The sequence below is a fragment of the Gossypium arboreum genome, chromosome 12 (assembly GCF_025698485.1).
Source record: "Gossypium arboreum isolate Shixiya-1 chromosome 12, ASM2569848v2, whole genome shotgun sequence".
Lineage (NCBI taxonomy): Eukaryota > Viridiplantae > Streptophyta > Magnoliopsida > Malvales > Malvaceae > Gossypium > Gossypium arboreum.
The window spans coordinates 6,270,458-6,342,546 of NC_069081.1; the positions used below are offsets into that span (position 1 = coordinate 6,270,458).

The 72,089-nt window shown below is 33.6% G+C and overlaps 4 protein-coding genes and 1 pseudogene across 5 annotated transcripts in view; 1 reads left to right on the forward strand and 4 right to left on the reverse strand.

The window, feature by feature from the left end:
* Positions 1-14,143: 14,143 nt before the first annotated feature.
* LOC108478609 (uncharacterized) lies at positions 14,144-20,912 on the forward strand. Its single transcript, XM_017781075.2, has 14 exons — positions 14,144-14,573; positions 18,217-18,328; positions 18,473-18,585; positions 18,766-18,888; positions 18,997-19,202; positions 19,271-19,346; positions 19,458-19,544; positions 19,613-19,693; positions 19,944-19,976; positions 20,081-20,134; positions 20,228-20,269; positions 20,349-20,427; positions 20,502-20,572; positions 20,686-20,912. Exons 1-14 carry the CDS (start codon positions 14,406-14,408, stop codon positions 20,770-20,772), a joined length of 1,332 nt encoding a protein of 443 aa, XP_017636564.1. The 5' UTR covers positions 14,144-14,405; the 3' UTR covers positions 20,773-20,912.
* A 4,038-nt stretch (positions 20,913-24,950) lies between these two features.
* LOC108480014 (uncharacterized) lies at positions 24,951-29,570 on the reverse strand. Of its 2 annotated transcripts, XM_053023136.1 has the most exons (6): positions 29,185-29,570; positions 28,381-28,632; positions 27,559-27,699; positions 26,136-26,885; positions 25,674-25,722; positions 25,272-25,516 (listed from the first exon to the last, which is right to left on the reverse strand). In XM_053023136.1, the coding sequence occupies exons 1-6, from the start codon at positions 29,299-29,301 to the stop codon at positions 25,476-25,478; spliced, it is 1,350 nt and encodes a 449-aa protein (XP_052879096.1). In that variant the 5' UTR covers positions 29,302-29,570; the 3' UTR covers positions 25,272-25,475. The 2 variants fall into 2 exon arrangements, with proteins under 2 accessions (XP_017638398.1, XP_052879096.1); XM_017782909.2 differs by lacking the exon at positions 25,674-25,722 and having other exon boundaries at positions 24,951-25,516; positions 29,185-29,558.
* Positions 29,571-33,328: 3,758 nt separating this feature from the next.
* LOC108477963 (pentatricopeptide repeat-containing protein At1g62260, mitochondrial-like) lies at positions 33,329-45,010 on the reverse strand (annotated as a pseudogene).
* A 7,203-nt stretch (positions 45,011-52,213) lies between these two features.
* On the reverse strand, positions 52,214-54,541 carry LOC108478162 (pentatricopeptide repeat-containing protein At1g62260, mitochondrial). Its single transcript, XM_017780584.2, has one exon. The coding sequence runs from the start codon at positions 54,360-54,362 to the stop codon at positions 52,428-52,430; it is 1,935 nt and encodes a 644-aa protein (XP_017636073.1). The 5' UTR covers positions 54,363-54,541; the 3' UTR covers positions 52,214-52,427.
* A 13,515-nt stretch (positions 54,542-68,056) lies between these two features.
* Positions 68,057-72,089, reverse strand: part of LOC108479698 (serine/threonine-protein kinase ATR) — a 12,767-nt gene continuing 8,734 nt past the window's right edge. Inside the window, exons 11-15 of the mRNA XM_017782435.2 lie at positions 70,668-72,089; positions 69,986-70,555; positions 68,935-69,558; positions 68,510-68,704; positions 68,057-68,382 (exon numbers count right to left, since the gene is read on the reverse strand). The exon at positions 70,668-72,089 is cut by the window's right edge and continues 1,972 nt beyond it. Of these exons, the coding sequence (XP_017637924.1) occupies positions 68,215-68,382; positions 68,510-68,704; positions 68,935-69,558; positions 69,986-70,555; positions 70,668-72,089 (2,979 nt within the window). The 3' untranslated portion in view covers positions 68,057-68,214. The remainder of the gene's footprint in view (positions 68,383-68,509; positions 68,705-68,934; positions 69,559-69,985; positions 70,556-70,667) is intronic.

The window sequence follows — 72,089 nt, forward strand, 5'->3', positions numbered from 1 at the left end:
ATAAAATTAGATATTACCAATGTGTTAGGTGGTATCCTCTATATAAAAAAATAACATTTTAATGTACAAAAGTGTGAAGTTAAAGCGTTAGGGCACCTTTTTCCCTCCTCATTTTTAGGTTTTTTTATATAAATTTGGGGTGGTTGTGGTATAATTTTAAATTTTATATATTTATTTTATGAAAATTATAAGTTAGTCATTTTATTATCATTTATCATAATTTGATCTTTGTATGTTTTCAAATTTAAAAGTTATTTAAATTATTTAATAAAAAATGAGAAGTTAATCCATTTACTTTAATTTGTTAAAATTTAATCCTCGTATGTTATTAAAACTAATCCAATTGTTGATAAAAGCATATAAACTTGAACCATTGATTCTTTTCTAATTTGCCACATATAAATTGTTGCATTGATGATTTTATTAATTATAATAATAAAAGGATTAATGATTGTGCCCCGACGTGCGTGCATTGGGGCTAAGAATCAACACAAAAACAATCAATTATCTAATGGTGTAGTACAAGTGTGACAAGTCGAGTTGTAATATTTTTAGTGTTACAATGGAACACTCAAATATTCCAAGGATCGAACCCAAAAGAGTTCGGGAACTGAGTGATTCCTAATTAACAAGTATGCAACAAATAAGTCTAGCTAAATACTCGTTAAGTTATATATTACGCTAACTCAGGTTAATTAAGCTAAGTAATTACCTATCACTAATAAAGACCAAATTGTAAAACTGTAAAACTATGAAATTAACAATCCAATAAACAACAGTGGTTGGTTGACTTCTATGTTGTCAAGTAGTCTTTGGATTATGGACCTAAAAATCCTAAACTTCTAATTAGCTCAATTTTACCTTTCAATCATCATTTTACCAAATTAGATGATTTAGTCTGGTTTATCTCTTGACCTCATCAAACTAACTGGGAATAAACAAATTGATGCTCAATAGGATTCCCTCACATTCTCACATATCTATATTGTAACACCCCTAACCCTTATCCGTCGTCGGAATAGGGTTACAGAGTATTACCGGGATTTACAGATTAAATACAGACAATTTCATATCATTACACATTCATATCATAAACCAATAATAATCAATTATATCGTCCCTTATGTGAGCCTTCGAGGCCCAAAATATGCATTTGAAACAAGCCGGGACTAAACCAGGTACTCAGAGAATTTTTCGTAAAATATCAAAATTTTTCCAATGTGTAGGGGAAACACGCCCGTGTGGACGAAATAGGCCATTTTCAAGCTTTATTTCTCACCCAAGTTGTCTTCCACCTACATTTACACTTTAAACACATTCACAAACCAATACAATACATTCAAATCAAGTCAATACCAAGTGTCATGCATGACATATCAATACCTATGACCAAGTCTTCATTTTTATCAAATTAACCTAATACATATAAAAACGTCTTTGTACTAAATATGCCATTTCAACAATTCATCAATATCTATATGATTTCCATCACTCATTCATTTCAAACACACATCAACCATATATAAACTCTTATATACTCACCAAAACATATCTATCACAAGCCATTCCAATGGCTAATTACAACCAAAATACATACATGCCATCAATGGCCCAATTCAACCTATACATGCCATTATAACCAAAATTTAGTTCGTTACATATACCGAAATGAGCCGAAGGATAGTGTGAGATAGCTTTGCCAAGCTTCCAACCCAACGAGCTTCCGAATTACTATAAAACAGAGGAAATAAAACAGAGTAAGCTTTTAAGCTTAGTAAGTTCATATAACAGGAAATTAACTTACCGTTCATTTACATTTAAGGTAAGCACACAAAACATGCTCAAATTAATTTGGCCAAATGTCTAAACACATATCCTCATCAAGCATGTTAGTCATGAATTTCATGTAATAACTCATATTCACCAATATAAATAGTCATCAAGCAAGTTTCATACACATGTATCTTTCATTCCATTTTTGAACATGTCTTCTTGTATTTCAGGCTTATATAGGAAAATAATTCATTTCATACTCATATTTTTTCATATTAGAATTTTACCCGTTGAATCATTTAAAATATCGATGGATACACGGATAGTACAAACTAAGTATACAAATCTGTAATCTGTCAATTCATATTCGGGAATGCTTATGTGAGCATATAAATAGGAAGCTCATGTGAGCCATGTAACGGGAAGATCCAGAGAGCCATTAACGGGAAGCTCATACGAGCCAATATCAGGAAGGTTCAAGCGAGCTAATATCAGAAAGCTCTGGAGAGCCATTAATCAGGAAGCTCAAAAGAGTCATATATCGGGACGCTTATAAAAGCTGTGGTGTGTCCACAACATATGCAGGATCACAACCAATTAGGATGCTCTGAAGAGCTATTAATGGGAAGCTTGAAAGAGCCATATAACGGGAAACTCATGAGAGCTAATAACGGGATACTCTTTCGAGCTGTGGTGTGTCCGCAACACATGTAGGGTCACAACCAATTCGGGAACTTGTATCCATTGAATTTCATTTCTAAACAGGGCTTAATACTTGTCAAACATTATAGGATATGTGATTAATTTTCATACATGTCAATTACACAATTCAATTCACATACACAACATTCAATTTAAAAAATATAATATAGAATTTAGTTACACAAACTTACCTCGACAAGTGTTCGTATACGCAAAATCTACTAATCCAATTCTTTTTCTTTTCCTCGATCTAACTTCGTATTTGGTCTATTCGGATCTATATGAATGAATTTAATATCAATTTAATACAATTCATCTCAATTCAATCCAATACACATCTTTGGGAAAATTACCATTTTGCCCCTATACTTTTAATTAATTATGATTTCGTCCCTAGGCTCGGAAAATGAAATTCATGTAATTTAATCCTTATTCCAAACCTAGAAAATTTTCATATATATCAATAGCAGCCCATGAATTCCATAAAATTTAGAATTTTCCATGAATTCAACATCTTTTCAATTTAATCCCTAAATCATGATTTCATCAAAAATTCTTTAACAAAATACTTTTAAATACCCATCAACATATCAAATTCATCATCTAATAACTAAAATCATATAAAATCATCAATGAAAACTTCCAAAATTTTCAATAAAATAAAAAACTAAAGTAAAGGTTAATTGGACCTAATTGTAACAATCTCAAAAACATAAAAATTTCAAGAAACGGGTAAAGATTTGACTCACATGAAGAAAAAATTGAAGAACCAGCTTAAACCCTCTTCAATGTCTATTTTTAGAACTGAAAATGATAATAAAATTGTCTAGAAACCTTTAATTTCCATTTGTTTCATTTTAATTTGGCAAAATTGTAAGTTTTTATTTTATTAATTTCTCAGGTTATACCGCCTCATCCACTTAATTTAGGCATATTTATACCTTAAGTCCTCCCCTATTTATTAGTTAAGCTATTTAATCACTTAACTATCACAATTAGCAAGTTTTGCACATTTTTCAATTTAGTCCTTTTTAACAAATTAGACACGTAATTGGTAAAATTTCTTAACAAAATTTTCACATGATATTCCTATCCTACCATAGGCTATAAAATAATAATAAAATAAATTTTCTTCTGGATTCGAATTTGTGGTCCCAAAACTACTGTTTCGATTTTACTAAAAATGGGTTGTTATATATATGTTCCCTAAGATATGTCAATTCTAAGTTTCAAAGTTTATTCAATTTCATTTAATTTTTACAATTTAGTCCCTGTACCAAAAACTAACCAATATAACTTACATAATACATAAATATATATTATATCTTACATAATTTACATAAGATAAACAACTTACATAATTTACATAACTTACATAATACATAAATATATATCATATCTTTACTTACATAACTTAATTATACTTATAAATAAAAAATTACTCGTGTAATTTATTGTAAACTTTAGATTTCAAGAACTACGAAATTGATAGGAGTTGGATGAAATTGTCAAGGGTAAGCAACACCTATCGAAATGGAGTACAAACTTTTCTAAATTTTGCATTTCAAAATGCAAGCCAAGAGAATATGATTCTTTGCCCGTGTAAGAAGTGTGGCAACATCAATTGGCATTATCGTGAAATTGTCTACGAACATCTAATTGTTGATGGCTTTATTCGGGGGTATAAAAAATGGATTTTCCATGGAGAGTGTACATCTAGTGGAACTTCTTCAACGATTAATCCGACTTATCCTGATACTACTTACCATGATTATGTTAGACAAGATGACATGGAAGGTATGTTGCGGGATGCATTTAATATGCACAATCATGGTGAGCAACCTGCGGATTCTTTAGCTTGGAAATCATTTGACAGTAAATTTCCAAGCTTTGCAAGCGATCTTGGGAATGTGATGCTTGGGCTAGCAGCTGACAACTTTAATCCATTTAAAATCATGAGTACTTCGTACAGTACTTGGCCTGTAGTGCTTGTTCTTTACAATTTGCCTCCATGGATTTGTATGAAGCAATCTTCATTTATTTTATCAATGATTATCCCTGGAGAGAATGGTCCCGAAAATGATATTGACATCTATTTGCAGCCACTTATTGAAAAGTTAAAACAATTATGGTCGGGTGTTGAGACATATGATGTATTGAGAAAGGAGACCTTTAATTTACGTGCAGCTTTGTTGTGGACAATTAATGATTTCTCGGCTTATGCTAATTTATCAGGTTGGAGTACTAAAGGACGTTATGCTTGTCCTTGTTGTGCTGCACAAACTTGTTCAAAGTGGTTGTACAATGGGAAGAAGTTCTCTTACATGGGCCATCGTCGGTGGTTAGATGGAAATCATAAATTTAGATTTCAGAGGACTCTATTTGACGGTACTGAAGAGTACAGAGGAGCTCCTGAGCAAACCATTGGATCTGAAATCTTGTTTATGTTAAAAGATATCAATTTTAGTTATGGGAAGATGAATCAACCACCTAACACGTAAACAAAAAGAAGATCAGAGGATGAATCTGATGATGAATCCGATCGAGAGGATGATCCTAATGAGGCGGACTTGTGGAAAAAAAAGGATTATTTTTTTTAGTTGCCTTATTGGGAGCACAACATTTTACGCCACAATCTTGATGTCATGCATATTGAGAAGAATGTCTGCGAAAACATAATTGGGACAATTTTGAATGTCGATGGAAAATCAAAAGAAAATCTTCAAAGCCGACTTGATTTAGTTGACATGAGAATCCGGCGTGATCTTCATCCTCAAGTACTTCTGAATGGGAAATATCGGTTGCCGCCTTCTATTTTTTCAATGTCAAAGGAAGAGAAAGAAGTGTTCTGCATGGTGTTGAAGGATATAAAAGTCTCAGATGCGTATGCGTCAAATATATTTCGATGTGTGAGTCTCAAATATCGAAGATTATATTCATTAAAATCACATGATCACCACATCTTGATGCAAGATTTACTCTCAGTTTCTTTACGGTGCTGTATGTCAAAAAATGTAACGTCCTGTATAATTGAACTATCCAATATAATGAAAGCTATTTGTGGCAAAGTTTTGGATGTTGAAGAACTTGAGAAAGTACAGGATAGAGCGTCTTTGACTTTATGCAATTTGGAGAAGATCTTTTGTAACACCCCCTTTACCTGAGACCGTCGCCGGAGTCGAGCACGAGGCATTACTAAACTTATTTGAGCACTTAAACAAATTCAAACAATTTATATCACACTTTCCAGACAAGCTGTCCAACTGTGTCATAGTTGCTAAATAATTCATATCTCGAGTTATAAAACTCGAAATCCAAATCCGTAAATTTTCTCTGAATTTATACTCATATATCTACTTACCAATTTTTTTCTAGAATTTTTGGTCAAGCCAATTAGTACAGTTTATTATTTAAAATCTCCCCTGTTTCAGGGTTTGACTACTCTGACCTTTGTGTATTACTAATCAGATATCTCTCTGTACAGAGCTTCAATGACTATGCCGTTTGTCTCTAATAAAACTAGACTCAATAAGGAATCTGTACATATAAAGTATGACTTCTAATTATCTTTGTAAAATTTATGGTGAATTTTCAAAGTCAGAACAGGGGATCCAGAAATTGCTCTGGCCCTGTTTCACAAAAATTTAAACATCTCATAAAATATAGCTCATATACCTGTTTTGCTTCTTCCATATGAAAATAGACTCATCGAGATTCGATTCCATAATTTATTCATTATTTAATTCCATTTCTACTATTTTTAGTGATTTTTCAAAGTCAAACTACTGCTACTTACCGAAAACTATTTTAGTACAAATATTGTTAACTAGTTTATAACATCTTTACTTCAATTCATTCAAACTCTATACATGCCATATAAATCTTCAAACATAAAACAAAAGCTACCGAATTGATCTGGATAGTGTGCTTTGTTGTGTTGATCCGATCTACCCACTTCACTTCAAGTCAATCTACATAAAATATTAAACACACACAAGTAAGCTTATTGAAGCTTAGTAAGTTCATAGGTTAAAAGTAATGCTTACCAAACATAATATTTCCAAACAATACCAAAACACTTACTAAAGTTTCCTGCGATTCACAACCATTGTTATAATAATTCACATAGTTGAGCTCAACAAGAACAACTACTCAATCTCTTCCATTTGGATCACTTCTCTTTTATTTCTTATAATCAAATTAGGAAACGGCTTACGAAATTGAGTACGTCGTTGCTCAATGCCACGATTCACAACTCAGTATGGTTTTCCTCATTGAAATACCATACCTACATTTTTCAACTCGGTATGGGAAATGCCATACCTACATTTCTTAACTCAAGATGGATTTGATAATACCATACCTACATTTCACACTCAAGATGGATAATACCGTACCTACATTTCACAACTCAGTATGGATGATACCATACCTACATTTCACACTTTGCCATGGAACAACCATGGTCTTATCCAATCAATTCATCACACGTCACGATACGAGCGTACTCAATCCTGCGTTTTCCTAATTTGCATTTCCACATTTATTCTTTCATTAACAAAATCTACACAATCCCACAACAAATTAGTATATAATAACACATTATAAACTTCAATCATTCACAAATAAACATCTAAATTCAACCATATGAACTTACCCGCTAATTTGTAGAAGATATTGAAATTTAGGGACTATTCGCAACTTTTTCTTTTCCTCGTTCTTCTTTGGATTCTTGATCTATAATATAAAATATTTCTACTCATTAGCATTTATTTGATTTCTATTTCACTTCACAATTTATGCTGTTCAAATTTCAAAATTGCACTTTTACCCCAAAATTTACAGATTTTCACAATTTAGTCCCTACTCAATTCACCCATCAATTGAACTAATTTTTCTCAATTAACACTTTATTTTATCATTATAAACTATTTCAAAACCTTTTATATTCTGAATTTCAACAGCAACCTTCAATTCACAACTTTTCACAATTAAGTCCTAAATATCATTTCCTATCAAAATCACTTAATAAAACCACCTTAATATGAAATTAGAACTTAAATTTCATAATAATTCATCATAAAATTCCTTATCCATCCAGGGTAACTTCCAATTTCACCCATAAAATCAAAAACTAATGAATTCTACAAGTGGACCTAATTGTAAAAGTCATAAAAACATAAAAATTATCAAGAAAAAGCAAGAATTAGACTCACATGATGTAAAAATATGAAAACCAGCTTTCTCCAGACCTTCTATGGCGTTTTGGCTGAGAAAATATGAAGAAATGTCTAGATTTTTCAATTACATCATTATTTAACTATTAACTTTTATCTATTTCCAATTTTGCCCTTGTTCACATTGTTTTCTTGCTTATTTCATACCCAAACCGTCCAGCCATTAACCTTTGGGTCTAATTGCTCTTTAAATCCATCTTTTAAATACTTAAGCTATTTACTCACAATTTAACAAATTTTGTGCTATTTTCAATTTAATCCTTTTAATTAATTAGCCATCCAAACGTTAAAATTTTCTAACTGAAACTTTAATACTAACTCAATGACACTCCATAAATATTTATAAAAATATTTATAGCTTGATTTTCAACTTTGAGGTCTCGATACCTCATTTTTGACCCGCTTGACCTAATAAATTCTTTTAATTCACTAATTTCACCATTTCACAAATTCTTCTAAATTCTTACTTGACTCATAAATATTAAATTACTATCTTGTTCAATCTTATTTGTCGAATTTAGTGATCTCAAATCACCATTTCCGACACCACTGAAAATTAGGCCGTTACATCTTTCCACCTTCCTTCTTCACTATTATGGTGCACTTGGTAATCCATCTCCCTCACGAAGCAATACTTGGTGGACCAAGTTTTTATCGATGGATGTATCCTATAGAAAGGTGCTAATTTATTTCTCAAGTATTCATTCATTCACCTCTATACATTTAGTTACAACTTTTGATAAATATTGTATATCGTGTTTAGGTTCCTAAGCAAATTGAAGTCATATTGTCGCAATAAGCGTTATCCAGAAGGTTCAATTGCTGAAGGCTACTTGGCAGAGGAGTGCATGACCTTCTGTTCTAGATATTTAGAAGATGCTGAAACACGATTGAATAGACCAAGTAGAAATGCTAGGTTCAATGATCATAACTTGGCCGAAACTTATTTATTCCAAAGTTATGGAGAACCAATCGGCAAAGTTGAAATTGCAGAATTAGATGATATATCGTGGATACAAGCACATCGATATGTACTTTTTCACCATGATTCAATTGAACCATTACGTAAGTAAGTTATAAAATTTCCTTACATATTCGTTATTTTGATTTGTTTATCTTCTAATCAATTAAACTTGTTTTTAACATAGTGAGTACAAACAAATTTTGAGATCTCGTGTACGCTCTTGAAGATTAAAACATCGAGATATTAATAAGTTATTCACAGAATCTTTTCATGAATGGTTAAGCCAAACGGTATGTAACTAAAGTTAATAAGTTACATATAATCGCGAAATTTAGTTAATCAAATAAGAATGTTTTTACATAATACATTTATAATTATTCAATTTACTTTCGATTCAATAGGTTTGGAGTGGGAAGGACGTCAATGACGAAGTTAAATGGCTTTCCTAAGGTCCGAACAGAGTAATAAAAAGATATAGTGCCTTCCTCATCAATGGATACAGATTTCATACAAAGTATCGCGAGAGAATGAGAAGAACTCAAAATTGTGGAGTTGTTGTTAATTCTTCAATTGCAAGTTATGCTAGTACTAAGGACAGTAATCCGATTGAGGGTAATGTGGAGTATTACGGACTTCGTACCGACATTGTTGAGTTGGATTACTATGGCAGATGGAAAGTTATCTTATTTCGTGTGATTGGGCTGATGTTAATCTTGCCGAGGAATTAAAAAGATCAATTTGGTTTTACAATGGTGAATTTCTCTCGCTTGATTCACATGGACAACAATTGATGGACGAGCCATATGTATTTTCCTCTCAAGTGAAACAAGTTTTTATTTGAAAGATCCAACGATGAGGTTGGTATGTTGTACTCCAGAACACCCTTAGAGACTTGTTTGATATGGGTAATAGAAGTAGAGATGACATCGTCGAAAGATCAGAAACATTACCTTTTCCAGAACAAAACTTAGATGAAAATATCCCTAGTACTAGTACAAAACATCAATGGGTTCGACATGATGTGGATGGAGATATTTACGAATAATGATGTAGTAAGATTTTACGATTTTTTAATTATATGTAATATTATAATTTTAATCTTGGTCATGTTATATAATTTTAACTATTTTATATGTACTATTATTGTTGTAATTTGTTACTGAAACTTTAACTATTTTATGTGTATTGCAGGAAAAATGCGTAGAAGAAGATTATGAGATTTAAGTATTGTCCAGAATACTCCAAATTCGGAAGAAGCAAATAATGAACAGCAGACAGTTGTTGGATCTTCGAATGTGCCGGAGACACTTGACGAGCCTGAAGAATTTCAAAGTAATGTTAAGTTCATTTTACATGTGTTGACTTTTGTTATTGATTTATTTGTCAATTTTATTATAATAATAGTATATCATTTTTCAGCTGAAAGTGGTGGGACGCGCAGAGTTCGAGGACATATGCTGCTTAGAGATTTATACGATTTAGTTCCTGTGGAGCGTGTCAAAGTAAGTAGAAAGTCAGCCTGTTAGATCTGAAGCTCGACTTTTAGCAAGCTATTTGGGCATTTTAGCACGAAATGCCAATATGTTGCCCATCAACTACGAATCATGGCATTACATGCTTGATAGCAACAAAAATCAGGCTCTCGCTAATATTAAGGTAACAAAATGTGAATGTAATTTATAATACTTTGGTTTAAGTTTCATTTATATTTACATTCTAAACTTGTGTTTTTTAGGAGAGATTTGCTTTAGAGGTCTCCGATGATTATATCAAGAAGGCATTGGGTAAAAAATGGCGAGACAATAAAAGCACTTTAAAAAAATAATATTTTAAGAAAGACATAAGCCTCGAGGAAAAATTGAGAAATGTCCCGCTGGGAATGCTGAGGTACCAATGGGAAGATGCGATTAGATTCTGGAATTCAAAGAAAGGAGAGGTATTACGTATTTCCAAACTCTTATATATAGTGTTTACTATATACGTAATAATAATTTCATTATGTAGGACCGTGAGCGAGTTGGAACAAGCGTGAGTAAAATAAAAATTCACGCATTACACCGGGTCAAGAAGTTTTGCTTCAGAATCGAGGCCGAGGTATTATGAATTTATTAATTCTTTCAAATATTAATAACTTTCTACTATTAAATAATATTTTTACTATATATTGTAGGAAGTAAAATCGGACAAAAGTTGGACGCCTTCAGCTTTTTGAGATTACGCATAGGAAGAAAGATGGATCGGATCTCCTATGACATCCGAAGCTGGAGAAATTATGGTATATTTACTTAATAATATTTAATTTATTCTAAATATTTATAATGTTTAATTATAATTGTTTAATTCAATTCATCATTAGTAGTTTTAAATAATGTTAAGTTATGTTGCATTCTTTTTTATTATATATTTCGTTTCTAACTCTTTAATTGATTTTTTAGGAGAAAGTAAGGAGAAGAAGGCAAAATATGAAGCGATTGCTTCGACTGATAGTTCTATTAATCTTGAGAACATTGATAACAGAATTATCACTGAAGTTTTGGGTCTTAAAAGGTACGGTCGGGTTCGATTTCAAGGATCTGGTGTTACCCCAACCCAATATTTTGGATCCGGCTCCCAGCAGTACATGCCTTCCGGAAGTCAAGCTCAAGCTGAAGTTCAGAGGTTAAGAGTCTAGATAGCTCAGGTGCAAGTGAACACGGTTGAGCAAATTGTCGAGGTTCAATGAAAATATAAAGAACTCTAGCAACAACTTAGAGCAGAGGCAGCAGAGAGGGAGGCAGCTGCAGCAACGAGAAAGGCAGAGGCAGCAGCAATGGCAGCAGAGTAGAGCAAAAAGTACGATGACCTCCAGCTATAGCTTCAGCGGATGATGCAGATGTTTCAGCAGTCGCAAAAGCCGCCATCTTAGACATTAGTTTTCTCGTTGTAAGAATGTTTTTAACTTTGTCACGTTTAACATTATTGTAAGAATATTTTAAATTATACTTTATTTATTAATTACATCATATATCTTTCGTTAAATTTAAAGTATCATTTAGAATTAATGTTTTTGGTTGTATTTTTAATGCTAAATTTGCTGTTTTTGGCTGCATTTTATGCTATATTTGTTGTATTTGGTTGGATTTAATGCATGAAGGGCTGGATATTGGTGAAAAAAATGCATTGCAAATCTGCCAAAATTAGTGACGTTTGTGGGAAAAATGCCGCTAAAAGTCATGGCTTTTAGCGGCTTTTTTGCAAACATCGCTAAAAGCCATGACTTTTAGCGGCGCTTTCTCAGCAAATGCCACTAAAAGCCATGACTTTTAGCCACGCTTTTTTACAAACTCCGCTAAAAGTCATGGCTTTTAGCGACGTTTTTTTAAATAAACGCCACTAATTTTTGCGGCGTTACCTATAGCAGCGTTTTTTGCGACATTTTCAAAAGCGTCGCTAAAGGCTAAAAAAGCGCTGCTAAAAGTCTATTTTCTTGTAGTGTGACTTCCATGGCCTTAGTGTTGCAATGCTCACTCTACAATTTCTTTCAGTTTGGGCTATTATCGACTTCCTACTCCACCTCAATCACGTCGTTAGGTTTCCCATGATACCATTTGGCCAATTTTGGTCTCAAAATGACATAAAACTAATAAAAAACTATTTATTAATAACATAAGCTAAAAATCGACAAAAGTAAAGAAAAGACACCGAAATTGCTTGAAATTAAGTTCCTCTACTGTAATGGAGAGCTTAATTTGACATATCAAATTACAACAGATAAACTAACTTTTAATTTTCATAAAATAAAAGTATGAAATTCAAAATTATACCACAACCACCTCAATTTAAAAAAAAAAATCTAAAAGTGATGAGGGGAAAAAGAGGTGTCGCCTGACAATTTGGCTTCACCCCTTTTTTCAATAAAATATTATTTATTATTAAAATATTTTTTTATAGTTGGTGCCGCTTGACACATTGGTGGCATCCAATTTAAATGCAAAAGATATCCTATTTCCGTAATTAATCTACAACTTATCTCATTTTTGTAATTAATTTTTTATATTATTTTGATAAAAGAAAAACCTTTGAAGTTGTATAGGCAAATATATAATTGGCTAAAAGCCTACAAAGCTAAGGATGAAAAGCAAAAAAGAAAAAAGAAAAAAGAAAAAAAACAGGTTGAGAGAGAGTGGAATTGAAAAACAATTACTTTGACCTAAACTAGATATAAATCTAAAATAATAATAAAAATTAAATTTTGAGCAAAAAAACTCTAAACTTGCTATAAATAATGTTATATTTCCTCAGTATATATATAATATTATATTTTGTACTTTTCATAATATCTTATAATCATTTAATTATATTTATATTTAATTCTATGTATTTGAGGATTAAACTGATAGAATTTATAAATATGGAGGGTTAAATTTATTGAATTATTTAGAATTATAATCAAATTGATAGAATGTGTAAGCATTGAGGACCAAATGTGTTATTATACTAGTTAGAAAAAGCCATGACTCCATTACCCCTTTAATGAAGAGCGATTAAAACAAAAAGATCTAAAATAATAATGATGAAATTGAAAATTTCTATAATTTAGTGAACAAAAGAGAAACACACTAATAATGAAGTGATTAATAATATAATTTACCCTAAAATTTTAGTACCATTATAATATAATTTATTCCCAATTCATCTGAAATTAAATTATTATGTTTCTAGATAAACAACCCAGAATGTAGTCTAATTTTACATTTGTTGGTCAATTTCCAAGACCATTTGAAGTGAAATCAAATATTCATACCCGAAAAGGTATAGCATCACTTTCGGCACATTTAATTTACTCAAAGCTACAAATTCAGAGAAATATAAATGGCAGACGAAACATATTAAATTACAGTAAATCCAAACATAACCATCCCCCATTAAATATTGGTCTAGAATTGGAAACCCCAAAGGACAAAAATTAGATGAAAAAAAAGTAACAAGAATTAGAACGTGCGCAGCTACCTTTACCTTTTTTATCACATAAACAAAAAAAAATAATTACAAATTTTAAAAATAACATTATTATAAAGAGTAATCATGAACACTAAATATAAATTCAATAAGTTAGAAATTAAAATTTTAGAAATTTAGAATTGGTTTTGAAGCGTGAATATCATTGTCTTTAAAAATATTTCAAATATTTATGTGCTCCCCAAGATTCAATAAGTAGTTGTATTAACTAGTAAGAAAATAGGGAATAAGGAAGAAGGAAACAATTTGAAAGAATAGGGCATGTTTGGAGAAGAACATAAAGTAAACTGATTCAGTATCTCTCAAGGTTGTCATGCATAGTTTTTATTTGATTCTAAAGGCTAAGAAAATTTAGAAAATCAAGAAATTTAGTTTGACCAAAATAGTAAAAAATAAAATAAATAAAAATGTAAAAAGTAAACTGAAATGAGCTTTCGGTCTTAGGGCTTGTGCATGTGTCCATCCTCTTATTTTGGTTCGTATAAACATCATTTTAATATTACTCTATAAGTACAATAATAAAAGGGAGATGAAAGAAGGTAGTTTAATTAGAGAGGAAGCATCATGCGGTGTCCTTTCCTTTTATTCATTTGTCCTCCTCAGAAAAAGGAAAATCTAGTGAGAAATTAAGCTGATTCTCCTTCTTATTTACAAACAGTTTATGATAGGGAAAGTGGTTGGTTATGGAGAGTCGATAGTAATAGTGATTGGAGAGGAAAAACAAGAGAGAGATGGAGAAGAAGGTAAGGGGGTTAAGACATTTAATGGTGACGGTATTCCTGTCAGGAATGGGAAACTTCATAGTGATACCGGGCATCACGGATGTTACCATGTTCGCACTTTGCCCTGCTACCGATGAATGCTCCCTCGCCATTTACCTATCTGCTTTCCAACAAGCTGTACGTTCTCTTCTTCTTCTTCTTCTTCTTCTTCTTCTTAACAAAATTGCAACCCCTAAAAGCTTGTATAGGAAAATAATAATAACAGGTTCATGGTCCTATGTTCTTAACACAATCCCACCACTAGCTTTGTTGGTTTGGTTTTGGTATTGGAATCCCTGCAAAGCCACAACATGTTCCTTCAAAATCAAAATCCTCAAACCTTTTTTTTTTTTTTTTTTTTAGTATTTCGTTTGTAGAAAAATCATCCACTTTTGCAAGCATCCATTACTACACTATATTACATATTTACTAGGTAACTTCCTCTTTTAAATTTTTTTTTTAAAAAAATACTAAACTGTGGGTATTGAAACAAAACCCTTTTATCTACTAGAAATTCCGTCATATATATGTATATTCACGTGGAAATAAAAATTTTGAATTTAAATATGTGTTTAAAAATAACATATAATAAATAATGAAACATAAGGTTCGAACCTTATTAATACTGAAAATCCTATCACAAGCATACGCATGTAGAAACTACGGATTTAAAACATAGATGTGTGTTTAAAAATAACATACAGTATATAATGAAACTTAATGTTTGAAACTAATTAATCATAATAACACATGAAATATGTATGATATTAAAATAAAAAAATAGATTAAATTGTGAGTAAAACAAAATTTAAACATATAAATACATCAAATAAACAATATTAAATGCAATGTAATTATTTATCAACAATTATTTATCAACAATTATGAGTTAGCATCGAGTTGACTTGTGACAACAACTCAATTAACAATAATATTAATATATACAATTATCGGAGATAATAACTTGTATATATTAAAATATAAATGTATGAAATATATTAAAATAAAGTTGGAAGGCTTTTTTTAAGATAGATTTTTAATAAAAATATTAGATAAAAATTTCAAATGACATATTTATTTTATATACATTATATTTGGTACAAAGTATAAATATATATATATATATATATATAAAACACCTATGTTGTGAATATTATCAAATTCTAATAATGATTTTAAAAGTTTAAATGAGGAAAAAAGTCTTTGCTTGCATATCTCATTTTCATCTACTATTATTTTCAAAAGATTGATAAATTGGAAAAATGGAAAATCTAGTAATTAATATACATTAACGTCAAACCCACTATGTAATAGGTTAATACATATAAACAAAGCTTTTAAATTAGTAGTAAGTAAATCACGGGATGGTAAGGATCTTTCCTACTTTAATTAATGGATGAGAGTTCAATTCTCATTCTGAGTATGGAGGAGTTTTAAAATTTATGACCAACACCTATCCTCTTAATGTGCCTACAAAATACGGAGAATTAGTTATTGGACTCGTTTAGTTAGATATCTTAAAAAATAAAAATAGAAAAACAAGTATTTATTCTTTTATTATTCATGAAAGTTTTAATTTTAATTAAATATAAAAATATATTTGGTGAACCCTGAATACACAAGTTACAATGTTAGCTTTTTCTTTTTCTTTTAAAATATATTAGCAATTTTTAAATAACTAAATTTTAAAGGAAAAATAAGATAAGGTATAAATATAAAAGGAAATTATACATACATTTGTTTGACCTTAGTTGGTGAAACTAAAATTGAAATTTCAATATCTTCAAAGTTAATTTATGACAAGGTAGGGAAATTGTACACCTAGGGACCTTTTTCTTTAGTTGACTCACCATATGGATCACTACCTTAATTACCTAAGTGGTGGTAATGTAGGGTGCCTTTTCTTGAGTGATATTTTCATGGAATTTAATGCTAAAGTTGTCCCTTCCAAGCAATGCATGGGATGGGTTTGGATAATTAGCTCTACTTTTTATTTTTACTTCTTCAATTCTTTATTTTTAGATTTTAAAATTTTAGGTTAATTGTTAATATTTGTTAAAATTATTATATTAAATTTATTTTTATTATTATATATTATTATTTTTAATTATATCACTATTAAAGGAGTATTTTTATTTTAAAATATCACATTAATAATTTAATAAAAAATTTAATTAAATTATCAAGTCAACCTAAATTTTAAAATATAAAAATTAAAAATTAAAATTTAAAAAAAATACATGACTGATGACAATTTTAACCTAATTCAAAATGTAGAAGGCATGCATCGCAATGGCGTGACATAGTGACATTTAGGAAAGAAGGCAAAACCTAACTATGAGAGGGAAGCAACTTCCTATGCAGTGCCGACAAACACGGTCATCTTTGTCCCTTGCACTTTTTAACTTTTTCAAACGAAGTTTCATGGCTGCAGAGTTCGTAAGACGGTGCCAAAAAAATTAGGCATAACTATTATTTTGGCCCTCTAACTTTATTAAAGAAGTCATTTTAGTCATAAATTTAAATTTTTTTTGTTTTCTTTTAAATTTTTTAAATTTGTGTTTTTTGTCAAATCATATCAAAATAGATGAAAAAATTAACATTTGTTAACTTTACGACGTGGCATACATATGGATTGCTTTGTAGGTGACACATCAATAATTAATTAAATTTTTATAATTTTAAAAAATAATTAAATATTGACGTGTCATTCGCATGACAATTCGTGTATATGCAACATCAAAAAGTTAAAAAATATTAATTTTTCATTTATTTTAGATTGATTTGATAAAATATAAGTTTAAAAGTTTAAAAAATTAAGAGATAAAAAATAAATCATTATATTAAAAGGTTACAACCGAAATTCTACGCGCTAAAGCTGAGCTTCCTATATAATCTCCCGTTTGTTAACGGAAAAATAAAATAAAATTATATTTTTAAATATTTGAATTTTGTTCCATATTTTTAAATTAGTATTCAAGTTCCTTTTGTGTCCAAATTGATAATAGATTCATCTTAACACCGTAAAAGTAAAAATAAGATGACATAAAATTAAGATTTAAAAACAAAATAAATATATTTAATTCACAATTAAATATTATTTAGGACTTGAAGCTAATTTTGGTATAAATTTAAAATTTAGTACATAGCAAAATTTCTATTGATTTAAATTTCTATTTAGATTTGATAAACTCAACATTTGGGTTTATCGAGTCTAAGATATCAAGGAAATCTTTAGAAATTGTGGTAAAGCCTTAGAAATATGAGTAAATTTTAGAAATTTTGATATAATCTTAAAATTTTGATAGCTACTTAATTGTTTTTTAAAATCCTCAAATGTTTTGGTAAATCATTAAAAAGAATTTGTATTGTCTTAAAAAATTTTGATATTGTCTTAAAAAATTTTGATATATACTTATTTTTTAATTTATACCAAAATTAGTTTCCATCCTAAATAATATTTAATTACTTAATTAAATATATTGTATGTTGTTTATTATATATCAATTTCCATGTCATCTTATTTCAAGGATGTAAAGAAAATGATATAAATATGCGACATAAACCAAATTCAATTACGGATTTGAACCGATTTGAATTTGAAAATTAGAAGAAAATTTAAATACTTAAAAATTTATATGATAGAAATTGAAAATAATATAAGCTTTGGGATGTATTAAAAAATCCCACACATTATCATCCATTTCCAACCTCAGTAAAATACAATTGAATTAATTAATTGATCGGTGGCATTGATTTACTTAAATGGATAATGATGCAGATGATAGGAGTAGGGACGGCATTGATGATTCCACTTATAGGAAATCTATCGGATGAGTATGGGAGAAAAGCACTACTCACATTGCCTATGACATTATCAATTATCCCCCTTGGTATGCTTCCAAAGCTTCTTTTCATTTCTGTTCCTTCCTTCTTTGCATCTAATTGGCTTATTGTTGAAAAGTTTTGATTTTAGGTTCTAATTACCTGCTCTTTAACATGGAAATTAAGTTGATTTGACAGATGCTTTTTTGCAGCTGTATTGGCATGCAGCAGAACAACCAATTACTATTACGCCTATTATGCAGTCAGGACTCTGACTGCCATGGTCTCTGAAGGCAGCATCAACTGCCTATCTCTTTCTTATTTGGTAACCTTCAACCCTCATTGTTACTTCTTTTATCTCTCTCCTGTCATTGATATGTAGTATGAGAACACATATCACATATTCAGCTTTAAGTCTACTTGACATAATTTTAGCATTACGTTTGGAGATTAATAGATTTAAACTTTTAATTGATGCTGAAGTTGTGGTATCTTTTGTTTGTAGGCAGACAATATATCAGATAGCGAACGAGCATCTGCATTTGGAATTCTGTCAGGAGTAAGCTCTGGTGCATTTGTGTGCGCAACCTTAGCAGCTCGTTTCCTTTCCACTGCTTCAACATTTCAGGTTCTTCCTTCACCATCTTTACAACCTCTTACACGCTACCTTGCTCATTGTTGCATCTCAATCTTTTTTTACATTTGTTTTTTTTTTTCTCTTTTTCAATCCTTTCAGGTTGCTACATTTGTATCAACGCTTGCTCTAGTGTACATGAGAATATTCCTTGAGGAAAGTAGACCTGATCAAGTTGATAGTATGATACAACCAATGTTGAAAGAAGGGGAAGATATCATTCAAAAGGATGGAAATGCACCTGGAAAGATGCCAGTATTCAAGAAAATTCCATCACTGGGGGATGTTATTTGCTTGCTAAAGAGCAGGTAATACTTGTGATTCATATTTTGATGGTGTATATTGTATGAAATGGCTAATAAAGTTGTAATTTCAGTCCATCATTTTCCCAAGCTGCAGTTGCAGCATTCTTCGCTAGTCTTGCGGAGGGTGGGATGATATCTTCTTCAATGGTATGTATGACTTCCTTTTCAAGTGTGTAACTATGACCTTCGCCATATGATGTTCAAACAATTTAAGACTCTTACAATTACAGCTGTCTGATAAAATTTTCTACCGTACAGTACTATTTAAAGGCTCGTTTCCACTTTAACAAGAATCAGTTTGCTGATCTGATGCTAATTGATGGAATTGCATCAACCATTTCTCAGGTAAATGTACATGGTATTATAATATTGTTGTTAATGAATCATTTTCTCATATGCTTCTGAATTTGCAGTTGTTCCTCATGCCCCGACTGGTATCTTCAATAGGAGATAGAAGGTTGCTTTCAGTAGGACTCTTAGTCACTTGTATAAATGTAAGAGTTGTATACTCACCTTGTTCAACCTTTATTCGCGTATCCTTGTAAGCTGATGATGTTATTGTGACTTGATGTGTTTGGAAAACCAGTGTTGCTCAAACTCTACATTTTTGTTGACATTGGGTATTACGATATAATCCTCCAAAATTGAATATACCTAATCGGATACATATCCACATTTGACGCTCACACTGGAGTACAAGTAAAAGATGGTCTACTAATGAATTTTCACTTGGTGTGCATGCAGGCCATTCTTTACAGCGTAGCCTGGTCAGCTTGGGTAACATTTTTCACCGAAATTGATGGTTTCAGTATTCTTTTATACTACTAGACTCAGTATTTACACCTCCTTTCAAGCTCAAATGACCTGATATCTAACTGCAGGTTCCATATGCAGCAACAACATTGTCTATTGTGATGGTCTTTGCACCACCATCTGTAAGTCCTTCACTTGTATATGTCACTGCCAGCTTTAGTTTTTTTGTATTAGCTTAAAGAGTATATGTTTGTTTGATTATGTATTGTAAACAGTTACGTAGTATCGCATCAAAACAATTTGGCCCCGGAGAACAGGTAAGTTGTAGCAAATTGATTCTTCACTTCACTGCTATTTCAATCCTCTGAGTTCATTTGGACATTAATAACATATCAGGGGAAAGGTCAAGGATGCATCTCAGCCGTAAGTTCTTTGGCCAACATCATAGCTCCATTAATTTTTAGTCCTCTTACAGGTGTGTGTTAAGACAAGGTCATTAATTTTGTTCCCTTAAATATAGCTTTCATTGACCAATTTCTCTTCATCCAGCATTGTTCTTGTCTGAAGAGGCACCATTTCAATTTCCTGGGTTTAGTATTATGTGCATCGCCATCACATTGGTAATGGATATCCACTATTCCCTCCTTTCTTCAAAAAAATAGCCTTTGTTGATGATAACTTCATCAATTCATTATCTGTTGCTACCTAAATTTATGTACTTTTTTTTTAACAGATGATTGCCTTCATCCAAAGTTTGAGGATGGGGAGTCATGTTTCAGCCGACACTGACAAACACAATAGTAATTGCGTCCAAGTTTAGTTAGGATTAAGAGAGCTTGATTCAACTAAATATCATCCATATAATTTATCATCCCTAAATTTTAATATAAGAGATAGAATTTTAATTTTGTGCAGTATTATACATAAAATTTTGATTTGATTCGATTTAATTTTCACAAACCCCTATCGTTATTATTTATATAACACCATTTTATCACATATTGCATACACAAATAATTATATTTGTTATATGATTTTTTCATCATAATTGCATTTCATGTACTATATATATTTGATAAACTTTCAGTAGATTTTAACATATTTATTTTTATTTATTTATTGTTATATTTATTTTAATATTTTTTATGTTTATATATTATTGGTATTTTTAAAAATTTCCCAAATTTATTATAAAATACAATTTCAAATTCAATAACATGCCCCTATTGAAGTAGGGGTATCAATGTAATACTATTAAAAGTGAACAATAAGTTCAATTTCCTGTCTAAAATTTTAAAATTAACAAAGTTGTCTTTTAAACTTAAAAACAAAAAACTTTAAATATATAATCTTTATTATTTTATTTTAATTAAAATATGTTAGATTAACTTACAATTAATTTATTTAATTTTGAATTTTAGATTAAAATAAAATTTATTATAATTTTTTTAAAATTTAAAATTTATGAATTAAATGATAGTAAATAAAGAAATAATTATATATAATTAGTTTTTATCCTGTATGCGATGTCTTGATTACTCATGTGTTTTATAAAAATTTATTATTTAAATTACAATATATTAAATAAAATTATTGATGAAACAATATTTAATTTTTTTAAAAATTATGAATATAATTTATGATTTAATTAAAATGAAGGAAATTTGAAAGATAAAATTGTTATAATAAAGCTTTAAATAATCTTTAATTTTAAAAATAAAGCTTAAAATATTTTTATTTTTAAATTTTAATTTAAATATTATGATAAATATTATTTAACTTTGTTTTAATTAAATATTATTTACCTTTATGATAAATATTATATTATGTTTTATTTTTGAATTTTCAACTTTAAACTATAATTTTTAAGGATAAATAAAAATATATTATTTAAATATTAAAATTAATAAATAAATTAATGGAAAAGTAGCATACTTAATAAATTAAGGTGCAACTATGATAAGTTTATAATATTCAGAATTTATTTATTTTAACTATTATATTTTAAACAGTTAAATTATAATGATATATTTTTAAAAATGGTAAGAAATTTAAATAAATTGAGATATATAAAAAAATATAGAAAATGAGTCATTTGGTATAATTTAAAAAAAGTATTAAATATGTCAACTATATTATTAAATTAACGAAATTATACTACAAATATAGTATTTTTCAAATTAAAAATTGAAATAGCATTAAATATAAAATCCAAAATAAGGATTAAAATTAAAAATCTAATTATCTTAAAATATAATATATTAATATCACAATTAAAATTCAAAAATTAGAACTAAAGCTATCTTAAATTTAAAATAAAAATAAAAGGTTAAAATTAAAACTAAAATAAATAATAGAAAAATGACTTAAATATAAACATGTCAATAAAATAAGATATTACAATAAAGTTATTTAAATGAAGTAAGGACTTAATCATAACCATGTAAAATATGAAAGGACCTAAAATGAAATTAATCCAAATTAAAGAATTAAATATCCACTTCCTACATGTTCAACATTGAATGGTCCTTTAATGGCTTAATCATAACAATAAGTGAAGTCGCAACATTCAAATAAGGAAAGTCACGGCGTTAATGACTGTTTGACAATATCATGACATGAAGAGTGTAATGTTGCAGCGTTGAGAAAAAGAAATTGCGATGTTGGGATTTGGAGCTCGTGACATCATTTGCTATGTAACCCCTAAAACATGCCATTTGGTTCAATGAGTCATGCAAAATGGTTCTCAGCATAAGCCTAACTAAAAACAAGATGTTAACATACACGAAGACATTTAAAATATATATAATCATGGCATCTAGTTCATTATACCATAACATGGTTAAGTAGGTAACTTAGCATACATCACAAACATACACTTCCACTAAACAAGCATCCAAAGTTCAACATATGCCATTGTATACATAAATGTCCTAAACATAAAAAATCGCATGACCATCATATACTAACCAAAACTATATCTAAGGCTCATTTGGTCTCTAAGAATTTGGTACATGCCAATGGCAATTCAACTTCAAAATAACATTACAAACATTGAGTTGAGCCAAGGAACAATCTTTGGATGGTGCTGTACTTCACAACCAAATTAAAATATACTTGATACCTATGCACGAAAACAAATATATCCATACGCTAAACATTGAAAGCTCAATGGTACTAACATAATTTGAATTGACATATAATTGTGTCATATGACCTTCAAAGCTCTTAATTTGCATCGTGCATGATCTTGCACATATTAATCATATCTCGTATTCGTTAACATAGATATTAAATGAGCCGGAGTCCATTTCCTTAGTTTAATCACATTTCATTTCTTTCTCATTTATCTCGTATATCATTAACACCTTTACATATTAGCTTTTTTTAATTGATTTCGGACTTAAGAACCGATACACAGATTAATCCACCATCACATCAATATACACTTGTACGCTTAGAATTTAGAGTAGTGATACATTCTTAGACCTCTAATGCTTCAGAGAACTATTAAATAAGATGCATCTAGTGTTAAAGAAATAAGATGTGACCAATGCTAAAGTTGACTCTGGCATAATAAATCTCATGGCATGCCAACTATATCTGAAATAAGACATTTTCATTATCATATAACACAATATGGTTCTCATCATGATTTCAACACATCTTAAAACATAATATAATGGCAAAGTTCACGTGTATATACTCAATAACTTACTATTAAGGTTCATAATCAATAAGGCACAAAACACATTCATGTCAATATTTAACACCAATGTTTCCACAAGCTAAACTAATTAATAATTTTATGGAAAGGAAACAAATTATGCTAACACAAACCACAGTAGTCAATCAATGTTTGCTTTCTCTTTTTCTTTTCCTTTCGAGATTCTAACGTTGTCTTGAGCTAATGCGATAATACATTTTACAAAAACAATATTAGTTACACAATCAAACATAGGAATCATTATAAACAGTTTCCTATATTCAACCCTTTAAAATTTAATATCTTATTTCTCGTATCTCTCAATCCTCCTGTTTGAATCTAAATCCGACTTTATTACTATACTCTAAGTACCTTAAGAGCATACAAAATTTTCAAAGTTGTCATCACTTTTCTCAGTGCCTTCCAATCTCCAAGATTGGTAATTTAACTAAATCTAAACTATTTTCAAGTCTAACACATGGGCCACTTATATCTACCAACTTAAAGCTAAAAATTCATAAATAAATAAATTCAAAGAAAGCTTCTTCGTACATTTCTTTCTACCTGTACGGTGGGGGAGAAGATGAATGAAGCTTTTCTTTAGACGTACTCTCTCCAACTATTGTGTATGTATATATACAATTAAGCCTAATTAATCTTTAATCCAATGGCTAGCATTTGTTTAGGAATGAGATAATGGAAATGGATGAGCATTGATCATGTTAAACCACTAACATGAATTGGTGGTGTTTTAATCACTTTTAGGTCCTTCGTTTAATTTCCATTTAAGGACTTAATCTCTCATCTAATGTCCTCTAGTTTAACTACTATACAATTTAATCTCTATACTATATTTAATAATTTATTGACTTTAATTACTTGATGATTTCCTTTCCTAATATCGTTCTCACCCCCAAAAACATCTCTATTTAATATTTTGTACAGCTTAGTTTAAAAAATTCGGTCTTGAAATCAAATTTTATGACACCAACAAAAATCAAGTCGTTTGAGGGCACAAACAATATAGATTATTATTATAAAAATGTAAATATATGAGGAACACCATTATAGCTTCAGAAATGAAAGAACAAGCCATGCGAGTATATATTATACATGGACTCTCGTTTGAGGGCACTAACAATAAAATCCATGTAACATGAACTATGGTATATAATTCAGTAACAAATTGAAATAAACAACAGAAGAAATGAGAAATAAGTAAGATATATAATAAAAGCAGTGGACTTAAAAGATTTGTAAGCTCCAATTGAATGCAGTTTTAAGTTAAAGCCTTGTGTTATGTACAATTTTTAAACATATCATTCAACTAAACAAGTCAAGTGGACCAGAGGCATCCCTTCCATCATCCGCACAAGTATCACCGTCAATATAAGTTCTAGAATGGCAACATTGGGTCTTTTCATTTAGTTCTGCATACATTCAGCCCCTATGTTTTGGTTCGAACTTTGAACCCCATACAGAAAAAGCAACATTACAATCATCATAATTATCAGCAGTATGTATCATAACTACCAAGAAATTTTTACAGTATTGTCATTAACTATCATCAACATCCTTAACACTCACTATCATCACCGCCCTCGATATCTTCACTGCCATCATCATCGTCGTCGTCATCATCTTCATTATCATTGTCATCATCATCATCGTTGTCATCATCATCAGCAGCATCAATATCATCATAAACATCATGAAAATAGTCATCACTGTCATCTTCATCCTCATGGACCTCATCGTCATTGTCGTCATCAGTAACATCAACATCGTCAAATAATAAATAATAATCATCTTCATTCTCAACAAGGGGCAACCAAAGGAAGGCTGGATTTGGAACCTTCTGCAAAGGAGTAATGACAGAGATTAGTTCCTCTACTTCTGCCATTTTTGTAGAACTCATATTATCATTTTACAAACCAATCCGTGAGAATATACACAATGAACAACAGGAAGCCAATACATTCCTTGGCATCTAAAATACATGTCAGATTCCTTACCTTTTGCAAAATTCCTAGGAGTACATGAATATTGGACCAGAGGGGCGAACTGAAAGAGATTACACAAAAATTTATCTCAAACAAAAACTAAACAAGGAAACATTACTAAAAGCCATTGGACCTTAGCTCAGTACATCACGAAACCTCCTTCCAACTATTAGTTTAAAGAGCTAAAGTACCAAAACCACATTGTAATAGGCACTTTTGTCGCCTATTTCTTGAACCAAATCATATGTTATTGTCTCTATTGGAAGAGAGAGAATCAATAAGGAAGAATGGTGCGGGATGTTTCTACCATTTTGCCCTATTGTGTCAAGCAGCATGTTGACAAGTAAAATGCATTTCATGTCTAAAGCTAATACCTTATTTATAACCTGAAAAGTAATACTAGCGTTGTTTCTTCTTTTTTTTTTTTTTTATAGTTCTTTTTTCCTGGTAAGAGATTAGGAAGACAAGACATACCTGTTCAATGTTTGCTGGAAGAGTAGCTTTCTCAGCAGCCATTGGAGTCCATATCTTGATGTCCTTCTCAATTCCACTGCTAGCAAGAATTGTGGCATGAGGATGAGACTCAGTACAGTTGACCACATGTTTATCTGCCTCCATAACACGAACAAGAGCTCCACCTTTCTTATTCCAAATAAATATTCGGCCACAGTCAGATCCACTGACCACATACTTGGATTTAGGTCCAAAGAAGCTCACACCCTTCACTGTTTCACAATTTCTATGTCCCTTATAAACTTGAGGAATAGCTTTTTCATCAGCTTTTTCCATAGCTGATGCTGACATAACTGAGTGATCAGGGCCCATCTCACTTGCATCACTACCAGACAATGGAGAAGATGAAACTGGATTGGGTCCCAGTCCCATATCCTGTGTAAAGAGATAGATGAACTCAGCATTGTAGGAGACAAGAAGCTCACTCTGATCTGAAAAGGCCAAGCCCGTTATTCCAACTTGGTCATCACCAATCAAATGAGGGGGGCAAAAATACTCTGTAGGTTGACCAAAAACAGTTGAGCCATCCCACTTATATTTGCGAATATCATATAGTCGAGCATACTCATCTGATCCTACAACTGCAAAGAGATTTGGGTTCATTGGATCAATTGCAATATCATTGAGCTGGATAACTGGGATGAAACCCCTGCTATCACCAATTGCATGGCATGCAAAAAGCTCTGTAGCTGCTGCAGTTCTAAGGTCAATCTGAAATGCAAGTGATGTGTAACAGGCTGTATAAGTCAGATACATTAAAATCCAGATAAAAAATTCAGAAGAAGAATGTAGACTTGAGATTATGCTCTTGATGCAGAATGCAAATAAGACCCTTGATGTATTTATGGGGCTAATTGTAACATCTCATACAATTTAGTCTTTTACACTTATATCAGGGTTTAGTATCTTAGTGTAGTTTTCTTTATCCTATTAGGCTTTGTTTTTAAGTCAAGTTTATTTAGTCTTCTAATAGGAGTAAAGAATTTTCTTTAGAATAGGAGACTTAATTCTTTTAGGATTAGGATCGGTAGTCTGCTAGCAGCCTATATAAATATCAATATACTTCCTTTTAAAGACCGATTATGAGGTTATGATATGACATTTTTTTAGCATTTGTCCTATCCAAGACACTGCATTTATATGGCCCAAAGCCATTTAATAAGAAAAACAGGTAGGAAGAAATATAAGATGATAAGAAAAGGATCAATTGCAAACAACTTGATATCAGACTTGAACTCACTCAAAAATTTTCCCGATTCAGCCGTTTATGATTAATAAAAAATTTCTCTGACCAACCATTTTGCTTCAATCCGATAAATTATAAATATTTGTAAATTATCAACTAAAATGAATTTAAAGGTACTTGCAATTAAACATAACTCACATGCTGCACTAATCCATCTTCACCGCAAGTGTAAAATATATGAGGGCTTCCTGGTTCAATGGCCAATTTATGAACTTGCCCCTGATGTTTGGCTAGCAGCCTAGTTGCAACATCGCGCTCCAAGATTTGAGCATGTCGAACCTACAATTAAGAAACCGTTTTTATTTAGATTAAGAACTCCTTAATTCACTCTATAGAGGTCTTTGCCTAAGCACATGCTACATGTTAGCTTCTTAGTCGTCTAAGTCCAATTTTAAAAAACTACTCGACAGAAAATATATGGATGCAACACTGCTCATGCTGGAGGTTGATAAAAATTTTGCAGTTTAACAGAACTTTTACAGTTTGCTACTTATCACCGTGTGAAATATAGCAGAACGTTGAAAGAATTCATTATATTGAGAGACTAATAATATCTTTTGCATACAGAGGAAAAGATTGAAAACAAAGATGTTCAAAAAGGTTAGCTTTTAAATTGATCACATTAAAAGAGAGAAAAGATTGATTTGACTTACTGTGAGCCAAACCGTTCGAATTTGAGGATTTTGTAGACCAACTCAAGGGTTGCCATAATTTAGTATATAAATAAATAAATAATCCTATATGCATGACAAAAGTCTTTCATACTGTGTAACAAGGTCTTGAAATAGAACTACTTTGACCTCCTGGCTCCAGAAAAAAATTGTTTAATCAATCAGCGGTGGATGAATTTATATAATATAATAAAATACTAATATTGTGCTCAATCTGAAAGAGGCTTCATCTTGAAAACTGATCCTACCAATTCTTTTAAAAAAGTTGTACTCATAAATAAGAATTCACCTGGCCATCTGCAGCACAGGTAACCAAGCAGCGATCATCAGTGTAGGGCATGAATTTTGCTTGGAATACGTTGTTGACATGTCCCGACTGGAAAACAAGCTTGGCATTCCCAGTTTCCCAATCCCATAGTATAACCCGCCTGTCATCGGAACCAGAGACTAAAATGTTACCATCAGCATTAAAGCTCACAGTGTTGACACAACCTCGGTGCTTTTCAAGTTTCTTGTAAATGTCAAGCCGGAGCACAAGATCCTGGCACATAACAACAATTAACTAATCAAAACCTACTGCAAGATGGAACTTTGTAAAGGATATTAAATTTGTTACTTCCACCTTTCAGATATATTCTGCCCATTGGTCTGTCACACTTGTATTATGCACCACATTAGCAAGCCAATAAGCATATCCACTAGTTCAAAACATTAAGGCACAAATTTACACAAGGAGCTAACACTGATCAACAACAATTACATCAAATGACAGCATACTAGACTAACAATAATTACAAGGGCTAAAAAACAAAATTGCAGACATTGGAATTTCTGAGTTAACCATTCAGTTTGAAGGAAAAAGGTAAATTTTTTCTGATAAAATCATTGTAAAAGAAGACAACTTTTATCATTGCTTTACCTATCAATAATCCTCATGATTTGATTTCGCAATCCCAGATCAAAGAGAGTTATAAATTAACAAAATCAACCAGAATCAGGGCAATGAATACAGTTACCCACTGTTCATAAACGAATAACCACTAACCCCATTAAAAGCAGCAATAAGAAGAAGGAGAAGAAGAAAGAGATAGACCTCGGAAGCAGCAAGGCGGTGAGCGAAATTCCTAGTGGAGAGTTCCCCGACTTCACGTTGCCAAACATCAACCACCGCCTTGTCCACGCTTGTCCTTGCCCTTTTATTCTTCATCATCAAATTATTATTTTTTATTTTAAAAAAAAAAGAAGGGAAATATGGTTATAACAAGGGGAACTCAAACCAAAATGAAAGAAAGGTTTTATGGGTTGTTCATCGTGACTCGGTAAATCAGAGCCAGTTAACAGAGAAATTGTTTTTTTTTTTTTGTTGGGGAGGGGGGGGGGTGGGGGTGTAGAATTAAAGCGTTGGTTTCACAGTTTCTAATGAAGGAACACTTTCTTTCCGCCGTTTTTACGAGAGTTCTGCAAACATAATTGAGCACCACCGGGATTTTATTTTTTTTAATTTATAAATTATATTTTATTCTAAATAAATGGTTGATGTTTCAGATTATATTTTAGTTATTAATATTTGAAATGTTATTTTTTAGTTATTCTATTGTTAAGTTCGGTTATTTCTCAAATGGCAATCATACGGGTAGTTAGAGGCGAATCTAGGAGACTAGCAGGGCCTTGGGCCCCTTAAAATGAAAAATTACTATGTAAGCCCTTTAAAAAATTTTAAAATTTTAAATTAGTAAAGATAAAATTACACTTTGCTCTTCTAAAATTATAAAAATTTAATTTAATCCTTTAATAAGTATAAAGATATAGACTATATAAAATTAAAATTTCATTTCGGCCCCTTAAAAGATTATTCTATCTTCGCCCCTGATGACAGTCCAAATAAATTTTAAATACCAACTTGAATGTCTAACTGACACTAAATAGATTTTTAATTAAATAAATTTAATTAATTAAAAAGTTTAAATTAATTACACCTTAAATTGGAAAAAAAATCGTTTGTCTCTTTTTTTTTGTTTTATTTTCCGTTTTGACTGAAAAACTATTCTTATTCCAATTGAACATTGGCTTTTAAAAATCATTTGGATTGTTACGTACGATTGCCATTAGAGAGGTGATGGAGCTTAACTGCAGAGTAACTACTTCGTAACAAAACAATAACATAAGTGACTAAAATGTAATCTAAAATAAACAAAAGTGACTATGTTTATAGTTTACCTTAATTATAATACCAGAAAATATCGACTCCAAAATGAGTGAAGTTTTTAGATTCCATAAGTAAAGTTAGGGATTGACAAGTGTCTTATATAAAATATTAAAAATATTAAAAATAAACATTAAAAATTGGTGAAATTAAAAAAAAATTATTAGTATTTCAAATACTCGCTCTTATAATATTCTACTCAAATTTATCACCCTTACAATATTAAAAATTAATATTTAAATTATATTTACACAAAATAATAAAAATATTAAATTATAGGTAAAATTGTTTTATAAGTAAACTTTCATTAAGCTTGTGCTCAAATTGTAGATATTACATTTTATTTATTTTATTAAACATTTATATAACAATAGTGAAAATGAAATTATCATTATATTAATATTTAATTTTTAAATACTTTTTTGGTTAAATTGATTTTAAATTAACTAGTAATATTAAATTTTTTGGGCAATTTACTAAAAAAGCCCTTTTATATCATTATTTATCGAAATGAGCTTATTTTTTGAATGTTTACCGAACAGGGCTATTTCCCTCGAAAGCTCGTCCATGTCAAAGACGAAGTCGGGACATGCCAAAAAAACGATACACAGGGAGCATTTTGTCCATATCAGCACAAATCGCACAATGTGGGATATAAGATATGTGTATATATATACTCATGAATAGGTTTGCAGCTTGTTCCTAAATAATGTGGGACTCCTTACTCTTTTAACTAACAACATGAGACTAAATGCTACACTATATTTTATAATTTTTTACAAAACAATTTCTATTTTTTATATTTTGTTAACATTTTCTAATATTATAAAATTATATTTTGAGATATTTATTCTTCTTGCATTTTAGAATTGTTAACATATAAAAAACTATTAAAAAGATAACAAATTGCAAGTTCAAACTTGTACATGCAATAATCTTCTATTCAACTTTAAATATTTGAAGTTAATATCAATGCAATTCTAATTTTTAAAATAAATTTCCATTATTTAAATTTAGAAGTTATACTTTTAATTTTTAATTTTATTTTTAATTTATATTATCAATGTTTGATTAATAAATAAATGGTGAGTATTTGGCACTCAAATAATATTTTTTAATTTTAAAAATTAATATATCTTTTTAAATATTACTTATTTTTAATATTTTACTACACTAATTAATTTTTAATTCTAATTTTAATTTAATTTTCATCACCTAATAAATGCTGTAAATTTATTTCAATTTGTATTTTGACTAGATAGATAATCTATTTAAACATAGTATATATTTATGTTAAATAAGTTTTTTATAGAAATATATAATATACATAAAATATAATAATTATTTTTCATATTTTTATATCTAGATTAAATTACATTAGTAGTCACTTAACTATGATTTTTAGCTATTGAATTATAAAACTTACAAAATGATCACTCAACTATTAGTAATTTCTTAAATATTTATTTTTAATATTTTACCATACACATTTTATATTTTATACTTTTTTACTTATAGAGTTTAAAATTTTTATTTATAATGTAACAAATGTTAACTTTTGTAAAAAAATTGAAACTCTAAGTAAAAAATATAAAATATAGTGTAGCTTTTAATCTCATGTTGTTAGTTAAAAGAGGAAGGAATCCCACATTGTTTAGGAACAAGCTCCAAACCTATTCATGAGTCTATATATACACATATCTCATATGGCACATTGCTTAAAAAAATAAGGGAAATGAAACTTTGAGTCTATATAAAGATTTGCATTGTAAGTTTTGTTTCTATATTAATTGGTGGCACCTTAAAAAAAAGTGGTGTTATCATTTTGAGCCTCTTTTAAGGTTCATTCTTGTAAAATTTCAAAAAAATTAGTCTATTTTTATAATACTTAAAAAAATGACCTTTTTTTGAAAATTTAAACACAAGCTAAAATGCATCCTTAGGGAGCATTTTTGCCACATCAGCAAAGTGCGTCCACAAGGGTCTGATTCGTGCTGATGTGGACCAAACGCTCCCCCAGGGACGTGTTTTATTGACATGTCCCCTAACTCCACGCTGATGTGGACGCGCTTTCAAGGGAAATGGCCCTGTCTGGTAAATATTCAAAAAATAGGCCTATTTCGATAAATAATTATATAAAAGGGTTTTTTTTAGTAAATTGCTCAATTTTTTTAAGAGATTAACAATTGTATTTAAGAAAAAGAACAGTTTTAATAATGTCTTTATGGCTTGTCTTATTTAAATGACAAACCAATTTTGACATAGAAAAGGTAATTTAATTTTATTTAGTATATAAATATATTTAAGAGATAAATATCAAAATTATATATAAATTACGGTTTAACATGTAATTCTATATAAAAATTTTGATTTTGTGTAATTTTATACCTAAAATTTTGATTTGATCCATTTTTGTAAATTATTAACACAATTATTAACATAACATCATTTTATGTTAATATATTGCATATACAAAACAAATATTTATCCAATATAAAATTAATTGATATATTTATTTTTTAAATGTGTATGATTAAATCAAAATTAAAGTTTCAAGTGTACATTTGAACCACAATTAGAGTTTCATATGTATAATTACTCCAAATTGAAGTTCATATATACCAGGTTAAATCATGTAGAACAAAAACCAAATTCAGTTATTTAATATTTAAACAAGTAAAAACACTTGTACTTAAAAAAGAGTTACGGCCGTCCCCTCCTGCCTCCTTAATACATCCATCCCCCTAGAAAGATATAGTGAAGGGTGCTAATTCAGTGTTGCCAATTCTGAATATTACTGTCAATGGCCAGACTTTGCTATAAAGGATGAAGCTTGAAGGTTTAGTTTTTGTTAAATGAGCCTTCAAATTATAAAGCCATGAATGTGGGTAAAGAATAAATGGACTGGATTCCAAAAAACAACAAATATAACATTGAGAAAATGGAAATCTACCAGGTGCATAAAGAACACATAGCACAATACTACACTACCAAAAATATGGAGTGGCCAACTGATAGTAATACATCGTTCCGATCAGCAACAAGAAGAGTCTATGGAACTGTATGCTATTTGCTTTCTGATGTTGTTTTTTTCCATCATTTCTCTAACTTCTTCTGCAGCATCCCATTGTCCTACTTCAGAATACATGTTGTACAGCAATATATATGGAGCTGAGCTTTCAGGTTCCAGTCTCATCAATGCTTCAACAGCAACTCTAGCTAACTTGTTCAAAAGGTGGCAACTACAGCAGCATGCATGTATCCATGCATCCATGCACGAGCAAGCAAGTGACCGAGCATCACAGCTGTAGCATGCTATTGTCCAGAGAGTAATTCGAGCAATGAGTTCATGTGATAGTTGACTCTTGTTGTTTCAATGTAGTTTTTGTATTTTCTAAGAATTAGTTAGATACTTAGCTGATTTAGTAGCTTTTAGGTTGTAATTATGTTGATTTTACAGCTTAGACACTTGCACAAGCAAGCTTTGTTTTCTTTCAACATAATCCTTCCATTTATGTACATGTAATTTGAAATTTTCAAATAATGAGAGTTGCCAACTTGTTCTCTCAAATATGTTCATCCTATTTTGCTTCTGTTTTGAGCTTTCAAACACAAAATTTCTTTGCTTTGTTTCATTGATCATTTGATTGAAACTTAACAAATGGTATCAAGAGCCTGTTGTCTTTGAGGGCCTTGGTTGTGCACTGTTTTGTGGCTGATTCATGTTTTGAAAGGAAGAAGCAGGAGCTGTTTTTTTTTTTTTTTGTTGCTGCAAGGATGAGCTTCTCACTACCACCACCACCTGTTTTTACTGGTGAGAAATACAATATTTGGGATATGAAAATGAGGACATACATGCAGGCACAATATCTTTGGAATGTTGTTCAAAATGACACAGAGCCACCTCCCTTGAGAACAAATCTGACTATAGCTCAGATCAAGTAGTATAATGAAGACTGTGCCAAGAAGTACAAGGCCATGTCATACCTTCAAAGTGGAGTTTCAGATGTGATCTTCACAAGGATAATGGCCTGTGACACTCCAAAGCAGGCTTGGGACAAACTCAAGGAGGAGTTTCAAGAATCAGAGAAGACCAAGCAACAACAACTAATCAACTTGAGAAGGGACTTCGAAAATTTGAGGATGAATGAGTCAGAAACCATCAAGCAGTATGCTGACAGGATCATGGCCACAGTCAACAATATAAGACTACTTGGATTTTAGTAACCAGAGGGTAGTTGAGAAAGTCATAACAACCCTGCCAGAGAAGTATGAATCAAAGATTTCTTCTTTGGCGGACTCGAGGGACCTATCAGCTATCCCCTTGACAGATTTGATAAATGCTCTCTATGCACAAGAGTAAAGAAGAGCAAACAGAATGGAGGAGAATTTTGAGGGAGCTTTTCAGGCCAGAGGAAGAGAAAGCTCAAGCTCAAGCTCAAAAGGCAAGAAGCCTTGGACAAAAAATAAAGAGAAATGCAAGAAAGAAGCTGCAAAAAAAAAGTTTCCACCTTGTGCTCATTGCAAGAAGACTACTCACCTTGAAAAATATTACTGGTACAGACCAGATATTTAGTGTAGAGGCTGCAAACAGCTAGGACACTTTGAAAAAATATGCAAAAACAAGTCAAAGGCACAGCCATACCATTAAAATCAAGCTCAGACTGCTAAAGATGTTGAAGCACAGGAATAGCATGTTTTTACAGCCTCTTGTTTTGCAAGCTCGAGCAAAGTTAGCAAGATGTGGTTGATTGATAATGGATGTACTCACCACATGGCTTCAAACAAGAACATGTTCAAGGAGTTAGACACCACATTTGTGTCCAAAGTCAGAATTGGAAATGGTGAGCTCTTCGAGGCCAAAGACAAAGGCAAGGCTGTGATTGGCACCAAGTTATGTAACAAAACCATTTCTGAGGTTCTTTATGTGCCTAACGTTGACCAAAATTTGTTGAGTGTTGGTCAACTATTGGAGAGGGGCTACTCTTTCTTCTTTGAATGCAAAACTTGTGTGATCAAAGATGTTGTTGACCAAGTGCTAGCAACAGTAGCCACGAATGATCGAAGCTTTATTTTAGATGTAAATTAGCTAGAACCAAATGCACATGTAGCTTAGGCTGATGAGTCAAGTTTGTGGCATAGGAGGTTGGGGTATGTGAACTACAAGTCACTTGGTTTGTTGTACAAAATGAGCTTGGTTGAAGACATGTCTAAGATCGAGCCAGAGGGGAATATGTGTTAGATTTTTCAGTTAGCAAGTAAACCAAACTGCCTTTTCCTGGCAACAAAGCTTGGAGAGCTCAAGACAAGCTCCAAATGGTCCATACTGACATCTGTAGACCTATGAAGACCACCTCCTTAAATGGCAGTAGGTATTTTGCACTGTTCATTGATGATTGCACCAGGTGTTGTTGGGTTAGCTTCTTGAAACAAAAGTCAGATGTGGCTGACTTCTTTTAGCATTGGTTGAGAACCAAGCCAATTGCAAGCTGAAGTGCTTACGGTCAGACAATGGAACCAAGTATGTGTCTTAGAGATTTCAAAAGATATGTGATGATGCTGGGATTCAACACCAATTAACAACCATTTTTACACTATAGCAGAATGGTGTCTGTGAGAGGAAGAATAGGACAGTCTTTGATATGGCCAGGTGTCTTTCTGTTTGAGGCTAAAATACCTAACAACTTTTGGGCTGAGGTTGTAAACACATTCGTTTACTTGCAAAATAGGCTGCCAACTAATGCAGTAAGGAGTAAAACACCCTTTGAAGCCTGGTTTGGACAAAAACCAACTATCTCACACTTGAAGGAGTTTGGTTGTTTGCGTTATGCATTGGTGCCAGCAGAGAAGAGAACTAAGCTGGAAAAGAGGTCCATGCCAGGAGTGTTTGTTGGCTACAGCAATGTCAAGAAGGGTTATAGAATCTTTGATCTATCGACCAAGAAGATTATGGTGAGTAGAAATATGAAGTTTAATGAAACAAGCTGTTGGAAGTGGGATGGAATTGATGCAAATCTGTTTGAGGTAGATTAGAATAACCTTGACCTGTAGCATGTTGAGATTGAAGCTGAAGCTGAAAATGACTATGATGATGCACCTATCAAAGGCACTAGAACACTAGCAGACATCTATGAAAGATGTGCTATAACCATGGTTAAACCATCCTGCTATGATGAAGTTGCAAAAGAGAGCTACTGGCAAAAAGCTATGGAAGTTGAATTGAGGATGATTCAAAAGAATAACACTTGAGAGCTGGTTAATAGGCCAGCAAATAAAAAGGTTATTGGTGTCAAATGGGTATTCAGGACCAAGAACAATGCAGATGGGTCACTGAACAAGCACAAGGCCAGGTTGGTTGTGAAAGGGTACAATCAGCAGCAAAGGGTTGATTTCTTTGAAACCTTTGCACCTGTTACAAGGTTGGACACCATAAGGCTATTGTTTACCTTGGCAGCTCAGAGACAGTAGAAAGTCCATCAATTAGATGTCAAATCAGTATTTTTAAATGAATTTTTCAAAGAAGAAATCTTCATTGAGCAGCCTAAAGGTTTTAAGGTCCCTGGTGAGGAACCCAAGTTCTACAGGCTCAAGAAGGCCTTCTATGGCCTAAAACAGGCTCTAAAGGACTGGTATGACAGGATAGATGCCTATCTGTCAAGGCTCAGGTTTACAAAGAGCATAAGTGAGCCTACTCTTTATGTCAAGAAGGCTGGAGAGGAGACCCTATTGATTGTATCTTTGTATGTTGATGACTTGATAGTCACTGGCAGCAAAAGTGAGCTGATTGAAGACTTTAAGAAGCAAATGCAAGACATTTTTTAGATGAATAATATTGGTTTGATGACATACTTCTTTGGTATGGAGGTAAATAAAAAAGAACAAGGCATTTTCATAAGCCAACAAACATTTGCACTGAAAGTTCTAAGCAAATTCAGCATGTCAAAGTGCAAGCCTGCTAGTACTCCTATAGTACTAAGAGAGAATCTGTCAAGCACCAGTGAGCATGATCGAGTGGATGAAAAGGGGTACAGGAGTTTGGTTGGATGCCTACTCTATTTGACAGCTACAAGGCTTGACATCATGTATGCTGTTAGCCTTTTTCTTGAGATTCATGCACTGCTACAATGTTGCACATTTTAAAGCAGCAAAAAGGGTCCTAAGATATGTTAAAGGAACCTTGAATTTTGGTGTGAAGTTTGGAATAACATAGGAGCTAAAGCTTGTTAGTTACTCAGACAGTGATTGGGCTAGTTCAGTTGATAACATGAAGAGCACATCAAGCTACTTTTTTACCCTAAGCTCAAGTGTTTTATGTTGGAACTCAAAAAAAGCAATAGACAGTAGCTCAGTCCACTGTAGAAGCTGAATATATTGCAGCTGCTACTATTTTTAATCAAGCCATTTTGCTTAGAAAGCTATTGGATGACTTGAACGTTGGTTAAGTGGAAGCAACTGAGATAAAGGTTGACAACCAGTCAGCTGTTGGTATTGCCAAGAACCCTGTGTTCCATGGCAAAAAAAAAACATTTCAAAATCAGATACCACTTTGTGAGGGAATCAGAATTGACTAAGGAAATTAGCTTGGTCCATTGTTGTTTTAGGGAACAATTTGCTGATATTCTGACCAAGCCATTGGCTACTACAAGATTTGAGTATTTGAGAAAGAAAATTGGAGTTTGCTGCTTAATAGCCAATGAGGAATGTTCAAAAGGTGGAAACTACAATAGCATGCATGTATCCATAAATCCATGCACGAGCAAGCAAGTGACCGAGCATCACAGCTACAGCATACTATTGCCCAAAGAGTAATTCAAGCAATGAGTTTATGTGATAGTTGACTTTTGTTGTTTCAATGTAGTTTTTGTATTTGCTAAGGATTAGTTAGATCTTACCTGATTTAGTAGCTTTCAGGTTGTAATTATGCTGATTTTAAAGCTTAGACACTTGCACAAGCAAGCTTTTTTTTCTTTCAATGTAATCCTTCCACTTATGTACATGTAATTTGAAATTTTCAAGTAATGAGAGTTGCCAACTTGTTCTCTCAATTTTGATCATCTGATTTTGCTTCTGTTTTGCGCTTTCAAACATAAAATTTCTTTGCTTTGTTTCATTGATCATTTGATTGAAACTTAACATTACATTATTATGTAGCCTACAAGCACCTAGTGATGCACCACAAACTTTCTTATCTGCCTCAAACGGCTTACTCTTGATTAAATCCATGGCTTCCTCAAATTGACCGTGTCGAGCCACATTGTCAATCAGGGAAGCATAATGTTCAATTCCAGGCTTAATGCCATATTCACTTACCATGGACTTAAAATATGCCTAACCTTCATTAACTAATCCTACGTGCTTACATGCACTCAAAACAAAAACGAATGTTATATAGGTTGGCTGAACTTTGTTCTTCTTCATCAATTCAAAGAATTCTAAAGCCTTTAAAGTAAAACCATGCAATGCATATCCTCCGATCATTGCATTCTAAGAGATTACATCTTTTGGAGATTTCAACTCATCAAAAATGGTCCGTGACTTGACCAGTGCCCCGTATCTTAAATACATTGTAATGAGAGAGTTCTGTATAGGTACATTTGGAATTATAGTCTTAGAGACCAGCTGATGAATCTGCATACCTAATTGCATATCCACAAGCCCAGTACAGACACTGAGAATTGAAAATAGTGTGTATTTATCAGGCTTCTCTCCTTCACCTTGCATCCATATGAAAAACTTAATTGCTCCTTTGTAATCCTCATTTTTCTCATACCCTGCTATTAAGGCGTTCCATGAAACCAAATGTTTCGGGCATCATCTCGAAATAATCACGAGCAAGCTCTAACTTACCCATCCGAGCATAGCTCGATATCATTGAATTCCAAGACAAGTTATCCGGCTTAGGCATCATATTAAAAAGATTTAAGGCCTCCTCCATATCTAATATTTGAACATAGCCATTAATCATGGTATTCCAAGAAATAGTATCTTTATCCACCATTTGATCAAAGAGCTCCCTAGCAGATAAAAATCTCCGCCTTCACATGACACATGATCATCGAGTTCCATGTCACCACATTCCTTTCAAACACCCCATTTCTCCCATCTCGCTGGCCGCTGTTAAATGGGATTTGATTAAATAGTCTTCGGGCATCATCTACCCTTCCCTTCCGACCATACCCGCAATCAAAGTATTACAAGAAGGAATCAAATCTTCACTCCAGTAGTCCCTATTCCCACATTCAATCAAAACCTGGCAACTTCATCCAATTCACCATTTTGAACTAAACCGGACACAAATGCATTATGAAGCGAGAATCCCTTTCGGGCATCCTCTCAAAATACTGAGTAGCACTTAAAGTATCACTGTTACGGAAAAACCCAGTAATTATAGCATTCCAAGAAACCACATTCCTCTCAGGCATACTCTCAAAAAGCCTTATGGCTTCATCCATCTTTCCACTCTTGGCATACCCGCTAATCATTGTATTCCATGAAACTACATCTCTCCTGGGCATTTTTTCAAACAATTTTTTCCCTTTCTCGAGAAATTTGTACCCTAAATATGAAGCGTAACCAGAAATTATCAAGTTCCAAGAAATGATATCTCTCAGGCATTTCATCAAAAAACTTTAGCGCTTGGGTTATTTCTCGTCGTTTAACATACCCACTAATCAATGAATTCCATGTTACCGTGTTTCTTTCTCTTATTTTATCAAACATGGATCTGGCTTCGTGAATTTTTCTGGTTCTTACTATATCAGAAAGCTTTTTGTTCATTGCATACAAGTTATCGACTTTAAAAGAAGCTACTTTGGATGTTAAAGTAGACGAAAAATGCAAGGAATTCAGCAAGAAACATCGCAGAACTATGGTTCTAAAGCCCGAAACACCAGTAGCAGCAGATCATCGCTCAATGATTTGGAAAATGAGATCATTGGCTTAGTTTCAACGGTTAATTATGGGTAAATTACACCAACAGTCACCCAACTTTGGGGTAGATGACAAAATAGTCACTTAGGTTTCGTTTTAGTCACTCAACTTTCGAAAAGTTACAAAATAGTCACCAATGTTATAAAAAAGTGACAAAATAGTCATTAATTAACAGTTTCCGTTAAAGTGTTAACGGGATGCTAACATGGCAAGTTAACCAACTAATGTGGCAAGTTAACTTACACGCTAGTGAAGCGGCTAATGGGTCTTGGTTTAGGGTAGGTTTAGGGAAAGAAATTGAAAGGTTTTGTATTTAGGGGTAAAAAATGAGAAATAAATTAATATTAAGGGTTTAGGGTTTCATAGATCAGTATGACAATGCTCAAATCCATGAAAGGCGAGAAATCAAATTTCCAAATAAGAGCAAGAAACATAAATCCCAACACAATTTAGATAGTAATGGAAACAACATATAGTTTTCCATTCTTTGAAAAATGGCTCTGCTTATTAGAACAGCACTAACAATGACATTAAGACCTGGTTCTGTTAGCAGCACTATATCCGATGCACCACAAGCTACATCAGTTGCAATTTCAATACTTGCCTTCTTAAGCACAGGTGTATCATTCACATCATCTCCAGCCATGCCACAAATATGAATTATTTGTTGTAACCTCATTACAATATCATATTTTTGCTCATGGGAACCACCGAGCCTGTGACCAGTTTTTTTTCCAATGGCTAGTTCGTTACTAGTGATCATCTTGACATCGATACCAATATTTAGAGCCAAATGAATTGTCTCCACACTAAAAGCCTTGAAGGATTGAGCAAAGGGGTATACCCACAAACTTCCATGCTTCTCCTTGAGCAACCTTGTGTTTTTCTTGCACAGTTTGTTTAACCATATGAAGAGAGCCAATTCATCAATCTGCTTTGGCCTCTTTGGGATCACCTAGTATTCTAACAACACAGGAAAAAATAGCATCTTGATTCTCAACCCACCTAAGCATATACAAAAGTTTCCCAACTCAACCCAACTATTTTGGAGAAATTACTTTCTTAGATTTTATTTTTTTAACGCCTCTGTCTCATTGTTATCAACAGCCAACCACATTGGTTTTTGGGAATAATTTGGGAAGGGAAGAGCTTTACAAAGCTATTACTTTTTTGGCCAATATTCTTAGTGTTCTTCGTCCATAGCAGATAATTGGGTGATTAACTTCGCTTCTAGATTGCCATAGCAGAAAAAAAGTCCTGGTATAGTTCTTTAGAAGGAGAATCTTGTTGGTGGTTGAGTGAATAAGAGAGTGAAAAGAAATGAGTGAGGAGCTTGAGGTTGAATATCAGATACAATGAATGGAAGACCGTTGGGTCTACGTACAAAGCATCTCAATTCCTCTTCTCCTTCTTCTTCTTCTTTTTCTTTTTTTTTCTTCTTCTCCTCTTCTTCTTCTTCTTTTTATTTTTCTCTAACTCTAAAATGGTACTAGTAGGGCTGTTAAAGTGAGAGTAATTGACCAGCTAGACAATTTTTTGACACCAATGACGCCGTCACCTGCCCTGTCACTTTGCCGTGACGTCTGTGAAGGAAACAACAAAAATGAATGTTTTGTAACTTTTTAAAAGTTGAGTGACTAAAATGAAACCTATGTGACTATTTGGTCAGCTACCCCAAAGTTGGGTGATTGTTGATGTAATTTACCCATTAATTAATTAGGAATTCGATTGGCAACGTTTACCTTTTTTCACTCTTTTTATCCAAAAAAAGTTAAATTCCATGGTTAGTCCCTGTACTTTGACAAAATCTAAGATTTAGTCTTTGAACTTAAAAAGGTAACAATTGAATGCTCTTTATGATAAAGTCCAAGTCCAATATTAACACTATTAGTATTTTCTGTTAGAATTGAGTAGACTATTTTCATATGACGTGATATATGATTAATAATAAATTAACATGTTAAGTTGATAAATTTTGACAAAAACTACCATTGATGTTGATGATTATTAAACTATGATTTTAAATTGAAAAGTAAAAAAAATTGAATTTTTAAATTTTAAGTATAGGGATTAAATCTTAAATTTTGTAAGAGTACAAGGACTAATAGCATATTTTAACCTAAAAAGTAAAAAAATGCTTAATTCATAATTTGGCCCTTAAAGTATGCTTATTTTCCTAATTTAATACCTAAATTATTCTTCTATTATGTTTTTTAGTCCAATTCTTAAATGAACGTTAGGAAAAAATTTCCACCAATCACAAGATGTCACGTGATGGCTTCTTTAATCATTTTTTGTTCAAAATATATATTATTATAAAAATATTTGGTAATATAAGTAGAATATGTTGATTTTGTTTTTCAATTAGACCTTTGGGTCATTTTTTTATTTAGAGAAATAGGCCGATTTTATGAGAGAGAAAGAGAAAACACGTCCAACTAGGCACACTTTCTGCATAGGTGGTAGGAAAGCTTGCCCCGCTGGGCGCGTTTTCTATTTCTCTCTCCTAAAAACCCTAACTATTTTTTTACAGGGTAAGGGTTTTTAGGGTTAGGTTTTTTTAATTATAAGGATTAGGGTTTTTTGGAAGGGTTTAGGGTTTTCAGCTAAAAGTGTGAAAGTTTATAAGTAGATTTGAGGGGTCGGGGATGTGATTACATGCCTCAGAACATATACATTTCATATGTCATTGTGGGATAGGACTATCACCTCAGAAACCCATCGTGGGGAAATCAATTTTTCGGGGTAATAATGCTTGATACGATCAGGGGTCTAAGTCTAGGTGAAAGTCTTATTCGGCAACCGTGATGTGGTCACGGGTTCGAGTATAATTGGGGGGGCCAAGTAATAGTCATTATGCAGTCACAAGTTCAAGCTTTTTGGATATCCACAAACGATGCCTTATATATACTATACATAAGATTGAGATCATAATCATACGAAAAAATTTTGGGGACTTCCGGAGTAATCAACATAATTTTTTCTATTTCCAAGAAGCTGGTATCTTTGACCTTTCATTTTTATCCGAAGGGTGATAGCAAGGTGGACACAAGAGGGATTTCAGGTGGAGAGTAGATGTTCCAGCATAGTAGAGGTCAAACTCAGACGACGCAACAAAGGTTATAGTTATTAATGGCTTGTTTAATAAAGAAAAATATCTTCGCCCCGAAAGGAGCATACCTTTACTGCACCGCAACAGCTGTTCCCCGCCTGAGAGTTCTCTTGTGTACATGACAATGCCAACATTAGAATAAGAAGAAATGGTAAAGGTACTGATTGACTGGGTAAAGAGAAAAAAATTACACCGATTATAGTGGGAAGTCCTAGAGTTTTTTTCGTATGAATATGCCTTCAAACTTCTGTATGGTATTTATAAGGCATTATTTTTGGGTATCCGAAAAGATTGAGCTCGTAGCCAAGTAAAGACCGTCAACTGCCTCACCCGTTATACCCCAATCCATTACCTTATAACGGCCGTCGATTGAGACCTCTATGTAGACTTCCACCCATGACCGTAGAAAGCAAAACCACCCCAAACCTAACTTCCTTGCAATAGGCTTCGAAGGTAATGGTCTCCAATCAGCATGATATATTAAATGTGTGTGGTTCAGAGCGATATTACATTACCGACGACTCAAGAATACCTCGAGCATTAAGGAAATATTTTTAGCGACCTGATTTTTAGGACCAAAAAATGATTTATGAAGTAGAGGTGGAGAGTGTGTAGTAAAAGATGTTTAAGGGGCAATTGAAGCTTCGTGTGTGTGACCCCTTTTATAAGGGCAGGAAAGGGTCTGTTTACAAAAAAAAAAAAAAAACTATTTCATTGAAAACGCATTGCAGGAGAGAATAACATATTTGAAACATGATTAAAGCTGCTAAAAAAATACGAAATGTCAAACTTTTAATTCTAGGAAGAAGAATTTTGTTAGAGAAAACACACCCAACTGGGTGGGCCTTCCTTTAAAAAAATTTCTTTCTTGCTGAGGTTACAAGCAACTTTTCAGGATACCCGAAGAGCACATTATGAGATGCAAAATAATTAGGGAGCACGGGTGCAAGTGGAAAATCATGCAGCCTCTCCATAAAAAAATCGGGCTGTGAACGATAAAAAAATATTTCGGTCCACATACTTATGTTACGACAAGTGCAAGATAAGACCATCCAAGGCTAGATTTGAACATGATTTTTGACATTATTCTACTGATGGTAAAGGCAAGTCCCAAGATCCCAGTCCTGGTGTTAATTGCAAACATCCGCCCCCAGTACCACTTCACTCTAATGTACTATAAAGCGTGGGTTGTAAACCAGAAGACCATGGATAAGTCGCATCATGAGGGGGACAGTTCGTACTACTATCTATGGCAATGGTGTTAGGTATTGGATCGGCACGTATCAGGTTCCGCAACTGATCTAGAAACACATTCAGCATACTTAGGCGATCGATTGGTCCCTGGGAAAGAGTGCTCCATCGAATCTTTTGGACCTTTGAACAACGCAGAGAGGCTTTCTGGCACTGTAAGTCATTAGTCTAAATTGACGGCAACTGGCTGTACAGAAGGTATCAACACTGTTTGTTGCTTGTCGTTGCATAGGACGGTAATTGGAGGATTCTGCCAATAACATTTGTGGTAACTCCTGGAAAATGATAGATGACTGGGATTTCTTCCTCAGCTAATTGTGCTGTCACGTTTGCTCGCAGCCTGACATATGTGTCATATCGAACAGGGAACCAAAAATATTGTCCGCGATTGAGCGTCATGGTAGCCTCTGGGTTCGCACCCATCATTGCTACTACTTACGACATGTGGGATCGAACTACCACAAAAAATATCCTTCGAAAAATGAGCGAGACATAGTCATTGACATGGGTTTGTAGTACCAACTATTTAATATATATATTATAGTGCTTCCACTATTCAGATGTTTGTTCCTTACACTAACGGGTTGTAACAGCCCGATTTTCAATGGTGTCGGAAATAGTGGTTTGAGGCCACCAAATCCAACAAGTAAGTTTGTATATATTATTATTTAATATTTACGAGTTAAATATGGTTTTAGAAAGATTTTAAATTAGTAATTTCGCTTTATAATGATTTATTCGATTAAATGGTTTTAGGAAATGAGGTATCGGGACCTCATTTTTATAAACCGAGCTATAAATATTTTTATAAATATTTATAGAGTGTCAAAAGGGTAGTATTAAAGTTTTTGTTGAAAAATTTTATCATTTTGATAGTTAATTAATTAAAAAGACTAAATTGAAAAAGGTGCAAAACTTTCTAATTATAATAATAAAGTAACTATATGTCTTGATTAATAAATAAGGAGAGACTTAAGTGAAAATATGCCTAGATTAATGGATGAGGCGACATATGAATAAAAAATGATAAAATAAAAAGAAACAATGGTAAAATTGTAATTATAATGAAATCAAATAAGACAAATTGAAATTTAAAAAGCATTCTAGGCTTTTTTTCTCCAAATTTAGGTTGAAAAATAGAGAGGGGGAGAGCTCAAGCAGGTTTTCATATTTTTGGCTGTAGGCAAGTTCAATTTAGCCCCGTTTTCAATAATTTTTATGTTTTTGAGATTGTTACAATTAAGTCCAACTAAACTTTACCTTTGTTTTTGATTTAGTTAAAGATTTTGGATGTTGTAATTGTTGAATATATATGATTATTGATGTTAAATGATGATTTTGAGATGTTATTTGTTAACTAAAAGTATTTTATTAAGTGATTTTTGATGAATTTCCTGATTAGGGACTAAATTATTGAAATGGTAAAAATACAAGAGTTTGTTGTGAATTTATTGCAAAAATGGGCTTTATTCAATGCCATGAATATTTGGATAGCTTGAATTTGTATTAAAATGGTTAATTTGCATGTTTTGGACTTAGGGACTAAATTGAATAAAAGTAAAACTTTAGGGGTAATTTTGTAAAAATATCAAAAAAGGCCAAACTGCATAAAATGATTTTTTTATTGTCTAAATTAATATATTGAATGAAATTATTAATTTATATAAAGATTAGGTGAAAAATCGAGGAAAATAAAAAATTACCAAAATGCCCTTAAATCTTGGTGTTTCTGCAATTTAGCCATGTAAGCTCATATGGTTAAACTTTAATGTTTATTTATTAAAGTGATGAATGGTATTATGTATTTATTCATATCTATTGTTGAAAATAAAATTATTGCTAAGTTATAAAAATTGAAGTGAATGTTCAATGTGAACGGAACAAGAGATTGAGTACAATTGTTCAGTGTAAAGGAGGAATTGACGGATAAGACCATAACTAGGTTATGGCACTAAAAATGTAAGACCATGGTTGGACCATGGCAGTATTTATATGTAAGACTATAGTTGGGTTATGGCATTAATGTAAAGGATGAATTGACGGAAATAACCATAACTAGGTTATGACACTTTGAATGTATGACCATGGTTGGACCATGGCAGTATTTATATGTTAGACCATAGTTGGGCTATGGCATTATGATGATAAGGCCATAACTGGGTTATGGCACTACGAATGTAAGACCATGGTTGGGCCATGGCAATGCTGTGTAAGACCATAGTTGGACTATGACACAAAGAAAATGATGTACTCATATCCGTAACCCGTTCTCCGATTCGAAAAGACTTGGTGTAACGACCCAAAATCCATGGGCACCGAAAAAGTGTGTTATCGGGCCTCCGTCTTAGTGAAATAAGTTTGAAAATAATTATTAAAAATATTTATGAGCCTAGTAGTGTGTCTAATTAGGTTTTATTTAAGTAAATTTAGCTTAATTTAGAGTAATTAGTAAAAAGGATTAAATTGAATAAGGGTAAAAGTTTAATTATAGATTAAAGAAAAACTAGAAGGACTAAAGAGGAAATTAAACCATTTCCTATAGCTGAGGCGGTTTAACGTGGAAAAATATCAAAGATTTTATTGATTAAAATATATATATTTGTTTAATAATTAAGTATATTATTATATTATATTATATTATATTATATTATATTATATTATATTATATTATATTATATAAAAGAAACAAATGAGTTAAAAAGAAATGAAATGAAAACGAAAACAGAGAAGAAAGCAGGGAGAAAGAAGAAAAGGAAAATTTAGTTTCAAGGTTCAAAATTAAATTGGTAAATCAATTTAATCATTTTCTTGTAATTTTAAGTTTTTGGAGTCCTAGGACAAAATATGTCATGATTTATATTAAAATTTTAAAAGATAGTAGATTTCTAAACATGAGTTAGCTTGAACATATGATAGAATTGGGGGTCTATTTGATAGAAACTTTAATTGGAATTAAATAAAGGATTGAATTGTAAACTAAGCTATAAGTTTTGAGTTTTAGGGATTAAATTGAAATAAATTCGAAATTATGAAAATATGATAAAATTTAAATAGTTAGATGTGGGTTTGACAAGAAATTGAGTAGCAAAGAGGTATGAATTGAGAAAGAAAAATATATAGGTTTAGTTGGGATTAAATTGAAATTAAAGTAAACGTTAGATAAAAATTTCAGCATTTAAATTGTGTTATGCTAATAATTGTGAAATTATTTTAATTGTTCGTAGCTAATATCGAGCCTGAAGCATCGGCCCAAAAAGAAAAAGGAAAGATCGTCGAGGATTAAATTCGAAGAAAAAAATTCTGGTTTGTATCACTATAACTCAAGCTTTATAATTAATATGTGTTTAATTTAATATGAATGTGTGGTAAGTATTTTAAGGTAAGTATTAAATGAACTGATAAAATTTGTGATTGGGTATTAAAATTTAGATTGATACTGAACTGAATTATGGGATACTAAATATTGTTTTGAATACCGAATTAAACTGTGAAATTATTGAATAATGTTATGTATATTGTATTGAACTGTAAAATTTCTAATGAAGTGAATTACTGTATTACTGTGAAAATTGATCAAAATAATAAATTATAATTAATATTGAATCGAAATGGAAATTATACTGAAAATGATTTAAATACCCCATTAACTAGTCGGGCTAGTCGGATATAGTTGGCATGCCATAGAATATGAAAGAGTACGGGTTTTTGCCGGCTTACTGATCAGGCACTTATGTGCCGACTACTGTTACTGTTACCGATTCGACACTTTGTGTCGAATATTGTTACCATTACTGTTACAGATTCAGCACTTTGTGTGTTGAATACTATTATCTTATCGCTATCGCTACTGCTTCTCGATTCGATTAGGTATCAGAAACAGTTAAGGCACATTGTGCCGTACTGGTGTGTTAGTTGAAATCCGTGTATCCGCCGAGTCCGAGTCAAGTTAATAGGGGCAAATGAAATAAATCTACTGATAAAACTAAATTTGAATGATATGACATATGTGAAAGTTGAGAATTGAAATAAAGAAATAAGAATGATATATATATATATATATATATATATATATATATATATATCGAATGATAAAATAAAAGATTTAATTGTTCATTAAGTGATGATGATTGTAACGTAAAAGTATGTGTGTGATTTAATGTATTTAATTATAAACTGAAATATAGTGATACCACTGAGTATATGCATACTCAGCGTACGGTTGTTTCCGTCTTGCAGTTGTAGAAGCCAAATCTTGAACCAAACATCCAAAGCCGGACCGACTTCACAAACTTTTGGTGATGTATATTTTCTTTTGGTAATGTGGCATGTACATAGGATGTGTATAAAGGTTATTATGTTTTGAATATAAATGGTTTAAAATATTAGTATCTCAAGTCAAAAATTATAATGAAAAAGTTTTTCCATTTCAATTTAATTAGTACAATGATAATTTTAAATTGATATTATATTGATTAAGTTGATTAGAAAGTATTTAGGATAGAAAATAAATGTGTGAAATAAATTAGTTGAATTGGTTATGTTTGAAATGAATATGGTTTAATTGCAGGGGGTTTTATGTAAAAATAAGCAGAAATGCTGTCGAAATTTATAAAAAAAAAAAAAATTGGAGTACTTAAATGAGTCCCGTTTCACTTAAATGTATGATTTAGATTTGAATAGTTCAATATAGGGATTTAGTAATTAAATTATGCTATGAATGTTATTTTATTTGTGAATTATTCATAAGTTGTCTGATACGACTGGTAATGCCTCGTAACTTTATTCCGGCGACGGTTCGGGGTTAGGGGGTGTTACACTTGGCAAGTGACATATGAAATTAATATTGAAAGACTTATGGTTATTATTGGTATTGATCTGAAATAAGTGTATTCATCGATATTTAAATGATTCAATGGGCAAAGTTATGATATGGAATAACATGAGTTTGAAATGAACTATTACCGGTATATAATTGAAATACATGAAAATGATATTTATTTGATATATTGAAACATGACATGGAAAATACATGTATATAAAACTTGCTTGATAATTATGTATACTTACGATTATGAGCTGTTACAGGAATAAATATACACGAAATTCATGAAAATGATGGTACATGAAATATTAATATATGTTTATAAAGAAACTGACATGAGAATGATATGCATCATGACATGTAAATATGTGATTGTCTTTGATATGTTGATATAAGGAAATTATGTATGTTGTTATGAGTAAACTTAAGTGTGACATGTGGAGAAATAAGTTTGTCAATGTTAAATTTATATGTAATATGTGCAAGTACGCTAACCAGTGTTGTTACTTGATGCTTAGGCAAGTGCCAAACTATTGGTTGAATGGTAATATGTTTAATTATAAGATGCATTGAAATGGTAAGTGCTCGAATGAAAATATACTTGTGTTCATGAAAGAGTGGTAAATTTTAAATTATGCAATTTCTTATGAAATGACTTATCATGTGATCAATTCGAAAAAGGCTTGATTAAATGCACTTGTTTGTAACCATGGTTGAATTGTAAGTTTATGACTTGTGTGTCATGCATAAGGAGTAAGTGTAGAAAGAAAAGAAATGCATTTGAAAATAGAGAAATTTGGAAGAGTTGAAGTTATATAAAATCCTACTAAGCTTGGGACAATATGTATAAGTAATACTGAGGATTTATTCACCTTGTGAATTGATGAATATAGCTTCATGAGTATTGTGGTATCAATATTGGATTATTTTTTATATGTATAAATTTTACATTTGAAATGAATTAATATGATTAAAGATTACATGAGCTTACTAAGCATTCACTTACGTTATTGTTTTGTTACGAAGTGGTCACTCTACGTGGCAGTCAAAGGCGAATTTAGGGGGTTGGCAAAGGCCCCGACCTCCCTTAAAATGGAAAATAACTATTTAGGCCCTTTAAAATTTATTAAAATTTTAAATTAGTAAAGGTAAAATTACATTTTGCCCTCCGAAAATTATAAAAATTCGATTTAATCCTTTAAAAATTATAAAGATATAGATTATAAAAAATTAAAATTTCATTCGGCTCCTTAAAAGATTGTTCTGGCTTCGCCCCTGGTGATAGTCCAACTGGATTTTAAATGCCAACTTGAATGTCCAACTGGGACGAGAATAATTTTTAATTAAATAAATTTAATTAATTAAAAATTTTAAATTAATTACACCTTGAATTGAAAAAAATCATTTGTCTCCTTTTTCTTTTTGTTTTCTTTTTCATTTTGACTAAAAAAACTATTCTTATCCCAGTTAAACATCCAAGTTAGCATTTAAAATCCATTTGGATTGTCACGTAGGATTGTCATTTGAGAGGTAATGGAGCTTAACGGCAGAGTAACTACTTCGTAACAAAACGTTAATATAAGTGACTAAAATGTAACATTTCAAACATAAATGACTAAAATGTAATCTGAAGTAAACAAAAGTAACTATGTTTATAGTTTACCCTAATTATAATACCGAAAAATATCTAGTCCAAAGTGAGTGACATTTTTATACTCGACAAGTAAAGTTAAAGGATTGACAAGTGTTTTATATAAAATATTAAAAATAGACATTAAAAAAAAGACATGTCAATTTTTAAAATTATTTTGAAATTAAAAAAAGTAAATTGTCAGATTTCAAATACTTGCTCTTATAATATTTTACTCGATTTTAATTATATTTACATAAAATAATAAAATATTAAATTATAGGTAAAATAATTTTTATAAGTAAGCTTCGTTAAGCTTGTGTTCAAATTGTAGATATTACATTTTTATTTATTTTATTAAACATTTATATAAAAATAGTGAAAAATGAAATTATTATTATATTAAAATTCAATCTTTTAAATATTTTTTTGGTTAAATTGATTTTAAATTAACTGGTAATATTACATTTTTTAAGAGATTAGCAATTGTATTTAAGAAAAACAAACAGTTTTAAGTAATGTCTTTATGGCTTGTCTTATTTAAATGACAAACCAATTTTGACATATAAAAGGTAATTTAATTTTATTTAGTATATAAATATATTCATGAGATAAATATCAAAATTATACATGAACTACGGCTAATTCTATATATAAATTTTAATTTTGTGTAATTTTATACATAAAATTTTAATTTGATCCAATTTTATAAATTATTTACACAATTATTAATATAACATCATTTTATGTTAATATATTGCATATACAAAATAATTATATTTATCCAATATAAAAATAAATTGATATATTTATTTCTTTAAATGTGTATGATTAAATTAAAATTAAAGTTTTAAATGTACATTTGAACCACGATTATAGTTTCATGTATATAATTACACCAAACTGAAGTTCATATATACAAGTTAAATTATGTAGAATAAAAATCAATTTCATTTATTTAATATTTAAATAAGTAAAAACACTTGTACTTAAAAAAGAGTTCCCCTCCTGCCTCCTTAATACATCCATCCCCGTAGAAAGATCTAGTGAAGGGTGCTAATTCAGTGTTGCCAATTCTGAATTTTACTGTCAATGGCCAGACTTTGCTATAAAGAATGAAGCTTTAAAGTTTAATTTTTGTTAAATGAGCCTTTAAATTATAAAGCCATAAATGTGGGTAAAGAATGAATGAACTGGATTCCAAAAAACAACAAATATAACATTGAGAAAATGGAAATCTACCAGGTGCATGAAGAACACATAGCACAATGCTACACTATCAAAATGAAAAAAAAAAAAAAACAAAAATTAAAGTCTTACTTTCAGTGTGTATGAAGAGCTGTGAATTAAATATGGAGTGGCCAACTGATAGGAATGCATCGTTCCGATCAGCAGCAAGAGGAGTCTATGGAACTGTATGCTGTTTGCTTTCTGATGTTGTTTTTTTCCATCATTTCTCTAACTCCTGCTGCAGCATCCCATTGTCCTGCTTCAGCATACATGTTGTACAGCAATATATATGGAGCTGAGCTTTCAGGTTCCAGTCTCATCAATGCTTCAGCAGCAACTCTAGCTAACTCTACATTATTATGCAGCCTACAAGCACCTAGTAATGCACCCCAAACTTCCTTATCTGCCTCAAACGGCATACTCTTGATTAAATCCATGGCTTCCTCAAACTGACCGTGTCGAGCCATATTGTCAATCAGGGAAGCATAATGTTCAATTCCAGGCTCAATGCCATATTCACTTACCATGGACTTAAAATATGCCCAACCTTCATCAACTAATCCTGCGTGCCTACATGCACTCAAAACAGAAATGAATGTTATATAGGTTGGCTGAACTTTGTTCTTCTTCATCAATTCAAAGAATCCTAAAGCCTCTAAAGCAAAACCATGTGATGCATATCCTCCGATCATTGCATTCCAAGAGATTACATCTTTTGGAGATTTCAACTCATCAAAAATGGTCCGTGACTCGACCAGTGCCCCGCATCTTGAATACATTGTAATGAGAGAGTTCTGTATAGGTACATCTGGAATTACAGTCTTAGAGACCAGCTGATGAATCTGCATACCTAATTGCATATCCACAAGCCCGGTACAGACACTGAGAACTGAAGATAGTGTGTGTCTATCAGGTTTCTCTCCTTCACCTAGCATCCGTATGAAAAACTTAATTGCTCCTTTGTAATCCTCATTTTTCTCATACCCTGCTATTAAGGCGTTCCATGAAACCAAATGTTTCTGGGGCATCATCTCGAAATAATCACGAGCAAGCTCTAACTTACCCATCTGAGCATAGCCTGATATCATTGAATTCCAAGACAAGTTATCCGGCTTAGGCATCATATTAAAAAGATTTAAGGCCTCCTCCATATCTAATATTTGAACATAGCCATTAATCATGGTATTCCAAGAAATAGTATCTTTATCCACCATTTGATCAAAGAGCTCCCTAGCAGATAAAATATCTCCTGCCTTCACATGACACATGATCATCGAGTTCCATGTCACCACATTCCTTTCAAACACCCCATTTCTCCCATCTGCTTGGACGCTGTTAAATGGGATTTGATTAAATAGTCTTCGGGCATCATCTACCCTTCCCTTCTGACCATACCCCGCAATCAAAGTATTACAAGAAGGAATCAAATCTTCACTCCAGCCGTCCCTATTCCCACATTCAATCAAAACCCTGGCAGCTTCATCCAATTCACCATTTTGAACTAAACCAGACACAAATGCATTAACAGAAGCAGAATCCCTTTCAGGCATCCTCTCAAAATACTGAGTAGCACTTAAAGTATCACCGTTACGGAAAAACCCAGTAATCATAGCATTCCAAGAAACCACATTCCTTTCAGGCATACTCTCAAAAAGCCTTATGGCTTCATCCATCTTGCCACTCTTGGCATACCCGCTAATCATTGTATTCCATGAAACTACATCTCTCCTGGGCATTTTTTCAAACAATTTTTTCCCTTCCTCGAGAAAATTGTACCCCAAATATGAAGCGTAACCAGAAATCATCAAGTTCCAAGAAACGATATCTCTCTCAGGCATTTCATCGAAAAGCTTTCGCGCCTGGGTCATTTCTCGTCGTTTAACATACCCACTAATCATGGAATTCCACGTTACCATGTTTCTTTCTCCCATTTTATCAAACATGGATCTGGCTTCGTGAATTTTGCCGGTTCTTACTATATCGGAAAGCTTCTTGTTCATTGCATACAAGTCATTGGCTTTAGAAGAAGCTGCTTTGGGTGTTAAAGTAGACGAAAAACGCAAGGGATTCAGCAAGCAACGCCGCAGAACCATGGTTCTAAAGCCCGAAACACCAGTAGCAGCAGATCATCGCTCAATGATTTGGAAAACGAGACCATTGGTTTAGTCCCAACGATTAATTAATTAGGAATTCGATTGGCAACGTCTACCTTTTTCACACTTTGTACCAAAAAAAAAAAGTTAAATTCCATGGTTAGTCCCTGTACTTTGACAAAATCTAAGATTTAGTCTTTGCACTTAAAAAGCTTAAAAATTAAATGCTCTCCATGATAAAGTCCAAATCCAATATTAACACTATTAGTATTTTCTGTTATAATTGAGTAGACTATTTTCATATGACGTGATATATGATTAATAATAAATTAACATGTTAAGTTGACAAATTTTGACAAAAACTACTATTGATGTTGATGATTACTTAACTACGGTTTTTAAATTGAAAAGTAAAAACAAAATTTGAATTTTAAATTTTAAATATAGGGATTAAATCTTAAATTTTGTAGGAGTACAAGGACTAATAGCATATTTTAACCCAAAAAGTAAAAAATGCTTAATTCATAATTTAGCCCTTAAAGTATACTTATTTTCCTACTTTAATACCTAAAATATTCTTCTATTATGTTTTTAGTCTAATTCTTAAATAAACATTAAGAAAAATTTCCACCAATCACAAGATGTCACGTGGTGGCTTCTTTAATTATTTTTTGTTCAAAATATATATTATTATAAAAATATCTGGTAAAATAAGCAAAATATGTTGATTTCGTTTTTTAATTAGACATTTGGGTTGTTTTTTTTATTCAGGGAAATAGGCCGATTTTAGGAGAGAAGGAAATACGTCCAGCTAGGTGCGCTTTCTGCACAAGTTGTAGGAAAGCTTGGGTTCGCTTTCCATTTCTCTCTCCTAAAAACCCTAATTAGTTTTATTTTTGGAAGGGTTTAGCGCTAGTTTAATTTTTGGAAGGGTTTAGGGTTTTCTATTGAAAATGTAAAAGTTTATAAGTAGATTTGAGGGGTCGAGGATGTGATAACGAGTTTCAGAACACATACATTTCATATGTCATGGCAGGATAGGACCACCACCTCAGAAACCTATCGTGGGGAAATCTAGTTTCGGGGGTAATAATGCCTGATAAGATTAGAGGTTGAAGTCTAGGTAAAGGTCTTAGTCAGCAGCCGTGATTGGGTCACGGGTTCGAGTATAATCGGGGGGCCAGGTGATGGTCGTTACACGGTCAGGAGTTCAAGCTTTTTGGATACCCACAAACAATGCCTTATATATACCATACATAAGATTGATGTCATAATCATATGGAAAAACTTTGGGGCTTCTGGTGTAATCAACGTAATTTTTTTCTTTATTTCCAAATAGTCGATATCTTTGACCTTTCATTATTATCCGAAGGCTGACACCGAGGTGGATACAAGAGGGCTTTCAGGTGGAGAGTGGATGTTCCAGCACAGTAGAGGTCAAAGTCAGACAAACAGCTATTGTAGTTACTAATGGCTTGTTTAATAAAGAAAAATGTCGTTGCCCTGAAAAGAGCATCATCTTTACTGCATCGTAACAGCCACTCCCCACCTAAGTTCTCTTGCGTCTATAATGATTCTGACATTAGAATAAGAAGGAAGGTTAAAGGTACTGATTGCCTGGAAATAAAGAAAAAAATTATACCGATTATAGCGGTAAGTCCTAGAGGTTTTTCGTATGAATATGCCCTCAAACTTCTGTATGGTATTTATAGGGCACATTTTTGGGTATCCGAAAAAATTAAGCTCATGGCCGAGTAATGACCTTCAACTAACTCAATCGTTATACCCCGATCCATTATCGCATAACGGTCATCAATTAAAGCCTCCACGTAGGCTTCTAACCTTGACCGTAGAAAGCAAAACCACTCCGAACTTGACTTCCTTGCAATAGGCTTCAGAGGTAATGGTCTCCAATCGACATGATATATGAAATGTGTGTGGTTCAGAGTGATATCGCATCACTGACGACTCAAAAATATCTTGAACATTAAAGAAATATTTTTAGCGATCAGATTGTTAGGATCAAAAAATAATTTATGAAGTAGAGGTGGAGAGTGTGTGGTAAAAGATGTTTGAGGGGCAATTGAAGCTTGGTGTGTGAGACCCTTTTTTTAAGCGCAGGAAAGGGTTTGTTTGCAAAAAATTCTTTCATTAAAAATGCATTGCAGGAGAGAATAACATATTCGAAATGTGATTAAAGCAACTAAAAAAATATGAAACATCAGACTTTAATTATGGGAAGAAGAATTTTGTTAAAGAAAACACAGCCAACTGAATGAGCCTTCCTTTCGAAAAAATTTCTTTCCTGTTGAGGGTACAAGCAACTTTTCAGGATACCCGAGAAGCACATTATAAGATGCAGAATAATTGGGGAGTACGTGTGTAAGTGGAAAATAATTTCGTCTCTCTATAAGAAAATCGGGATGCAAACGATAAAAAATATTCCTGTCCACATACTTATGTTACGTGTAACACCCCTAACCCAAATCCGTCGCGAGAACAGGGTTACGGAGCATTGCCAGATATTAAAGATTAGATAACAGACATTTCACATTATACAATATTCATATAAAAAATTGATCATTAAGTCCCTTATAAAAGCCCTCGAGGCCCAAAATATGTAATACAAATAAGTCGGCACTAAGTCGGGAACTCGGAGAATTTTTTGTAAAATTTCAAAATATTTCCTAGGTGCAGGGGGCACACGCCCGCATTTCAGGCCATGTGGGCTTTCGATGTGAGGCACACAGCTGTGTCTTAACCCATGTCATGCCTGTGTAACTCTCTGACTTGGGTCATACGGCCAAGTCACACATTCGTGTGCTAGGCCGTGTGCCATAGACAGCTGAGACACACACCTATGTCTCTGCCCATGTGAAATTACTTGAGCATTTTGTTTCTCAATTTTAAGGATGCAGGGAACATATGGCAAAATCACACGCCCGTGTTCTAGGCTATGTGTCACATACGGCTGAGACACACGCCAGTGTCTCTGGCCATATGGACGAAAATAGGTCATTTCCAAGCCACATTTCTAACCCAAAATTTACCATCAACTTTGTCAATCATTTTAGACATTAGCATGCTATATCGAGGCATTCAAATCAAACCAAAACCAAGTTTTAAGCATGTCATTTTACCACATACATCTTAGTATCCAAACCTACCATATTAATCAAATCACATGTTTGCAAACTTATGCCAAACATTCTATCTTAACTTATCCATCAACAGTTCTATAATCTTACCATCACTTTACCATGTTAATACATATAAACCAAAACAAGGCCATATTTATACATACCAAAGTACATAAAATATTAGCCATTCCAATGGCTAATCACAATTCAACATTTACATGTCAACATTGATTAATTAACCTATACATGCCATTATAACCGGGATTAATTTACCTTTTGTACTGACTAGGCCGATAGATAATGTGAAGAATCTCCGCCAAGCTTCCAACTCAATGAGCTTCTGAAGTACTTAAAAACGGGGAAAACAAAATAGAGTAAGCTTTTAAGCTTAGTAAGTTCGTATAACCTGGAATTTAACTTACTAATATTTTATATATAAGGTAAACATACAATTCATTCCAAATCGTGTTGGCCAAATGCTTAAACACATATCCTTAATAACCATGTTAGTCATGTAACCTATATAACAACTCACAATCACAAATTTTCACAATCATCAAGCAAGATTCATACACATATGTTTTCCATCACATATTTTAATATATCATGAATGAACAAAGTCATCAAGCATGTTTCATATTCATGTATCAAGTACATCATGCTTTAATATATCTAGTGATATAATTTCCATGTTCCTATATTTTTTTTCACATCATATATCCACGTAACATGTACAAATCATGTCCATGTATTTCAGACATATCTAAGTAATAATAAAGTGTACAAAACTATATTCCATCAATTCGTATTATCCGTCAATTCGTATTCAGGAATGCTCATTGAGCATTTAAACGGGAAGCTCTTTCGAGCCATATAACGGGAAGCTCATGTAAGCCAATAACGGGTAGCTCTGAAAAGTCATTAATCGGGAAGCTCTGGAAAGCCATTAACAGAAAGTTTCAAGTGAGCCAATATCGGGGAGCTCTGGAGAGCCATTAATCGGGAAGCTCACAAAGAGCCTTTATTCAGGACACTCATAAAAGTTGCACCAATACGTATCAACTTCCACAAATGATCTGGAAACACACCTAGCGTACTTGGGCGATCGATTGGTCCCTGGGAAAAGAGTGTTCCATCGAATCTTTTAGACCTTTGAACAATGCAGAGATGCTTTTCAGCACTGTAAGCCCTTAGTCCAAATTGATGGCAACTGGTTGTACGAGAGGTATCAACATCGTTTGTTGCTTGTCGTTGCTTAGGACAATAATTAGAGGATTCTGCCAATAGCATTTGTGATAACTCTTGGAGAAACAATAGATGACTAAGATTTCTTCCTCAGTCGATTGCACTTCCATATTTGCTTCCAGCTTGACATATGTGTCATATCGGATAAGGGACCAGAAATATTATCCATGATTAAGTGTCATGGTAGCCTCTGGGATCGCACCCATCATCGGTACTGGCCCGCTTGTGTAAATCTAACTGATAGGTGGGAAGTAGTTAGGCTTTTCATGCCATGTGCATGGCATAGGTCGTTAAGGGCTTCGTTGGGCCGAAATAGGCCGAGAAGGCCCAACGAGCTCGTAGGCCTCACACAGATTAAATCTAGATAAGTGATAAATTTTAGACTAGGCTATGTAGGTCACATAGCCGTAGCTAAATTTGGGCTAACTGGGTCACACGAGCGTGTGGGCCCACTTGGGCCTAATAATAGGTCTTAGGCCCATTTACTTCGTTAGGTCTGTTTAGGTTATTTAAGTCGCTCGAGTCGACTGTGGACCTTTTGAGAGGTTGATTATCTGTACCGAGACTCCAGAGGGTAAAATGACCAAAATACCCCTGAGGGGTAAAAAATGACTATTCTACCCCTAATGGGTGGAAATGACTATTATACCTTAGAGGTAGGTTAATTGATGAGTGTGTAATATATGTATGACCGTATCTGAGTATGAAACCTTGCAACAAAATATTATGACATGGCTACTGCATTGGGGTTGGGATTCTGATTTGAAGGAAGTATTGTTCTGATGGCTTTGTCACGTATTCTGATATTAGTGGCTACGCCACGTTTACCACTATTAGCAGTTTTGTTGCGTTACTATTAGCAGTTGTGTTGCGATATTGGTGAGTTGGCTGGGTGGGTCGATTTAATCCCCACATGGTGAGTTGGTTGGTACTGGTGGTGAGTAGGATGGATTGGGTTGGGTTGCATACCTATGTTATGATTATACTGTTTTGGGCATAGGCCCACACTATTACTGTATAGGGTTTAGGCCCAGACTGTACTGTTAATGAATAGGGCTTAGGCCCAAACCGTTACTGTATGCACTGTTACTGTTGACTGATAAGGATTACACACTGAGTTTTCGTAAACTCACCCTTCTTTTAACTGTGCAGGTAATCCACAGCCTTAGACGATTTAGAGCCACGAGAGACTCAGTGTTGTTAATAACTCAATTTATTTAAGCTTTCATATTTGGGTTTTAGTTATGTAATAAGGCCATTTGGGGTTTTTTAACTTTTAATAGGCTTTCGATTTCTTATATTAAACTGCTAGTGTAGGAAAATTTGAATTTTCAAACTATTCACGGTTTTCTAAAGAACACGAGCTTTAAATAACAAAGTTTTCAAAAGAGTTTCCACAATTTAAGTTGAATTAATATCCTAAAGGCAAATATTTTGAGCAAACGTATGTGACGAGATGATTTACTAACCCTGTACAAAAAGTTTTACTTTTAGAAATAAACTTTTATCGACAACTCAATTTTTGAATGACGCTTTGATGCAACACATCAGATTTGGCTGTAGCATCTAAGCCGGGTTTGGGGTGTTACATTTAGTGGTATCAGAACCAGGTTACAAAACTCGGCTGTGGAATGGGTTTTTTTGGATTTGAATGTAAAATGTTGTGGCTGGTAATATGGCATACTGACTCTCCGGCACTAAATTGGTAAGTTTTTTTTACACTGATTATTGTTATGAACTAAAATGTATTATTGAAGACTACCATAAGTAGTAGAATTACACTGAAACTCTGTAATTAGAGTAGACTGAGATTATAGAAGACTAACAACTGTAGAAGATTCTGTTCTGCGAAAACAAACTCTAACTGCTAATGTTCATAACACATTGTTATTAATTATTGAAATTATAAACTGATTCATAAGACTTTAAAACAGACAATTCGCTATAGATATGAGCACGAGAGGTACTCGCGGAAGGGGTACACGAGGTCGCGATAGAGGCCGAGGAAGTGCTAGAGCTAGGTCTTCAGCATCGGGCCACATGCCGGCTAGGGAGGCACTAGCCTCTCCAGTAACTAGGTCAGGGTCTCATGACTGAGTAGCTGAGGATGATGCTTTATCTCAAGCAATGCTAGAGCAAGTATTGGATCTGTAGGCCGGAGGTCAATTTCGGAGCGACTCCGATCTAATGGAGCGAAAATTTTTAAAGGTGTTTCGGGTGTAGGCCCGAATGTGGCAGAATATTGGTTAGAGGCTATCGAGCGAGTAATGGATGACCTTGACTGTACTTCAGAGAAAAAATTAAAAGGGGTAGTGTCTTTATTGCCTGATGAGACCTACCAATGGTGGCTCACTGTGAGAGAAGGTACGCAAACTGACCATTTGACATGGGATTTCTTCAAAGCAGCCTTTTCAGGGAAGTATGTAGGCGCAAGTTATGTAGACGCCTGAATGAAAGAATTTCTGAATTTGACTCAGGGGAATAAAATCGTAGTGGAGTACGAGACAGAGTTTTTGCGGTTGAGTCGGTATACAGGCGGGATAGTGGCAACTGACTATGAACACTGTGTACAGTTTAAGGATGGCCTCTAGGACGAGTTACGTATTCTGATAGCCCCGTAGAGAGAGCGGAACTTTGCTGCCCTTGTGGAAAAAGTAAAAATTACTGAGGAAGTAAAGTGCTCTGAGTGCCAAAACAGTGAGAAAGATAGGGTCAAAAATAAAAGTCTGAGCGCCTCAGGTTCTTTTGGAAGGCCTGTAAAGAGGGCCAGGTTTGATGGACCAGTCCGAGCAATTTTTGGTATTGTTGCAAGACTGCAGCCTTACGCCGATTGTAGGAGAGCACACTAGGGTGAGTGTTGGAAACAAACTGGGGCATGATTTAAATATGGGTCTATGGATCATCAGGTTAAGAACTGTACTCAAGGGTTTACTCGGATGCAAGCTGAGGACAGGGTCGTATTCAGCCTGTGAGAGGTGGTCAACAGCCATCGAGAGACCGAGGTTATGCCAGAGGTGGAAACGGGTTTGGTCGAGGTCATGAAGCATCAGGCAAAGGTGCTGGAAACACTGAGGTGAGACAGCCAGCCTTAGTCTATGTTGCTTGTCTCCAAGAGGATGGGGATACCCCTTATGTCATAACTGGTACGTTCCTGATTTATAATTTACCATACACTTCTTTAATTAATATTGGGTCTACACATTCGTATGTTACGTGTACTGTGTCTAAGACATTAGATATTTAGTCTGAAAATACAGTTAGTGAAATGACTGTGTTGAGTCTACTGGGACAATCGGTTGGGGTGAGTAAGTTGTTCAAAGATGTGCCCTTAGAAGTCCAAGGGGCGGTCCTTTGACAGATTTGATGGAACTGCCATTTAGGGAATTTAATATTATGTTGGGCATGGATTGGCTAGTGAAACACCGTGCGAAATTGGATTGTGCTGCCAAGCATATGGTGTTGAAGTTTATAGAGGATGAGGAGGTAACAGTGATAGGAGGAGCGAAGAGATTATTTGTCTAATGTGATTTCTACGTTAAGGGCCGAGAAGCTGGTTCGAAAATGTTACGAGGCATTCCTAGCATATATTAGTATTTTCGATTCTAAAGGTCCTTCTGTGAGAGATGTCAGAACTGTCAAAGAGTTTTTGGATGTATTTCCTGAAGAGCTTCCGGGATTGCCTCCATATCGTAAGGTTGAATTCGGTATTGAACTCCTACCTGGAACAGCTCCAGTGTCCATTGCCCCTTATAGGATGGCACCGAAAGAGCTGGTAGAGCTAAAGGCTCAAATTCAAGAGCTATTGGATCAAGGATTCATTCAACCGAGTGTGTCTCGATAGGAAGCACTGGTGTTGTTTTTTAAAAAGAAGGATGGATCCATGTGCATGTGCATTGATTATCGTCAATTGAACAAGCTGACTATCAAGAATAAGTACCCTTTACCGAGGATCGATGATCTGTTTGACCAGCTGCGAGGAGCTACGATTTTCTCTAAGATAGATATTCAGTCTGGGTATCATCAGCTAAAGGTTAAGGTGGCTGACGTGTATAAAACTGTGTTTAAAACTCGTTATGGTTATTACGAGTTCCTGGTGATGCCGTTTGGGTTGACGAATATACCAGCAACTTTCATGGATCTAATGAACCGAGTATTCCAGTCTTATTTAGATCAGTTCGTAGTTGTGTTTATAAAAGATATCTTGGTGTATTCAAGAACCGAGGAGGAGCATGATGCACATCTTCGTATTGTTTTACAAGTTCTAAGGGAAAAGCAGCTTTATGCAAAGTTCAGCAAGTGTGAATTCTAGCTGCGAGAAGTGACATTTCTAGGACATGTAGTGTCGGCAGAGGGAATTAGGGTGGATCATTAGAAAATTGAAGCTGTAGTGGATTGGAAACCACCAAAGACGGTATCTGAGATTCAAAGCTTTTTTGGTCTGGTTGGGTATTACAGACGTTTTGTTGAAGGATTTTCATTGATTGCTGCACCTCTGACTAAGTTACTGCATAGAGGGGTACCGTTTAATTGGACTGATAAGCAATAAGAGAGTTTTGAGAAATTGAAGGATGTTTCGACTAAGGCCCTTGTTTTGATACAGCCAGAGTCTGGGAAGGAATTTACTGTTTACAGTGATGCGTCGCACATTGGCTTGGGTTGTGTGTTTATGTAAAATGGTAAGGTGGTTGTTTATGCGTCTCGTCAGCTCAAGCTTCACGAGACAAATTACCTCACTCATGACTTGGAATTAGTTGCGGTGGTGTTTGCACTGAAGATTTGGAGACATTACTTATATGGTGAAAAGGCAATTATTTACACAGATCATAAAAGCCTCAAATATCTTCTTACTCAAAAGGAGTTGAATCTTAGGAAACGAAGGTGGATAAAGTTGCTTCAGGACTACGATTGTTCAATTGATTATCACTCTGGTAAAGCTAATGTGGTAGCTGACTCACTGAGTCGTAGGGTTGTATCTGATTTGAGAGCAATGTTTGCTCGTCTCAGCCTGTTCGATGATGGTAGCCTGTTAGTTGAACTACAAGTGAGACCGACTTGGATTGATTAAATTAAGGAGAAACAGTTGCTAGATGAGTCACTAGCTTCTCATTTTCGACAAGTTGAGAATGGTGAGACCACATATTTTGGGCTAAATGAGAAAGGAGTATTATGCTTCCATGGAAGAGTATGTATACCGAGGGATTTTAATCTGAGGCAGGCAGAAACAAGTTATATCGAGATTTTCGTGAGCTGTACTAGTGGCTAGGGTTGAAACGTGAAGTTACTGAGTATGTGAGTAAGTACCTGACATGCCAGCAAGTTAAGGTTGAGTATCAATTACCTTCTAGGTTACTACAACCAATTAAAATTTCACTCTGGAAGTGGGAGAGGGTAACTATGGATTTTGTGAGTGGGCTACCCTTGACGCCGACTAAGAAGGATTCGATATGGGTGATTGTGGACCGATTGACTAAATCTGCCCATTTTATACATGTCCGTACGGATTATTTGTTACAGAAATTGGCCAAGTTATATGTGGCTGAAATTGTAAGACCGCATAGTGTACCTATTTCTATCATATCTGACAGAGATCCTAGATTCACATCTCGATTCTGGAAAAACTACACGAGGATTTGGGTACAAGGCTGGATTTCAGTACTGCGTTCTACCCTCAGACAGATGGGCAGTCAGAGAGGGTGATTCAAATACTGGAAAACATGTTAGCAGGTTTTGTAATTGATTTTAGAGGTAGCTAGGAGGATTATTTACCGTTGGCAGAGTTTGCTTATAACAACAACTACCAGTCCAGTATTCGAATGGCACCATTCGAGGTATTGTATGGTTGTAGTTTTATTGGACCTTACCGAATACTTAGGTGGGTGGGACCAGTCGCGTATTAACTTGAGTTGCCTCTAGAGTTAGATGGGAGTCATAATGTGTTTCATGTTTCAATACTGAGGCTGTACTGTTCTGATCCCTTGCACATTGTATCAGTTGAAGAAATCGAGGTTAGACCTAATTTGACTATCGAGGAGGAACAGGTGTAGATATTGGATCGTGATGTTAAGGTATTAAGAAAGAAATTTGTTCTACTGGTCAAAGTGCTTTGGCGTAATCATGGTTCAAAGGAAGCCACGTGGGAGCCTGATGAGGCGATGCAGCAGCAATACCCTCACTTATTCTGAACAGGTAAATTTTGAGGCCGAAATTTCTTAAAGGGGGTAGAGTTGTAACGCCTCAAATTTGGGCCTAAAAGTATTGGGCCTTGATTATGGGTCCGTAGGGAGGTTGTATATAAGTAGTTAATTGTGCAAGGAAATGACACAACTATGTATCTACTTTAGTGGTTAAGTGCTCTGTAAAGTGTTTGAGAAATCTTAAGTTCAAACCTAGGCTTTAGCAAAAATTTTAGTTTTAAGTGAATAAAACCCTAGATGCATGGATGATGGCCTTTTAAATTATTGTGTTAAGTAAATGACACAAGGAAGCATGTGGTCTAGCAGTTGTGGCGTCATTAAAGTTGCAAAGGAGCCTAGGTTCAAGTCTTGGAACACTAAAATAAATTACAAGAGCCAAGATTTGAACCCAGGCTCCCTTGTAACCTTAATGACTCCACAACCACTAGACTACATGCTTTATTGTGTCATTTACTTAACACAATAATTTAAAAGGCCATCATCCAAGCATTTAGGGTTTTATTCACTTAAAACCAAAATTTTTGCTAAAGCCCAAGTTTGAACCCAAGATTTCTCAGACACTTCACAGAGCACTTAACCACTGAAGCAGATACACAGTTGTTTCATTTCCTTGCACAACTACGGACCCATACTCAAGGCCCAATACTTCTAGGCCCAAATTCGGGGCTTTTCACATCTATTACATAGACACATGCAGTACTCTTCTATCGATGACGATCCCATTGTGCGACTGTGTCCCATCCTATGCTGCTGTTATGGCGATCATCGTGCCCTCTTGTACCGAATTTGCCTTCTCTTTTTCGGTGATAGAAAATACGACTTGCCAGCGAGTCTGAACCATGACATGTACTCGAAAACTACCGTCGTGTCCGTTGAGAAAAATGGTTCATAGACAGGTAAGGATTGTATCTTGCGCTCCCAAGCCTCGATGTGCTCCTCATGTCGTTGCGCTTAATTGTTATTGTTCTTCCCCCGTATGTCCACCTTTTGCAGGTCATTCAAGTCTCGCGGTGGCAGCGAATTTCATTGTATCCACCCAAACTGTCGCAACACCAGGTCTGATTCGTGCATTTCCACTGTCGCATACACTACCAACAACACATTGGCGTCCCACATCTTCCGATTGGCCAGCACTTCTGGCTGAATGCAAATTATGGCATCGGAGTCAACTACGACATCCATTCAAACTAAAAAGCAAAATTCCAAATATCTTTAAGTATGAAATTTTTTTATGAATCATTACGTAAGTAATATAAATTCGAAAGAATCAGTAACTAACCTCGACTTTTGAGCGTTAGTCTAAGATTAGCATTAAATCTTCCAACTTCTCGGGTAGTCCCACAGAACTCGGCCCATGACTCCACCTGTATAAGCGATATGTTAGTCGAAACGTATAATAAATAGAAAAAGTTTTCCTATACAAATTATGTATTTATTATTAAATGATGTTTACCTCAGTCACTCTAGGGCGTAGAAATGGTAGTTGCCACCCAGCCTACAACTGCAGCAGGAGTAGGTAACCACTAATCGACATCTTATTCGGTACCATGGCTTGACACATCTCTCGGTATAACGTGGACAAGATGGCCGATCCCCAATTTAGTTTTCCGCACTCATTGAAGTCCACTAGATGTAGTAGACACCTTACGTGCACCAAATTTTGAGATTTGTTGGGCATTAAAATGCCCCTGATTAACCTCATGATGAATGCTTTGGCATATTGTTTTATGACCTCTTCCGTTTGGTCTTGAGGGAACTCGTCAAAATTGCTCTCCAACCAGTCGGTCGATATCTAACCACCTTCGAACTTGTCTGAAACCTTCCCCAATAGTGCTCTGCAAAGATCCACTTTATCCGGAACGACCCTTGATCCCGTGATGACTGACCCATCCGTTTACAGACCGAGTTGTAGTGCTACATCCTCAATTGTGATTCTACACTCGCCACATGGAAAGTGGAAAGTGGAAAGTGTTTGTTTCGAGCCTCCATCTTTCTACCAATGTGTTGATTGGTGTGTGTTTCGGGCCTCCATTTTTCCACCAACACGGCAACGTTAAAAAAGTCATTGCATGGTGCCGTTGGGGAAAGCGTGTCTCTCTCTCCTGAAATCTACATATTTTCCAAAATAAATAAATAAAAACGACAGAAAGGCCTAAATAAAAATTAAAATCAACATATATAGCTAATTTTGCCAAATATTTTTTCTTAATTAAATAATTCCTTCATCGTTGAAACCTATTTCTCTCATTCTGTATTTCTTGTCACCATGGATGTGAGCTTAATGCTTCAACCCCAAATTTTGAGCATTGTATAAATTAATGGTCATCAAAAAAACAAGAGCTTGATTTGGTTTTCTATCTATTAAAGACGAGCACAAAGCTCAAAAAGCAAGTTTATTCATCTTCTATCCATTTAAGTTGTTCTCAGGCAAGCTTAAAAGCCCGACCTTGAAAATTACGTGATTGCATGAGAGAATCAAAGAAGATTTTATGTGAAAAGTTAGGCTTTCCTTCAGAGTTACTACAAAAACTCCTTTGCAATAACTACGCTACATTTTTGTCATTGTAAGTAGAACAAAATCCACCGAAGATTTACTATTTTAACTCCCAAACAATTCAGATTATTGGGATTTTCGTACCATTAATATGAATTTTGACCAAACAACAGAGATTGAAATTGGGTTGTTCGGTAGAGGTGGGGATTTTCAAGCTATTTCATTCGAGGTGAGGAAGCCAAAAACCAATCGGTCTAGGTTTTGTCGGTTCCCATTGTTGATTTCATATTCATAAAGGCACCACTCGAAATGGTTTTGTGGGGTTTTGGTATGATCTCTTCAATCTTCTAAATTCATTCTTAATTTCGAATTTTGAGAGAAGATGAAATGAGTGGTTGATTTTTTAGAGTGATAGAGAAACAATAATAAAAAGTAATTTTAATTTTAAAAAATTTTCATCTTAGACGATAAAACAAGTACCTCGGCATTCCTCGATATTATGAACATTTTGTTTTTCTAAATGGAAGTTAAAATTTGAGCTAAAAAACATAATAGAGTACCAAAAAAGTTAAGGCACCAACAGAACATGAACTTGGGCCACCTCCTCTCCAATCAAAAATATGATTTAATCAATTTTGCATTTAGAAAGATAGAAGTTACATCCTCCCAAGCGAAGCATGAGGGTTTTAACAGTTTCATTTAATCTTACACCAACCAAGAACTTTACTACAACAATATCATCTATATATACAACGTTCCAAGATATTTTTACATAGTTTCTAAAACCATGGCATCCACCATATATACATCTTTCCAAGATTCTTGTGAGAAACTGCCTCTGCAATCAAACGACGAGCCTGACCTTCTACAGCTAGTGGTAGAGACGGTGCTGCTCCTACACCGACAACCACTCCTTGCAACCTTGCTTCAATATTGCTTATGGCCCGCTGCACCACAATAAACACACGCATGCTTTAGTTGTTAGGCTATATTCCATAAACCTTTTTGCATGACAATGTTGAACTAGTTAAAAGGTGCAAATAGTGAACCAACTGCAGAAGAGATGATCCAAACCTGTGCATGTGGATTCTGAACTTCTACACCACTGGATTTGTGAGATTTTGTCCACTCTACAAGAGGATCATGAATGAAAGTTTCAAGAACACTCATCAAGGTCTCCCTATGTGTCCTCAGAACTGAAAGTGTTATTTCACAAATCCTCAAAAAGATGCCCTCATATCCAGTGATGCCCAGTCCATCAATCATGTTCTGTGGGTTCCATGTCAAATGAAAACAACACAAATGAAAACAGAGGATTAAAACGCATGTGATCTAAAAATTACAAATGATGCGCTACTATGTTCTGAAAAACGAGATTGGGAATAAGACTAAGATTGTCATTCAACAAATTCAAGTAATTGCATGTAGAAACATAAAATGTCAACATACCACAGAATCCAGTGATTGTGCAAAAATTGCATGTACTAAAGACTATTTACCTGCGTTAGCCTGAAAGGCACCAGCTCAGGCTTCTCCAATTGCAATCCCTTATCAAATAAGCAACTAAAATCGACGTGAACACAGTCACCTGTGGTAGAATCGAAAAGAATGTTCTCCCCATGTCGGTCACCCAGACCCACAATATGCCCAACCATAGACCAAACAGCTGTTGTGTGAGCATAAGCAACTCGAGCTCTAAACCAAGCAGCGGGCTCTGAAAAAGTAGTTAAAAACCATTGGTGGAAAACTGGTGGGAACATTGGAAGAATCTTGTTCTTCAACATCTCATCTTCCGGTATTTTACCAGAGCATTGATCATAAATTCGTTTAATTTGGGGATTTGTTTTCTGCCTGTCAAATTTGCCACATGTGATGTAAATGTCTTGAAGAATATGACGGAGGCCTCGAGTATGGGGTACCCATTCCACCATGCCACAGTCCTCTGTAAGAGGAATCACTGCAAACGTACGAATGTAAAGCTTCCTCCTACGGCTTTCAGGATATTTTGATAGTAAACGGTTTATCATTGCAGTAAACTCCATCATGCGGGCATCTTTCCTGAGGTCATCTTTGGGCTTGCAGAGGAATGGACGTTCAATGCCATCACTGCCCAATAATACAATCTGAAAATACAACAATGGCATCAAGGTTACAAAGATGTAGCATTTCACTATTTAGACTCCACAGGCAGTTGGTTGAGAGAATGTGATAGAGAACACATCCACCAATACCATAAAACCCTAAAAAAACTACTGAAGCACATGAAATAACTATCTAGTTCAGAAGTCTCCCTGACTTGAAGTATTGAATCTAGACCAGACTATATTTAAAAAAAAAAACAGAATAAGAGCATAATTCAAGAAAAGGGATTAAGTGGGCTACACATGGCATTTCCAACTTATCCCTGTTGTACAAATATGGGAAATCTAATTTAAACTTTGTAATACTTTCTCAGACAACCTTATCTCCAACCAAAATAAACAAGCACAAGAAAATATATTAAAGAAAAATTTCCCTCCTTTGGAAAAGCAGGAAATGTGAATTACGTACTTTCTTAGGCCGCTGAAGTGATGAAAGAATCTCAGCCTCATCAGCTATGCCAGATATCGTAGGAAGCTCCACACCAGCAAAGATATCAGAAGAAAGAGATTCAGTGAGATCCACATCATAGGTTGGCAGACTGACAGTAAGAGATTGTTGAATTGGCATGATAATTCCAAGAGGCATCATCCTTTTCAATGCACTAAATTCAGTTGAGATATTAATAGTCCTCGATTTTGGCTGGCCCGCATGGAAACACAGCTTGATAAGATGATCAACCAGGCTAGCAAACTGCACAAACAAATTATTGCCATTAGTTCCTTGGCTAAACGCTTTTCGTGCAACTTGAATGATTTCTGCAGCTGCTTCCCGCCTAGAAGGAACTGTGGACTTTGAAACTGCTGCCATAATCCATAGTGCTTGTTGTGGATATTGCCGGACAACAGAAATGATGATGTTTTTGACCAATTTAACAATATCTTCATTTTGGTGGCAAATTCTAGACACCAGCTGAGGTAAGACTGTTAACCATTGATAAGTTGGCAAATCTTTCAAACAGCCTCGCATTATACTAGTTACCTGCCAAACGATGAATCAATTAAGTGTCAATCATTAAGGAATAGCTCAAAAAAGTGTCACCACACTTAAAAGAAATCAGAGATAAAAGTTCATTCTGAAGTGTTGAACCTACCTTCCCTTGGACGTTTTTCAAATCCCTATTAGAGGCAGCTGAACTTCGCTGATAAATGCTCCCAAAGTCAAACCACAAGGTTAACAACCTTGGAAGTGCTTGGAACAGATTTTTGTGGCCTCGATGAAGCCCCTTTGCATAGAATAACAGTACATCAGGAAGATTATACCACCAGTATTTCTCGGTGTTTGAGTTTGAAGAAGTAGCAACGGCAGAAGCTGAGGGAATCATCCTGGGACCTAGCTCAAAATTATCTTCTTGACGTTTCCTGGCATCAACAAGTACTTCATCACAATATTTAGCCATATAAAAGTACCCTTTCTCCCACTTGGGTTGCAGTTCCCTCACCCTTGAATAAAGACTTATCACATCCTCCTTCTGTTTCTGCCCAGTGCAATGAATCCACCTAGAATATAGGAGGAGGGTCTTTGCAATCTCTTGGTTCTCATTCATAGCTTGAGTATCACCAGGTAAAGGTTGTGGATTTAGCGGAACCAGTGAAAGGCTAGTAATTGATGATATTGCTGCAGATCCTACAACCTCCACTGGCATGTTCAGAAGAGATTGCTGCAACTCAGCAATGGCACCATCAGAGCGCCTAGTACTCCAAAGAAGCTTAGCCTTTTCCATGTGAACATTAGGCGCACCAGAAGCCTGTGCCTCTAGAATTGCTTGGTTGGCTGTTTCATAGTGGCCAGCCAAACGACAGAGCTTCGCATATTGAAGCCAACAGTAACCAACTTGAGCACCAAGGTTACTAGCACCAAAAACCAGTCTCCTGAAAGCCAACAATGGCTCCCTTGCCCAGAGTGATGGTTGTGTAAATCTGAGTCGACTCTCCCAGTTCTCCATGACTTTTGAAAATCCGAAATCACCCAAATGAAATGCTTTGTCCAGGAAAGATTCATCGATGAGAAGAGTATGGAAGTCCTCTAGCTCTCGTAGCAAGTGAAGTTTGACAATAATTGGATAAGCCCGTGTGTAAGAATCCATGCCAGCAGCTGCCAAAGGAGCAATGAGAGATTGTTTGGATAGTGCAATTTTCTCAGCAACAGAGAATTGATCCCTCTTCATCATTGCCTGCAGAATCTTTGCGACATCAAGGTCAAAAGAAGCATTACTTTCAGAGCTGCTGCATAGTAAGCCCTCTTCATCTGCTCCACTAAGGTACTCATTCATCAGGTCCCACCTTCCAAGCCTCCATGCAGCCTGCACACCTTGCATGCACCATGTTTTTTTGTATTTGGGTATTCTTGAAATTAAGCCATCCACATGAGTAACCATGGCCTGAAGATGACACATGTTTAATAAACAGTTGAGAACATCAGAATGCCTCTGAACAGAGGTCGGTTCCATCTGCAAGGCCTGCTCACAAACCGTCAAAACTTCTGCCCAGTTTCCAGCCTTTTTGTTTATTAAGAG

What these genes read in the sequence shown, in the direction of transcription:
- LOC108478162 (XM_017780584.2), bottom strand. Translation starts at nt 54,362, where the DNA reads ATGGTTCTGCGGCGTTGCTTGCTGAATCCCTTGCGTTTTTCGTCTACT.
- LOC108480014 (XM_017782909.2), bottom strand. Translation starts at nt 29,301, where the DNA reads ATGATGAAGAATAAAAGGGCAAGGACAAGCGTGGACAAGGCGGTGGTT. An exon ending in CCTGTGCTGCAGATGGCCAG is followed by an intron (nt 27,700 to 28,380) that starts GTGAATTCTTAT and finishes TCTTAATTGTAG; the next exon opens with GTTCGACATGCTCAAATCTT. An exon ending in AAGATGGATTAGTGCAGCAT is followed by an intron (nt 26,886 to 27,558) that starts GTGAGTTATGTT and finishes CTTGCATTTCAG; the next exon opens with ATTGACCTTAGAACTGCAGC.
- LOC108478609 (XM_017781075.2), top strand. Translation starts at nt 14,406, where the DNA reads ATGGAGAAGAAGGTAAGGGGGTTAAGACATTTAATGGTGACGGTATTC. An exon ending in ATTATCAATTATCCCCCTTG is followed by an intron (nt 18,329 to 18,472) that starts GTATGCTTCCAA and finishes GCTTTTTTGCAG; the next exon opens with CTGTATTGGCATGCAGCAGA. An exon ending in CCACTGCTTCAACATTTCAG is followed by an intron (nt 18,889 to 18,996) that starts GTTCTTCCTTCA and finishes CAATCCTTTCAG; the next exon opens with GTTGCTACATTTGTATCAAC.